General features: G+C 37.4%; 3 protein-coding genes and 2 non-coding genes across 5 annotated transcripts; 1 reads left to right on the top strand and 4 right to left on the bottom strand.

Moving 5' to 3' along the window:
* Positions 1 to 11,578: 11,578 nt before the first annotated feature.
* On the bottom strand, positions 11,579 to 15,173 carry LOC109019940 (F-box/kelch-repeat protein At1g55270-like). The gene is made up of 2 exons (XM_019002332.2): positions 14,385 to 15,173; positions 11,579 to 13,082 (listed from the first exon to the last, which is right to left on the bottom strand). Exons 1-2 carry the CDS (start codon positions 14,409 to 14,411, stop codon positions 11,826 to 11,828), a joined length of 1,284 nt encoding a protein of 427 aa, XP_018857877.1. The 5' UTR covers positions 14,412 to 15,173; the 3' UTR covers positions 11,579 to 11,825.
* An 18,313-nt stretch (positions 15,174 to 33,486) lies between these two features.
* Positions 33,487 to 33,625, bottom strand: LOC118349749. Its single transcript, XR_004802668.1, has one exon. It is a non-coding gene; the product is annotated as a small nucleolar RNA Z247 (small nucleolar RNA).
* Positions 33,626 to 41,232: 7,607 nt separating this feature from the next.
* Positions 41,233 to 48,071, bottom strand: LOC109019939 (mediator of RNA polymerase II transcription subunit 17-like). Its single transcript, XM_019002331.2, has 8 exons — positions 47,915 to 48,071; positions 47,386 to 47,581; positions 43,887 to 44,000; positions 43,602 to 43,687; positions 42,838 to 43,225; positions 42,276 to 42,737; positions 41,861 to 42,181; positions 41,233 to 41,783 (listed from the first exon to the last, which is right to left on the bottom strand). Exons 1-8 carry the CDS (start codon positions 48,001 to 48,003, stop codon positions 41,457 to 41,459), a joined length of 1,983 nt encoding a protein of 660 aa, XP_018857876.2. The 5' UTR covers positions 48,004 to 48,071; the 3' UTR covers positions 41,233 to 41,456.
* On the top strand, positions 46,027 to 46,132 carry LOC118349742. Its single transcript, XR_004802661.1, has one exon. It is a non-coding gene; the product is annotated as a U6 spliceosomal RNA (small nuclear RNA).
* Positions 48,072 to 64,021: 15,950 nt separating the features above from the next.
* On the bottom strand, positions 64,022 to 65,450 carry LOC109019938 (zinc finger Ran-binding domain-containing protein 2-like). The gene is made up of 4 exons (XM_019002329.2): positions 65,362 to 65,450; positions 64,885 to 65,204; positions 64,422 to 64,496; positions 64,022 to 64,322 (listed from the first exon to the last, which is right to left on the bottom strand). Exons 2-3 carry the CDS (start codon positions 65,196 to 65,198, stop codon positions 64,427 to 64,429), a joined length of 384 nt encoding a protein of 127 aa, XP_018857874.2. The 5' UTR covers positions 65,199 to 65,204; positions 65,362 to 65,450; the 3' UTR covers positions 64,022 to 64,322; positions 64,422 to 64,426.
* Positions 65,451 to 68,314: the final 2,864 nt, after the last annotated feature.

Below are 68,314 nucleotides of genomic sequence, written 5' to 3'. Positions count from 1 at the left end.
TACCAAACAAGGTATTAGGAAAAATATTCACATTGCCGCTGTGTGGAAAATGACCCATCTTTGTATTATTTGGTATTTGTGGATGGAGAGAAATAAAAGGCGTTTTAAAGACCATGAGTGTTCCTTGGATGAGCTGAAGAGATTCTTTTATAACACATTATTTTCTTGAGTTTCGATCATTATTTATAATGAGGACAATTTTCATGATTTGCTTGTATCCCTCACTAGTGCTTAGTGGTTCTTAGGCATATTTTGTGTATACTTCTTGTGTACTTGAACTATATTTTTTCCTATTAATTAAGTTTTACTTTCACTTATAAAAAAAATCAAATTAAAATTACCAATTGTTGAAAGTAGCTACTTGAATTATCAATTTTTAGGGGTCATCGAGATGAGAAAATTCTTTCTTGAATTACTTGAGGTACATTTACGGAAAACTCCTACTCTAGGACTTGTGCACTATCAGGATTAGTCGAAACTTGTTCTCAACCACCCGATGCCAACTAAAAAAAACTCATTCCCTTACCCGATGCCAAACTCTACTATCTAGTTTGGCTAGAACTCTAAAAATACGTAGTGTCAATATTTGCTCATACTTTACTTACTAAAAAAATACTCAGTATTTATTTTTTATTTTTTGTAAGTAAGAAAGACAGTTTTATTCATGAAATGAAATAGGCGAAACTCATGTATACAAGAAGTATACAAAAGAAACACCTAAATCTAATTACATTCTAGAAGCAAAATAAAAACTCATACCCTCCATTAAGTACAATAGCGGAAAACCATTGAAGCAAGGAGAACACAAAAATTTTCAGATTTCCTCTACAATGAGCTCCTTATTGTTAAAGCACCATTCATTCATTTGTAATCAAATACACCACATAATATACAAATGAATTATCTTCCACGCAGCTGCCACTTGAGTACAACTATGAAGCCTATTTCAACATGCAAGTAAATCTACTACTTTCTTAGGCATTATCCAAACCAACCCAACTCTACAAAGCACACCATCCCATAAAGCCTTAGCCACTTCACAATGTAGAGGTAAATGATCCATCGATTCACTATATTTCTTACACATGAAGTACCGCTCCATAACAATCAAGCCACTTTCCTCAAATTATCAATCGTTAAAATATTCCCAAGTGTGCTGTCTAAATAAAAAAAGTAACTTTGAACGGCACATGAGCCCTCCAAATACTCTTCCATGGGAAATAAATACAATGCTGAACAATCAACACCTTATGATATGACTTAATCAAAAAAATTTTACTCCACGTATGCTTCCATAATATTATATTCCTCTTATTTCCTCCAATATCCAGAGAATACAAAAAACTAAAAAAATCCGTAACCTCATCAAATTCCCAATCCTGAACAACTCTAATAAAACTAACATCCCACTGCACAAGTCTATTAGAACAAATTAGGGGTGGGCTCTGACTCCAACAGAGTCGGAGTGCCCACCTCCGACTAGAGTCAAAGGTAATAGTGTACTCCGACTTTGACTCCGATCAGAGTTAGGAACTCCAATCGGAATGTGCTTGGGCCAAGGTCCAATTCCAAATCTCTAGGCCCAATTTTGAAGTCCAAATCCCAATTCCGAATCCTTGGGGACACTTCCGAAGGCCCAAAGCCCATTATGATATTTGGGCTTTTGAAATACTGTAAACAAATATCTACACCCTAGTGGGTTTCTAAAAAATGTTGTAAAAATCAATTAAAAAACTTAAATACAATGATTAAATTACATACATTACAAAATCAAAGAGAAGTAAATGCACAATGACAAACACAATATAAATAAAAAATGCAAATGAGCCCCTAAACAATCAGCACAATCACAATCAAACATTAACTAAACAACCAAAGTCCTCAACCAATTTACATTGTACAATGTAATAATATGTCAGAATAAAACAAAAAAAAAATACAAATTAGTAATTATAATTTGACAATAATTTTTAATCTTTCATGATTCATCACTAGCAGTCATTCAGCCTCCAAGAGTCCAATCCCATTCAGCCATTTAGTCTGAAAATCGCCATTGTTGTGGTCATGGGCCAGTCAATAACTATATACTTTTCATCATGTCTTCATGGAGTAGAGAAAATCATGTGATTTTGCATTGTAGTAAACCACAAGAATGTTATCTAATTCAAGTGTAAAACATGGCTATAAGAAGTTAATAATATGCTCACAGAAGACACATATGTGAACAAATATTATTAGCCAAGAATTGCGTAGTTTAAATAAAGGAGATAGATATGTTGTATAGATTCAAAGTTGAAAGATAATTTTCTATCGAGTCGATTTTATTTCCTTCCCACTTTTTGTCCTTTTTTCTCTGTGTTTCTTGTACTAGAAAATGCAAAGAAATGAACCCAGATACTCGATAAAAGTTGGAAAAAACTGCTTTGTCCTCCCAACCTTACCTCTCCATTTGACCACTTGCCAAATTTTTTTTTTTCGCTTAGTGATTAAGGAATTGATTTTAAGTGTATTGGGGTATTTTTTTTTTAAATATTTAAAAAAATGTGAAAAAAATTAAAAAAAAAATCAAAAAGTGAGGGGAGGTAACTTTGGGCAGGCTACTTTGGGCGGTAGAGTAGCCCGACTCATAAAAGTTTGCAACTGTATAGACAACATTGTGACAATAACCCATCAAGAGCTATTGTACAGCCAAAACATAAAATAAATTTTCAAATTAAAAACCACAAAGACATGGTAAATGTGAATAAGTGGATCCAACAATGATGATCGCTAAACACTCCTCAGGCTTCATCGTATGTTTTGATAAAATTGTAAATTAAGTAAAAGAAATTAAAAGAATGCATCATTACACCCCAGTTCCATGCATTCTACTATTTTAGTAATGAGAAATCAGGGGCTTCTTGAAATTCAAAATTACTCATTGCAAAATAAAAGGTTTAGTTTATTAGTAGGACGGAGGCAATCAAGATTAGTAGTAGAATTCATTTCTCACCAATAAAAGAGGCTCTCCATTCCACAGTTTGTTCATCTCAATCATCCATAATTATGCTAGGATTTATAATTAGATCTACAAAATCATAAAAATTAGAAGTTAAATATTAAAACATTAAAAATATTTAAAGAATCATTTAAAAGCATATAAAGTTACCCGATTCAAGTCTATAGCTCTCGACCTCAACAATATCTAGTCCAATGAGTGTTTCACTTAGCCAGTTCTGTGTACAAACAAGGGCTTCCATGGTTGATGGTGCCTCCCAATGAACTCCGATAAGCATCCAACACGTGACTTCCGGTGCTAAACGTCAACTCAAAGGAAACTGTAGTGACAAGAATGGCTAACACATCTTGGGCTATTCGGGAAAGGACTAGAAACTTGGTGGAATGAACATTCCACCAAGTTAATAAATAAAATGCATCACTAGGTGCCTCGATATGTTCCATAAAATATTGTTCAACCTCAGACTTACACTGCATAATATTCCTCGATGCATGGTTTTGATGATACCGTCGTAATAAAACAGATGAACTCTGTGTGTGTGTGTGTCATCTAAGGAAGATGTTGAGCTGGATGGATGTGAGGAGCTACCACCTGTAGTTGAAGACTGACCATTGTTGCTGTACTGGCTATATAAGTCATTACTATCAGCGTCCTCATGGCCGAGGATGTTCCTAATCCAATCTTCTACAATTGCTAACTTATATCGGGGGCGAAAAATCATAGCCACAAATAGTAATATATTTATCTTCTCAACATTCTCCAATATTTATCATATTTGGATTTCATCCTCATAGCCATACCAAATAACAATCCCACATTGTTAGAACAACTTTGGTGCAAGTGGTCATGAAGTCCTGAGAGCTTGTTGAAATACAAGTTCATAGTCGTTTATTTGGATCCAGATATCCACAGAGTTATGTCATAAAATAATTTCAAAAATTGAACAAAATACCTCACATTGGCCTAATCAACTGTGTCCGGCGCACCGAGCCCCCTTATCGCCCCCTAATGACTCCAACAAAGCATACCTCAGGCCCCTATCTGCTTGAATGCTTTTTTGTACTTCTGCACCACATCCAACATCATATATGTAGAGTTCCATCGAGTCGGACCGTCCAAAACACAACATATTAGAACATCCAATCTCAAACTATTCGGCTATTGCCTTAAACTTGCCAAACCTTTAGAGGGAAGCCCTCACATATCTCACAAGGTTGCAGACTTTAGTAAAAGAATCATCAACCTCTTTTAACCCCTCAACAATTATGAGGTTGATGATATGAGCACATTGAACATGGATAAACTCGTGCTTACGAATGATATCATCTTTTACGGTCATATTTTGCCTAAACCAATCAATTGCAGTGTCATTGGCACTGACATTGTCAATTGTGATACAGAGCACTTTTCTAATTTTTCAATCATTTATACAATTATCTATCTCCACCCCAAGCGATGAACCCATGCAATAAACAATTTGTTTGAAGCCAATAATTCGCTTCTGCAACGTCCACTTACTATCAATAAAATATGTTGTTATACAAATGCAGCTGACATTCTGTATCGACGTCCATGTATCAATCGTAAATGACACTCTCTGACCAGTGGTAAGAAACATCTCCGCCTTCTCCTTCACATACATTTTCAAACAATCTAGCATCACCGTATACCGTGATGGCATGAGAAATCGTAGTTCAAGAGTGTGAACAAATTTACAGAAGCCTTTTTTGTCAACTGTGATAAAAGGCATATCATCACAGATGATTATCTCTGCAAGTAATTCCCTCAACATTTTTTCACTGTATTGAGGGATTGACAGTTTCTTAATCTGCGTACCATCAATGACCGTAGAAGTTTCGTAACTGAGCTTGGTCTAATCAGTGGCCACCAATCCCTTGTGTATCTTATACCACTAGTAACCAATAAAATGTGTTATTAATACAGATGTGTCTTACTTTTTCGAATGACATCCACAAAGTTGTCCACAATAGTGGTATCTCGCCTACGGGTTTGCACGATCACCAGGAGTTTTGATGAAATGTTTCCATATTTACGACATTTTTTTAGAAGGTCGTGGTGGTCGATTGTGCTCAATATGCATCTCCTCTCCTCCTCATTAAATATATCCTCATCTTGTACATCTATTGGGACTTAACTACTTGAATAGGAAGTAGCTACTCTAGATGTGGGTCTAGGGGTTGAAGTACCTATCAGTGTAGGAGCTGTGTCATTCTCTTGTGGATGATCGTCTCCACTAGGTGTAGCATTATATCTATCTCAATTGTGCTGAAAAAATAAATTAGAAGCAAACAAATTAAAAAAAAAATACAACATGTTATGTATATGTATATGATGCATTGCATGTAGTCGATTTTATAATAAAAAAAAGAAGAAGATAATTTATGAATGAAAAGTATAATTTATCATCTTATTTACTTATCATTTAATGAACATAAATATTGAACTCATGTCCTTCACCCAAATACTAAATGATGATCAGATTGAAATTTTGAGGCAATCCAATTAAAATATCAATAACTCAATCGAATCATAATATAAGGTCAATACCAAGTACCCATAAATCCTAATGCCTTGATCGAAAGCTTATTATTAGTATGTAGAGCACAATTATTGTATTTGGCTAAATCAATTATGATGATTATTAGTATGTAGAGCACAATTATTGTATTTGGCTAAATCAATTATGATGAAGATATAATAGCATATCTTAGATCAAATATATATTTAATTGCTCATTGTGTTTTAAGAATAGAGATTATATCGATAAATAAAATATCAAAATATCTTAATACTCTTATACATAAATAGATAGTTTCATTGAAATGTAAATTACACTTATGATCTGACAATTAAAAAAATTATTTACCTGATTGTAATATTTACTAATTGTACTACTGTTTGGGAATCAGATTCCATATGTATAACAAGAATGTTGGGAATGTCGATTTTACTCAACCCATAGATGGCTTTGTTTCTTAATCTTGATTGTATTAAATTAAAAGCAAGAGGATAAGAGCTGGTGGAGAGTTACAACAAAGACTATTACAACCACACAGTACAAAGAGATTAAAAATAACAATAGAAGAAGAAGAGGGCCAGTGAAATTATGTCATGTATACTTTGGACCCAAATATGCCATGTTCAACCAAACAAAATGTAAACGAAGAAGATCTTCATTGTTACCAATTTGAGAAAGAAAATTACTGATTTGTTATCAGAAGGAAATAACAATATATTATTACCTATGACATTATATGGTTGTGAACCAGCTGACCCAGTAGTACACGACAATACACAAGATTACACTAAAATAAGTGTATTCAAAAGGAATATGATTATACAAATTGAAAACTTAAATTAGTCTAAACTCACACCATCAACTGTAGAAGTGTTTCGTCGAAGAGTAGAAGTGAAGATGAAGTATTAACTCAGAGTAATACAGTAGAGTTTTTCTTAGTTACATTTCCACAAACACCTTTTTTTTCATTGTCTTATTTATGCTTCCGTGAGCTAAAGTTGATTACAACCATTTCCTCAGTACACATATTTCTACACTCCAAAATCAAGAACCATAACAGTATATATGCTTGTTGAATATTCTCCATGGTAACAAAATTCCCAAAATTGAAAATCATAAAAAATAAACACTAATTGTGAATCAAATGAGGAGTAGAGGAGGTGGTAATATACCAATTGATGCTGACGGGAAGTATTATACGGTGGGCCTAGGCTCGTGACGACGGCAAGATGATGACAAATGGGGCGGCGTGAAGAAAACGACAAGAGAAACAGAGAGAGTCAGAGAACAGAGAGAACAATCGTGGAAGAGTGAGGGGGAGAAGAAAACGACGTCGTTCCACTTGAAATGGAATGAAGTCATTTAGTTAGGTTTTTAAAAAAAATTCAGATGTACATCTAAATTTTTTTTTTAAAGAGTTAGAGTTCGGAGGCGCTGGAGCCTCTAAACTCCAACTCTAACTATTTTTTTGGAGGACCTTCGACTTCGACTCCGAATTTTGAATTCTGAATACTTTGACTCAGTCGGAGTTGGAATCAAAGCAGAGATCGGACGGAGTCGGAGCTGGTGGAGAGAGTCGAAGTAGGAATCGGAGTAGAGATTAGACGGAGTTGGAGCTGGTGGAGTATTTGCATAGCCCTAGAACGAATCAACAAATCTGAAACTGATGCCCGTTGATTAGCAACCATTCGAAAAATAGCTAGAAACAATCTAAAAGGAGCATGCTCACCACACTAAACATTAAATCATAAAAGAATCCTTGAACCCTCTTCAACATCAAAATTAATATGTTTAACAAAATCCTCATACTCATTTCTAATAAATTTTCAAAGACACACCATAAGTGTCCCTAATCTCCTTAGAACATCACAAAAGGAGTGTCATTTGCAAAGAGTAAATGGAAAATTGAGATAGTTCCATTATTAGCATTTTCCACCAAAAAATCGGAAAGAAAATCCCCTCTACAGCAGCCTCCACCATACAATTCAAAGCCTCCATAACAATAGCAAAGAGAAAAAGAGATAACGGATCCCTGTCTCAAACCCCTCGAGCTCTGAAAAAAGCCACAAGGATTTCCATTGACTAACACTGAAAACTGAGCAATCGATACACAGTATCTAATCCACCCACACCACCTATCCCCGAAACCACATATCCTGAGCTAGTAGAAAAGGAAATCTCAACTCACATGAGCGTAGGCCTTTTCCATATCAAGCTTGCAAGAGCTCCCAAGGCACCCTCCTTCAGCCAACTATATAAGCATTCATTAGCAATCAACACATAAATCAAGTATTTGTAGACCTCGAACAAAAGCATTTTGAGATTTAGAAATAATCTTATCCATCATCGTTCTCATGCGATTTGCTAACACCTTAGAGATTATTTTATAGATCCCACTTACCAAGCTGATGGAGCAGAAATCCTTCAACTCAGAGGCTCTGGAAATCTTAAGAATGAGGGAAATAAATGTGGTATTAAGAAACTTCTCAAACTTGTGAAAATAATAAAATTCTTGAAAAATCCTCATCACATCTTCTTTCACAATATTCCAACACACTTGAAAAAAAACATAGAAAAGTCATCCGGACCAGGGGTTTTATCTTTACTCATCTCACATACCACCTTATAAACTTCAATATCCTTAAACGGTCTCTGTAACCAGCTTGCTGCATAGGAGTCCATATAGTCAAAATTCAAGCCATCAAGCTTAGGTCTCCAATTCGTTGTCTCGGTTAGTCGAGCTCTATGAAAATACATAATGTGATCATGTATCTCATTAGGGGCTGAAAAAAATACTATTTTCATAATGGAGTAAATCAATAGCATTATTACGCCTATGTGAGTTAGCCATTTTATGAAAAAACTTAGTGCACTTATCTCCCTCTTTTAATCATAGGACCCTCGATTTTTGCCTCCAAGATATTTCTTCCATTAATAATACATTCTCAAATTCGGATACCACTTCTTTCTTTGTTGACAAAAACTCCTCATTCATAGCCTCATTCTCCTCCCCAACCTCCAAAGCATGCAACTCCTCCTAAAGAGATTTTGTTTTTTTTGCAAATCTATATTCCCAAAAACTTCACTATTCCATTTCTTTAAGTCAGCCTTCAAAACTTTAAGTTTACCTACCAGTTTAAAACTAGGAGTTCTCATGAATTGATAAGAAGACCACCAACTTCTCACCTTATTAACAAATCCATCAGCTTCAAGCCACATGTTTTCGAATTTAAAATAACACCTACCCCTGTATACTACCACAGTCGAACAAGATGGGAAAGTGATCAGAGCAAACATGAGACAATCTCTTCTGACATAATTCCTGGTAATGAGTCTCCTAAGATCGAGAGACTAGAAATATATCCAGTCTTGACCACCCTCTACTATTGGACCAAGTAAATACTCTCCCAACCAATGGAAGATCCAAAAGATCCAAGTCAAAAATTAGCTATGAAAAGTCCTCCATAGCCGAAGACAAAGTGGATACTCCCGCCCTCTCACTGAGAAACCGAATTATGTTGAATCCCCACACATAAAACAAGCCAAATAACAAGTAATACAAACCCATCAATTCCTCCCACAAGAAACTTATATCCCTATCCACATTTGGCACATAAACTCTCACAATAGCTCACTATCACCCATACTCGATATCTTTAGAAGAACATGCCATAGAAAAATTTCCAATACATTCCTCCACTAACTTCACCACTCTCTTGTCCCACTTCAACAAAACACCTCCCGAAGCTCCAAAAGAAATTAAATAATTCCAACCCATAAAAGAACATCCCCACAAACTAGGCCTTAAATTGCTCTTCATACCCTTTACAAGATATTCCCACACCAGCCTATAAATCCTCCACTTTTTTTAGAACCCAATTCGAAGCTAATCTAGTTGCGGACTGAGGAGGAAGAGTACGTAAAGGAGTCGGACTGCCCATCTCTTCCTCAACACAATCTCCCTTAATTAACGCCATCTGTAAATTAGTTTCCATCGACACATCTTTAGAGGAACTAACCACCTGCAAACCACCAGAAAGCTCCTAAGGTGAAACTCCAGAATCTTCGTACCTCTTCAACCAACTCCTATTACTGAATCTCCTCAACTGATAGAATCTGCTTCAACAAACTTGTGATTGGTTCCATCAGATGAACACCATTAACCAAAGGGTCCAAAGAGACAAATGGATTAAAGATCCCTCTGTTCGACACTTCACAACCATCATATCTTTCAACGATCTCGCCATTTTCTACTGTCGTCAACATAATCAAGTCCACCAAAGGTCTTCGATGACTGTCGAACATTTCTACTCCAGTAAGGTGGAGAAAGAAGCCGTGGCCAATATTTTTTATACCAAAATCGGTACGACCCTTTACCCTCCACACCCGTTTAGGGCTTTTATCCAATCCCGGCCCAACCACTTCTTTTTTGCCTTCAAGTCTTCAGCTCCCTTATAGCCCACGCCAAAGCCCGACCTACTCCCCCTTCACATGGTTCAGCTTATCCATAGATTCATTATTGAGAATTTCTGGGCCCGAAAGGCCCAAGCCCATGCCCAACTCAACCCACTTCAGAATAAACTCAACTTTATTCTTCATATCCAATAACACTTTCTGCATGGCCTTAAAATACAACTCCTCCCCTTTCCCTGATAACTCCTTCTTGGAGAATTGAACATCCCCCTTAGAAATACGAATCACTTGCTGCTTTAACTTTGAAGACGGCTGCACCAACTTCCCACCAGCCCCCCACGCACCTCCCTACTAACCTCCATCCTCAGAGGCGACTTCATGAAAACCTCCACAAAAGAGCCCTTCCGTCTCGCTTCCACCTGAGAAGAAGAAGCTACCTTCTCCTGAGCTTTGTTCTTCTCGACCGTAACAGAGAAACACAAAATTACCTTTCTCTACCCTTCTCCAAACCTCCTTCATCCCTCACCCTTCAACCTTTCTGGCATCGCAATCAGACCTCACCTCTTATCATGCCCAAACTTTGACAACCTCAAAAATCGATTGTATCTATTATGGCACCTCTACACCACCAACACCTAATTCCCTTTTCTGCAAGTTCTAAATAACTCAGAAGATCCAACTGAGGGACCACAAGCCCCCACCGCCGATGCCAACCAATCCATTGCTACAACATCAATGGAAATAAATTTAACGACCCTACGACTGCTCTACGTGATTCTCTACCACCGATCATTTTCATGTTTCGACTCAAATATCTTTTGATCAATGAGAAACTTTCGGCACGACCCCATCGAAATGACCAAAACCACCACACACACTAACAAGAGCTAACAAACAGGAAAAATAAAACGAGCAAATTTACTCTGGAATAGATTAAATATTCATCCCGGCGAGAAGCGCCGGAAATGGAAGACGAAAGGAACCCAATCATTAAGGGTAAGACAAACTCTATGATAAGCATATCTCAGTATTTAAATTACCAAAAACTATTATTATTTAAATTACCAAAAACTATTATTCATCTTTTGAACAATTGTCCTTTCATCATTCCTCTGGGTTGACATCAAATAGTTAGCTTAATGGTGAGATTATAAAATAATGATTGTTAAAAAAATGAAGAATTACATTATTCTCTACCGCAGTAAGTAGCCTATTTAACCATATCTTGACTACTTCGGCAGTGTATAAATTGCTGGACAGCGCCTTAACTACATAAGCACCAGAGTTCTTGAAATTCTTAAAAGCTCATTGGAGAGATGTTGTACATTTAATGAAACTGCATGCTCTTGCATGGATGATCTTGATTGATGATGGCCGAAATAAGTTCATTTTTTTTTTTTTCGAAATAGATCTATAACAATAGGAAAAATCTAATTATAAGCGATTATGAGTACTAATATGCGTACTCATGCAATATGATTAGTCAGAAGGTAGATTTTATTGAAAACAATGCTAATTTAAATTTAGAATATGAAGGCAACAACATTAGTACGCAGATTGATATGCAAACTTGCTTGTATATAGCAAAACTCATAACAATATAGTAAGAAGTAAAACTAAACTAAACGGAGCTCCCAAATGGGTCTTAAATCTTCAACTTGTAACGACTGTGTATTATATATTTTTGTAACAAAAAAGTCTAGCAAAACAAGCATCCTCATCCATCTAGTACCCATCATGGTAATCATGATTTATACGTCCAATTTGAACCTACAACAAGTTTATGTGCATCGGCTTCTCATGCATGTCATAGACCATCAGAAACAAAGAGACATTAAAAAGTTCAGAACCACATTTAGTTCTTATTTACGGTGTTCAAGCTTGAAGAACCTGACAGTGAACAATGTGACTTTTCAGGCGGTTCCGGCCAGCAAGGCTGGACAAGAGATTTGTGACCAAAGTCTTGAACTGTCCTTTCCCCGCTATAGTTTCCCATAAATGTTCAGCCGCAGGATCCCTTGCATTTTCAGATTTTGAAACGTCCACCAGAGAAATGCTCATATTGTTTCTGATGATACACAGTTTGCCGTTAAGGGGAAGAAGAGCAGCTGCTTCCAAAGCCCGAGAATTCCCTAAATGCATTTTACTGTCAATATGCTTGCTCCAGGAATCAGTAGCTTCATCATAAACCCGAAGTTTACAGCCATCCTTGCAGTCCAAAGCATAAAGGTGCCCAATAAGGGAAGTACTTGGGTTCCTCCAGCCTGCCACCATTCCATCATAAACCGGGTGCCAGCTGTCAGTTTCTGGTTGATAGACCTCGCTCAGAACCTGTCGATGAGACCCGAGCCCTTTCAAGTACCACTTGCCCTCGTAGACAACCCCAATAAATGGAACCATTGCTGTGCTCATGTCCGAAATAAAGGACCACCGATTCTTGTTAGGATCATAGACTTCAGCTGATCTCAAGGATCGGTGCACACCGCCATTCTCTCCACCCGCTACATACAAGCAATTGTTTATGACACAAGATCCAAAAATATGTCGCCGGCGAAGCATATCTGGAGCACGGTGCCATTTATTAGTCCTGGCACTATAAAATATGACCCGTCTCATTGATCCCTTTAGCGGGTCTTTACCACCAAACAGGTAGAGGTGACACCCACTAAGGACAGCACAACCAAACCCAAGGGCTTCAGAATATTCCTTAGGGACCGGGGGGAGGGGCTGCCAAAGCTGATATATAGGATCAAAGGCATGCCATGATATTTTCCCGTCTCGGTCTCTTTTAATGACATATACCCATTCTTCTGCAATCCCAAGGCTTTTGCGAAGTGAGTAAAAGAAGTTGCCAGCCAAAAGACGATACCATCTTTTGCAGACCAGCCGGAGTTTCCTATGCTCAACCCTTGGGACCCGGATTAGGCAAGCAATAGCAAGATCATCAGGGAGTCCTGGGAGCAGAGGGGATTGATTTCGACTCCTGTCACCACGTGATGGCTTGCTTCTTGTTGGATGAATGGATGGTTTAATGTCAGGCTGAAGACAGAGCTTTGTCCCAGGAACAAATCTTTTGGCGCCAGCAACAGTTTTGAGGCCTGCATCTACCCTACATAAACAAGTTGTATCAACCTGCAAAGGTACGTGCGTACAATAATTAACTTTCTTGTCACCTACTTCGTTACACCAATGGAGGGTAAATTAACAAGTCTTGTATATAAGTGCTTAACAGAAGCATCTTTCTTTCCCTCTCTTTAAGGAAAAAGTAAATAAAAAATTATTGCAAAAATCAAACTATAAATAACTGTTTGAAGTAAGATTAATATGTATAACGAAAGAAAAGTAACAATACAATAAGTCGCACAGTAAATGCTAGTATGATATAATTTTTTTTATTAGTATGATATAAATAAAACTATAAAGAAATTTGAATCTTATTTAATGAGGCCATTAACAAGGCAACAACAGTCAACAGTTATTATACACAAGCCTCAAAGTTAAAGAACTGTATTACCAGATAACTCATCCACCGAAATAGATTTATTCACCAAACACCAAATGGAGCAGCATGACAAGAATTTGGAATAATATATAGGAATAGAGTTTAGCAAAGATGCCAATGAATTGAAATGGTTCCTATGGCTAGGGTCCTTGCCTTTAATGCCATGAAAGGAACTAAAGGACATATTGATTGTGAGGGTTTTACTTTTTTGTTTGCGTTTTCAACTTCAGGGTCTCTAGCATCTGCCAATTATAGAAGCCACGGACAACAAGCATCCTATATTTTTTATGCCCTGGCATAGACACGAGGGATGATGGCTGGCCATGGTGGTAAGGACTCTCTGGTTGCATTTAGAACCAATCCTCTAGACGATTTATACTGCTTTCTATTCCAAAAAAGAAAAAAACCCATTTTGGTTTACATGACATCACAAGTACATTTCCTGGAAGAGAATCTTTTATCAATCCCCTACAAGATACCCAAAGTTATTTCCTACAATCAAGAGTGAAGACGTACAAATGAAATACCTTCTCCTTATCCAGCTCTTTAGGGGAGATTTCAGTAGGGGTTCCACGGAAAAGAGAACAAATACCAAATAGATCTCGTACATCAAGTAACTGCACTCACAAAAGTGTGCATTGTCCAATTTCTATAAAGCATTTGAAACTCACGGTCGTCTCATTGTACATTATAGCTTTTCTAAGCACCTTAGCGACCAAATCAGATTATCAGAATTGAATTGGAACAAAATTCAACAACAGGAAACAACCAAGAAACGCAAACTTACACACAAGTATGAGAAAAGGGCAATTTCAAAGAGCATGAAATAAACAAAGGATTGCCCAACTCAGCAGTCGGTTCTATCACAAAAGAAACAAGTGACGTAAATTAGAGCAGAAAATGAGCACAGTAAAGGTTGACAACCAATTTACCAGAGGCGGTTGAATCATTCTGTCCATTTCTCGTCGTCCAAGGACTTGCCAACACCAGATTTGTCAAAACCCCACCTCCAAAATCAAGTAACTATCCTCCAATCACCATTTCCCACACAAACATGTAAATGCAACAAACGCACAACTGATCACAAAACCTAATGATCGCTGTCACTACAGGACCAAAACCTACCTTCAAAACATAAACACGAAGTCACTCTGATTATTCAGTAAAGTTACTTCGTAATATCCAAAACTGACATTTAGAATCAAACACCCATCTGAAGAAACTCACGGGCAGCTGAAAAATAGCCTAAGAATCACAAGCTCAATACGTTTGAAAGCAAAGACCAAACCAGAGTCAACCGAAGTTGACCAAAACACTAACCCAACTTCATTACCCCATTATCTCCAAATCCTATGTCCAAAATCAAAAAGCCATGTGCCGAAACCTCAGAAAGTCAGCTCCCATGGCCATCAGACAGAGAAATCAGAGAACTCAAGATCTTATCTTTTCAGAGAAAAACCCAAAGAAACCCAAATGCGAGACAGTAGAAAACTGGGGGCAAATGGAGCGCTGAAAGAAGGATTAGAGACCACTCGCACCATTAAAATCTTCAGTGGAGTTTCGGGCCCATCACTTCAACGGCACAACCTACCAAAGCAGAAGTGTGTGAAGAAAAAAGCAAACCCCTAGACCATTAAAGGAAGAGAGAAGGGGTACTTTAAATGATGACATTATGGTCGTTGTTTATTACCGGAGAAAATTAAAGACAAGATTCACACTTTAAATTGGAAGATTGCTGTGTCTAAGTTTTATGCGAGAAGAGAGAGAAAATTTTGGGTAAAAAAAATGGACTTTTCATTTACTTATTTATATTTTATTTTATTGTTTTAAACTTTCCTGCTCATGAAAAAGCAGATCATGAGCTAAAGAAATTAAGGTACTATATATGGCTCCACAGCCCACAAAATGGTTAATTGCAAAAGATTTTAATGAATGTGTTGACCCAACAAGTCTTTAGTGCCGAGATTGAAGTAAGAAAGAGAGTTTTTTTTTTTTTAATAATGCTTTTAATTATAAATTTTTATTAAAACAATTTATTATTAAAAATTTATTTTTTATTTGATATACATGTACTTAAAAGCACTTTTTTTTAGAGGGTACTTAAAAGCACTTTAAAACTAGTTATGGTGTTGTTTTTTTAAATGTAACACAGCTTTTCAACAAGCTTTATTAGTTTGGATATTGAGGTATTTTTAATTATTTTTAGGTATTTTAAAAATATATTATTATTATTTATTATTTATTTTTCATTACTATTTAATATTTAATTATTATTATTTTACTATTATTCATAAAATACTTGAAAATATCTTATTATTCAAATGCAATTTTGAAAAATTAGATTTTCAAATTTTTGTTTAGGTGCTTAAAAGCACTTTTTATAAATTTACTTTACTTTAAAAGAACTTTTAGACTATTAAAAAAACTTTTTAAGCCTTCAAACCTAAATCCAAACAAACTCTTTTAATATTTGATTGATTATCCATGAGGATTGTTTTTTTTTTTGGGTAGCTGTCAAAGTTGGGTCCTCTCATCTTTTGTTGATGATCAGAATGGGCCATGGACACTAAGATCTCCTTCTTTAGTTAAATAAGACCATTGTGTTTAGATTATGATAATCCAAGCCTTCTAATCTATACTTTTCCTTGTATATATTCCGTAATTTATTGCATTTTTCCATTCTTTGTTGATGGAAGGGGGTTTTGGGATAATAGGCTGAGTTTTATTTAAAACTAATCGAGCGAGGGAATGATAAGGGATATTTAACTAAAAATAATATATATATAATTTTTTAAATAAGTATTTTGAATATGGTAAATTTAAAAGAAAAATTCTATACACCATACTATCATCACATTATCATTCCACTATGTGATCTTACATAATGGGATGAGAATGTTGTATACAATATTACTCATTTGTGAACCTTTTTTTTTTTTTTTGCAATATCAAGTTAATCACGTCTTCATACATAGTTTCTGTTTTAAAATACATTAGTAACTTGATTACGTATATTATTTCCCATTTAGTAATCTTAGTTTTAAATATGAATAATTGTTTTAATCAGATGTATTATTTTTTTTCATTTAATGATAGTACGATTGGAGGGATCATATGGCTTCACAAGAGTAAGATTGCGTTTAGATGTTGTGCTGAACTCAATTCTTTATGAATAGTAACGAGTTGAGTAGTAGAGAGAGTTATGTAGAGCTCATCTAAATTAAGTTTAAAGTGTGTTTGGATGTTAAAATGAGTTTAATAATTTTTATGAGAAGTTGAAAAAGGTTGTGGATCTCACGTATAAATATGTATTAAGTTGAAAAAAATTGTGAATATCACATATAGAGATGTTTTGAGTTGAGATAAGTTTAATAATTTGAGAATTGAGTATTTAGATGTTTTAAAAAAATTAGATTAAACTCAATTGAATCTTGTAACCAAATGAAGTCAAAGGCTTATGCTTTGAAAATTATATAGCTCTGAATTTTGTGTATTAATTATAATTAAATTGGAATCTGAATTATTTAATCGTTAAAAAAGATGTTTTTTTTTTTAAAAAAAAAAAAAAGGAAAAGAAAAGTCACGTGACACAATTTTAATAAAGAATTTTGACGAAGGGATGCACAAAAAAGTCGTCCTAACTGGACAGACCTAAGTCCTAACCATCTGTCTGAACTCTTTTGTCTGATTGCAATATGATTTTGTAAGGATGACTACGAAGATGACACATATTCTTTTATATTCCCTCGCTAAGAAATAATTCGAAGCATGCAGGCCACTTCATATGATGCAATTGAAGAGGGGCCCACAATTGTTCTTCAAACCTTTTACCACAACCTACAAAAGTGTTAGGCAGATCGGCTAATAGAATATTTTGTCAATTAATCACCATTTCTTTTTTAATTTCAATAAGTAATAATTATATATAATTGGTCTCTACCTGAACTGCTTGACTGGCCTATATGAAAACGAATATCCCACCACATAAAAAAATAATAATAAAAAAAAAATTGTAATTTCAAGATTTATAAATTTTGACTCTTGTTGAAAAAAATAGATAAATCTAAAAGATATATAAAAAAATAATTTTTTTAATATTTTATTTTCATTTTTTTTATAAAAAGTGCACGAGACTTAAGTTCCGTTTAGATAGTGAGATGAAATGAGATAATTTTAGATGAAAATTAAAAATTGAATAAAATATTATTAGAATATTATTATTATTTTGTGATTTAAAAACGTTGAATTATTTATTATATTTTGTATGAGAATTTGAAAAAATTGTAATAATAAGACGAGATGCGATGAAACTATTTATGTATCCAAACGTGGCCTTAGATAGACTCTTGTGTGACCAAAATATGTATTGAATTGATTGATGTGTGGTTGTTGATCGGCTCAATTTGGATACAAGAGTGATCTCAACTTATCTCATCTAATCATTATAATTTTTTTAAATTTTCACATAAAATATAATAAATAATTCAATATTTTTAAATATCAAAATAATAATATTATTAAAAAATAATATTTTAACCATAATTTATTCAACTTTCAATTTTTATCTCAATTTATCTTATCTTTTATTACCATCCAAACCACTACTAATTTTGTTGATTGCTGTTTAACTTTCCTCTTGTTGCTGCAGAAGTTTTGGAGTACTTATTAACCCCATATGCACCCTTAAAAAGATGTATCTAAATTTAATGTTATCGTTTTTCTCTAGCATCGTCAATCTTTTTGCTTCTTTGTATTGAACAACTTATTATTATTATTATTATTATTATCTCTCTTGATAATAAATAATTAAAAAATTATTTGTAATTTTTCTCTTATCATCTAGTTATTCCAAATCACACTGTACGATAATAAATAACATTTTTTTTATTAGATAAATGTTAGATTTGCATCTCAATCAGTCACAATCACTTAATGCTCTACCTATTCAATGAAAGATACAATAATTCTATGCAAACCCGCAAATTATTATGAACACAGAGATTAAATTGATTCGTTTGCTTTTTCTTTTTGGAGGGAGATGTTTGAAAGATGTTTTTCTCAACTTCGGGGACAAGGCATGAAGAGGTCCTTGTGAAGATTATGAAAGTAATTGTAGTGGGGTTCACATTTACTTTCTTTTGCACACACTTGCATTGGTAAACCACGTAAATAAAGAAAAGTAATGGCAAACTTACATTAATTACATGATATATATTAATCGGAGATCTTCGCCCTCCGGTCTATCTTCAAATGAAAGTTCTATATACTACGTTCTTATCTTATTTTTATCCTATTGTGATAATGTGATGTTGTCCATAACTTTTAGATCAATTCTTATTTTTTTAAGAAAAAAGAGCTGATGATTAATGATCAATAACACGTCAACATAGTGGAATGAAAGTAAAATATCATGTAAATGCATGTGGAGAGCATTAATTGTTAGACCAAATCCTACTGGACATCCCGAAAATACAGCACATCTTCATGAGCCTCTCAAGACAGCAACTACAACTGGAAATCCCGAAATTACAGAGCACATTAATGAGCATTCCAGAAATGAAATGTCAACCGGATCAACGTGATATGATTCCTGTTTTACTCCTTGATCCTCTCTTGTAAACGTTACCATAGTTTCCTCCTGTAAATCTGTTAGTTTCCTTTCTTTGTTTTGTAGAGCTGTAACCTACATATTGACTCTTGTATTATTTAAATTGAATGAAGTGAATGAGAAAGGTGAGTTGGCCTTCTCTATTTGTATCTGCATTGATTTATTTCTTGAATGGTATCGAGCCTCTAAGGCTAACGCCCAAACAACAAAGATCCTACACAAACAACTTCCGCACACACCTAAAACTAGAATGACTTCTTCCCAAAATACTCCCCAATTTCTGAAATTGGATGGCCCCAATTACCTCACTTGGCGGATCCAATTTCTTGTATTCCTGAATAGTCATGACATGGTTGGTCTTGTTGATGGAACCAACCTTGCTCCAACCAAGACTCTCCCAGATAACACTCCAAATCTGGAGTACATACGCTGGTCCAAACAAGATAACAGCGTCCTTAGTTGGCTATATGCTTCTATTGTGGAAAAATTAGTTTCCACCGTTCTTAATTTGGAGACCTCGAAACAGGTCTGGGATTCTCTTCAAGCTCGGTTTTCTTCAACCTTGCGCTCTCACATTACCTTCCTCAAACGGCAACTTCAAACAATCTCGCAAGGCAATAAATCTTGCCTCTCTTACATAGAAGAAGCAAAACTCCTCTCAGATCAACTCGCAGCTGCAGGGAAACCAATCGAAGAACAAGATTTGATAACGTACCTCTTGAGTGGACTCAAACCAAATTTCATGCCTTTCGTAACTGCCTACACTTTTGCAACAAGGGATTAGGATCTTCCCATTGATGACTTTCAGACTGAGCTCCTCAACTTTGAGACATTAATGGAGGCGCCTCCTTCATCTGTTTCTGCTGAAACTCACTTGGCTTTTGCAGTGGCTCATCTGAAAGTTGGAGCCCTAAAGAAACCTGCAGGGCCCAGCTTATTAACTCAAGCCCGTCCCTCAAGTCGACCACCACATCATGCGGGCTCTTCCAATCACAGGCCCATTGCTGCACAAATAAATGATAACAGGCCCGTTTGTCAAATCTGTGAAAAAAAGGGCCACAAAGCTGTTGATTGTTATCACATATTTGACTTCACCTACCAAGGTCGACTACCACCAACAGATCTACCTGCAATGGCTGCTGAAGGCAACAACTCTTATGTTCAACAGGTGTGGTATGCCGATAGTGGGGCCAACGCCCACATTACTAGTAATATAGCAAATCTCACCACTTCGCAGCCCTATGAAGGAGGAGACACTATCACAGTTGGAAATGACTCAGGTTTGGTGATTAAAAATATAGGTACCTCATCTCTCAAAACAGCAAATTCAAATTTCAATCTCTCAAATGTCCTTCACTGTCCAAATGCGTCTTCCAATTTAATTTCCATCAATCGTTTTTGTTTAGATCATGATTGTTATTTTATTCTCACTAGAAGTGATTTTTCTGTGAAGGAGAACAACACGAGACGACTTCTACTCCAAGGGCAAGTTGAGAATGGACTCTATCCAATAGCAGACAATAAATCTCCTTCAAATAAAATCTCATGTTTTGTGGCTAATCTCGGCGTGTCCACCACTCTCAACATGTGGCATGATCGATTAGGCCACCCATCTCAAGCTGTTTTAAATCATTTGTTTCTTTCAAAATATTTAGATGTCTCAAATTCTAATAAAATTGATTTTTGTTCATCATGTCCTTTAGGGAAATAAAAACAATTACCTTTTAGTGACTCCACTCGTCAATCATCTCGGCCTTTAGCACTTATTCATTCAAATGTATGGACATCTCCTATGTATTCGGTAGGAGGAGCAAAATATTATGTTCTTTTTATTGATGATTTTTCTCACTTTACTTGGTTGTATCCCATTAAATCCAAACATGAGGTGTTTGCAATTTTCACCAAATTTAAAGCACTTGTGGAAAATGTTCTCTCTTGTAAAATTCAACAACTCTAAACTGATAATGGTGGGGAATTTCTTTCCATCTCTTTTAAATTTTTTTTACAAGAAAATGACATTTTCCATCGCTTAACTTGTCCTCACACATCTCAACAAAACGGGATCCCTGAGCGAAAACATCTTCATATTGTTGAGACCGGGTTGACTCCTCTAGCTCGATCTCATCTACCAAATACATATTGGGCTGATGCTTTTCTTACATCTGTTTATCTAATAAACCGACTGCCAACAAAAGTGTTAAACAACTTGACTCCATTCTTCATGCTTCATAAAAAAATTCCAAAATACTCTCATTTAAAAATATTTGGATCTGCATGTTTTTCCTTACTCAGACCATATGAAACACACAAACTCTCTTTTCGAAGTAAAGAATGCATTTTCATTGGCTATGCCAGCCAACAAAGAGGGTACAAGTGTCTTGACTATTTGTCTGGACGCGTTTACATATCCCGAAATGTGATTTTTCATGAAGAAAAACTTCCAGCCAAACAAGGAGTCATTTTCTCAAGTGCCTTGCCAAGTGAAGTCCCCTCAGGTACGTTTCTTCCAGAAACTTCATTTCCATTCATCTAGTCATCTGAAACCGACCCATCCGACCCCCAAGCTAACATTGAAACAAACCCTCACTTTCAATCTCAGCCCCTTTCTCCAAATCCGCAACCTGAAACCGCAGCCCCAACCCAGACCCAACTCGCCGACACAACACCCTCACAACTTGCATCCGTCCAAACCGAAAACAGAGTAACCCCACCATCACGAGTGACGACTCTCTCCATGATTGGCCACTCCAAACCCAAACAATTTTCAGACTTCACTGTGTACTCTACCCGCTACCCACTAACGGTACTCTCCACGATTGTCACCAAGCATGAACCTTCCACCTACGCACAAGCAATGACCTCTCCCGAGTGGCGTGCTGCGATGGGTTGTGAGTTTGATGCTTTAATGGTAAATAGAACTTGGTCCCTCTGTCTTCGTCCATCTGGTAAGCACATTGTTAGAAATAAATGGGTTTTTAAGGTTAAATGCCACTCTGATGGTAGTATTGAGTGCTATAAAGCGCGTCTCGTTGCAAAAGGATTTGATTAACAATATGGAATTGATTATGGGGAAACTTTTTCCGCAGTGGTGAAACACATCACAGTCTGATTGATTCTTGCCTTAGCAGTGTCTTTTAATTAGAATATTCGCCAAATCGATATTTTAAATGCCTTTTTGCATGGGTTGTTAAATGAAGAGGTTTTTACGGAGCAACCTAAAGGTTTCGTTGATGAGAATTACCCAGATCACGTCTGCAGGTTACACAAGTCACTATACGGCCTAAAACAAGCACCACGTGCTTGGTTTCGGCGTCTCACCCAATCCCTCTTGGAATATGGTTTCATTGAATCTAATGCTGATTATTCACTTTTTATCTATACCAATGATTCTGTGAAATTGTATGTGCTGATTTATGTGGATGATATACTTGTAACTGGTTCAAGCAAGCCTGCCATTGATTCCTTTATTTTGTCCCTCAAAGAGTCATTCGTTGTTAAAGATTTGGGTGAGCTAAGTTTCTTCCTAGGTGTCCAGGCAACCTGTGACCAACATGGTCTACACCTTCGTCAAGCACGATACATCACGGACTTACTTGAAAGCACCAAAATGGGAGGTGCTAAACCTCTTAATTGTCCGACAACATCTGGTTCAAAACTCTCATCTGAAGAGGGTCCTCCCTTATTGGATCCGACAGAGTATCGCCGTGTCATTGGCGCCCTTCAATATTGTACAATATCATGACCTGATATTGCATATGTTGTAAATCAATTATGCCAGTTCATGCACAATCTCCGTGAGCCTCATTGGATTGCTGCCAAATGTGTGCTTCGGTATCTAAAAGATACAATTGATTATGGTCTTCATTTTTCCTCCGGTGATATTAAGCTAAATGCTTATTGTGATTCCGACTGGGCGGGTAATCCGGATGACCGACGAAGTACAACTGGTTATGGAATATTTCTTGGACCAAATCTCGTTACTTGGACAACAAAGAAACAACCCATCGTCTCCAAAAGTAGCACTGAAGCCGAGTATCGCAGCATAGCCATTGCCACTGTTGACCTATACTGGCTAAGAATGCTGCTAAAAGAACTTGCCATTCAACTTCCATCTACTCCGACAATTTGGTGCGATAATATTGGTGCCATTGCTTTGGCCTCCAATCCGGTCTTTCATGCTAGAACAAAGCACGTCGAAGTAGATTACCACTTCATCTGAGAAAAAGTCCTCAATAAAGACATCCAAGTCAAGCATATTTCAACCACTGATCAGATTGGTGATATATTCACAAAGGGACAAACATCTCCACAGTTTGCATTTCTAAGGTCCAAATTAATGGTCATCATGATCCCCATCAATTTGAGGGGGGGTGTTAGACCAAATCCTACTGGACTTCTCGAAAATACAGCACATCTTCATGAGCCTCTCAAGACAGCAACTACAACTGGAAATCTCGAAATTACAGAGCACATTAATGAGCATTCCAGAAATGAAATGTCAACCGGATCAACGTGATATGATTCTTGATTTTACTCCTTGATCCTCTCTTGTAAACGTTACCATAGTTTCCTCCTGTAAATCTGTTAGTTTCCTTTCTTTGTTTTGTAAAGATGTAGCCTACATATTGACTCTTGTTTTATTTAAACTGAATCAAGTGAATGAGAAATGTGAGTTGGCCTTCTTTGTTTGTATATGCATTGATTTATTTCTTACATTAATAACTGTGGAAAACCTTAGTAGACCCAATAGAGATAATTGTTGATCCTTAATTCAAAGTGGAAAAAAGCAACCCAATTCCATATTAGTTGGTTTGAAGTCATCAGAGAGCATCATGGCACTCGTTTTTCAGTCTTGGGATTAAATCCAAGCCAGAAAATTTGCAGGACACTGGCAATATTCTTGGCCATGAGTGAGCCAAGGAGATAGTAACAACTATTATGCTAAAGAGAGGTTATTGTGGATTTGCTTTCATGTCTTTTATGATCATCTTTTATTTCGTCTCACAAAGAAGACAGGCTTAAAAGACAATAGGGAAACAACAATGGTTTCATGGCTGCAGATTTTTCTATGATTTCACATTTCTTAATTAATGGTCTTGTATCAGTCCATGCCACCCAAGCTCATGAATGGGCCACAACCACTAGGCACAAAATCTGTAGAAGATGCTGAAATATGTTGTTGTTGTGCATATTCATAATAATCTGTTAGTTACTTAGCCTTGCTGCATTTCTTCAACTTTCAATCGAGCAAACCTCACTCATATAAATAAAAAACAGAGCAAAACTCTTTAGTATCTATAAGTTTTGCCATTAGCATATTGAGTTCAGACACACAGTCCATATCCAACAAAAAAGGACCGTATATTGATCAACTTACTAACAAAAGGGATATGAAAAACTATAGGTGATTAATACAAAAATGACTGAAACTCCAATTTTTAACAAAAAAATGACATCAGAACCTTCTATTCCAATGATGAATTCTCAACAACACAAAAGCCAGTCAGATGGTAAATAAGTGACTCGATGCTGCAGAGGCACAGATCAGAGAGAGAGAGAGAATTGAACATGCCTAGGTGACTAAATCCCGCATCACCTGACACCAGCATCTGGTCCCAAATACCAATTTCATTATATGATGAGACATAGCTCTGGGAGTACAATGGAAATTGATTTCAGATTGTACTGTCGGTGTGTATCAATCATCCAGGTAAGGTTGATGCTAAGCTAACTAATTAAAACACAATCAACTTTACCATCGGTAGCACTCCTATGCCCAAACAAGGAAAGTAATGGAGGCAAAACCTCAATTTATAGGCCCTGCTACCAACCACCCATGTCCAAGTTAGCAACTCTTCATCTATGTCGTTGTTATTTCTCACATGCATCCAGAAAGCCTTAAATCTATATGGAATATATCATATTGTGGCTTGAATGCCCCAATCAAAATGTGGGGGAATATAACCATGCAAGCCATAAACAGTGTGAATTGTAGAAATGACTAGAAATTAGACAGTTACGACACAAGATAATTGATGAATTATGCCATTTCATACAGTTACCACATCTTAAATGAACTCTATTGCAAAAGAAATTTGTGGCTGCCTTCTCTATTTCACCTCTACTTTTGATATCTGGGATGAACTTCAGGTTTGATATCTTCGTAGTGATGGCCCTCGTGTTTTTACCTTGGAGAAATCATCTGAGTTCTATTTCTCAAGGTTCAAAGTCTATCACTAAATATTTTAGTGGTTTTAAGACTCTTTGGGATGAATACATCAGTTATCGTCCTCCTCCTACTTGTCGCTGAGGAATTCTATAGACTTGTACTTGTGCTATTTTAGATAATCTTGCTGATCGCCAACAAGCTGATTATGCGATGAGGTTCTTGATTGGTTTGCATGATTCTTACTCATATTTGCGTAGTCAATTGCTACTTCTTCTCCACTACCATCCATGAGCAACTGGTCTTCCTCTTGATTCTCATGCCATGGTTGCCACACAACCCTCCAGACAAGTGCCTTCAAATGGTTTCAAATTCACCAAAGTCAAAGGCAAAGCTGATGTGCTTTGTTCTCATTGTGGCTATCCTGGTCATCTTGTAGATAAATGCTTTCAGATCATAGGTTATCCACCAGGATGGAGAGGTCCTAGAGGAAAAATATATCTTCCTACACAATCAGGAGGTGGTTTCGCTCTACGACTGCCCAATGCTCATATTGCTTCTTCTCTGGAGTAGAATTCCGTTGTCCCAAATATGTCTTTTTCTCAAGAGAAAATTCAAAATCTGCTTACACTTGCTAATAGCCTATCTAGCTCCACCATCAATCCAAATGTGGTAGTAAATACTGCTTCTACCTCAATCTCAGGTAATCATTCTACCTCTCTTTGTCATGATGCTTATTCTTTCACCAACCATTCCCCTTGGATTTTTGATACTGGAGCTACATATCATTTGATATGTTCTCGTCACATTTTTACTTCAATTCAGCTACCTACCAAACCTTCACTAGTTCACTTACCAAATGGCCAATCTGTTCCCATTAGTTTTACTGGAATTGTTATCCTTTCTTCTGACTTAGTCCTGCATAATGCTCTTTATGTTCCTTCTTTCAATATCAATCTCATTTTTGCTTCAAGATTGACTAAAGACTAGTCTCTTGGTTTTTTCTTTTTCCAATCTAAATGTATTTTGCAAGACCTTAACAAATGGAAGATGATTGGGCTTGTTGAAGTTCGATCTGGTCTATACCATCTACTAAATCTTCCTGCTGATACAAAGAAGAGATTGCTTGACTTAACCAGTTCATCTTCTATATCGTTGGCCAACACTACCTGCACTACCAATCCTGCTCTATGCCACTTTCATTTGGGACACCTTTCTCTTGCCAGATTATAAGTCATTAGTACTCTTGATCCTTCCGTAAAAACACCTCACAATCATGTATGTGAGATTTGTCCCTTAGCTAGACAAAAGAAATTACCTTTTCTTGTATCACACAATTGTTCAAATAAATTTTTCCAGTTAATTCATTTTGATATTTGGGGACCCTTTTCCACCAATTCATACTCTGGTGACAAGTATTTTCTAACAATTGTAGATGACTATACACGTTTCACTTGGCTTTATCTCATGAAAGCAAAATCAGATACTCGTTTTCTACTTATTACATTCATTGCTTATGTTCATACTCAATTCAATACCAAAGTTCAAACTCTTTGAACAGACAATGGCCAAGAATTCAATATGCCTATTGTTTATCAAGAAAATGGAATAATTCATCAATTATCTTGTGTGAAAACCCCTCAGCAAAATGGTAGAGTCGAAAGAAAACAGCAGCACTTGTTAAATGTGGCTAGAGCTCTTCTTTTTCAATCCAAATTATCTTTACCCTATTGGAGTGATTGTGTATTAACTGTCACACACCTCATCAATCGCACTCCTCCATCTGTGTTAAATAATCATACATCATATGCTCTCATTTTCCAAAACCACATGCCTACAATTTTCTTAAGGTTTTTGGTTGTTTATGTTTTGCTAGCACTATCACAAATAGTCGAGGTAAATTCCAACCAAAAGCTTCTAAATGCCAATTCCTATGCTATCCTCCTAACTCTCACTCTCAAAACCTTTATCTCCAGAAATGTAATTTTCCATGAATTTATTTTTCCTTCCATACCAAACACTACTCATACACCTTTTGTCTTCCCTAACTTTCCTCAAATATATAACTCCACAGTGCCTGCTCCATCTCCTTCTCCACCACCTTTCATCTCCCCAACTAATCCTATTCCTACTCCTGAGACTACCAACCTTAGAAGATCTAGGAGAGTTAGGCATCCTCCTGCATATCTACAGAATTTTTATTGTGGTAATACGACTCAGGTACCTTCAGCATCTCATGCTTTTTTTAGCTTCTGTATTCCCTCTTTTAGTAAGCCTTATTCTATCACTTCCTATCTTTCCACTTCTAGATTGTCTCCTAAACATAGAGTTTTTGTTGCTATTGTTTCATCTACTTTTGAACCTAAAACTTTCAAACAAGCTATCCCACATCCTCAATGGCAAGCTGCTATGACATATGAGATTAAAGCCCATGAATTAAATCATACTTGGGATCTTGCTACTCTACCTCCAAATAAGTCTGCAATAGGATGTAAATGAGTTTATCGTGTGAAGTTCAAAGCTGATGGAACGGTTGAAAGGTATAAAGCTCAATTAGTAGCAAATTGGTATTCTCAACAAGAAGGCCTTAATTTTTTTGACACATCCCTGTTGCAAAGATGACTACTGTGCGCACTTTACTTTCTGTTGCTGTAATAGAATATTGGCATTTACATCAACTTAATGTAAATAATGCTTTTCTACATGGAGATTTAAATGAAGAAGTGTACATGCAGCTGCCACCAGAGTACTCCTCTTCTATTGATCCTAGTGTCTACAAACTCAAAAAGAGCCTGTATGGTCTGAAACAGGCCTCAAGACAGTGGCTTTCAAAACTATCCTCATCTCTACTTCAGTTTGGTTTCACTCAAGGCAAGTCTGATTCATCTTTATTCATCAGAAAAACCTTAAGAAGTTTCATGGCTCTACTGATTTATGTTGATGATGTTATAATTGCCTCTGATAACCTTATTGATGTAGCCACTATGAAGAAGTATTTGCATGATACTTTCACAATAAAAGACTTGGGTGAACTGAAGTATTTTTTAGGAATTGAAGAGGCTCGATCATCCAAGGGCATTACTCCATGTCAACGTAAGTATGCCTTGGATATTCTGCAAGACAATGGTTTTTCTGGTTGTAAACCTGCAGCTTTTCCTATTAAATCTACTCTAAAGCTAAGTGCCAATTATTCATTTCCTCCTCTGTCCAATCCTGCATCTTATAGAAGACTTGTTGGTTGTCTCTTATACCTTACAATAACCAGACTAGACCTGGCTTATTCAGTGCAAGCATTAAGTCAATTCATGGCCAATCCTAGTAACATACATCTTCAAGCTACTGAAAGGGTTCTCAGATATATCAAGGCAACACTAGGTCAAGGCCTTTTTCTATCTGTAGCCTCTTCTTTACACCTGAAAGCTTATTCAGATAGTGACTGGAGAGGATGCCTCGACACTAGAAGGAGTGTCACTAGTTTCACAATGTTCATTGGAGATTCTCTCATATCCTAGAAATTGAAAAAGCAACCAACTGTCAGTAGTTCTTCTGCTGAATTTGAATATACAGCCCTAGCTTCTACCACCTGCGAGCTTCAATGGCTGATCTATCTATTGGCTTACTTACACATTGCTCATCCTCAAGCTGCTTTACTCTATACTGATAGTAAACCTGCCTCTGACATTGCTTCAAATCTTGTTCATCATGAAAGGACAAAACACATCCAACTAGATTGTCATCTTGTTCGAGAGAAACTACAGGAAGGTCTCATCGAAATCATCCACATTCCTTCCAAACATCAGTTGGGTAATATACTGACTAAACCACTTGGTTCTCTCAATTCTCATCATCTTATTCGCAAGATGGGACTGATTAACATCCATTCCCCTCTTGAAGGCGGGGTGTTGGAATTTTCAATCTCATATAGAAGCCTTGGAATTAAAGGCTCGAGAAGCCAAGCAGACGTCCAAAGATGAGAAGAAATATGTTAGTCAGTTAAGTTAGTTGGAGTTTTTGACATACAGTTAAGTTAGTTAACTAGCCAGGTGGCAGTCCTTGTATAGTGAAGTCAGTTGGCTTAAACCGCCATTATGTGTGTATAAATAGTAGTTTTGTATACCTATTGTATATTCATTCATTTGATTAATGAGAAATCATACTGATTTCCTCTCAAGACTTCTTCTCTAACTCTCTGTATACTAACCACAGTATATGGTGAAAGTTGTCGAAGCAAGCCAAAGAAAATTCTCCAAAATCTCAATCCACGCCCTGCTTCTTGGACTTGTAGGGGACAAAGGACGTGGCCTTGAGCATGCATCATCCTCAAGGTCATCACCACTCAAGGCATAGCCCTGGTTGTGCCTCTACCTCATGTATCTACCACCAACTGGTGTCCCACCCGACATAGTGATGCACATATGACAACTACACAAACAACATTGCAACACAATGAATCACTCCCTGACATTGAAAATGTATGAAAAGAATATTGTATTCTACTTACAATTATGATGTACAGTGTAACATATATATATATATATATATACACACAAAAGACAAGGAGCACTGAATGCCATAATCAAAGGAGTGATCGAGTCACTATACAAAAATATTACAAATAAATGCAATTGTCGTTGTTGTCATTCAGAATTGCATGATTTGCCGAATCTATCTCTTCATTGATTTTGACTTGATTCTTGGACACAGATGAATGGTTAACTTGAGCTGATTTGGTGGCAGGATTTGTGATTGCTGGAGTTGCACTGTCAGGCCCCTGGAAACTCATTGGGGAGGGACGAACGGTGAGTTTGGAGTAAAGTGAAGTGAATTTAGGTGCAACAAATGGTTTTGTTAGAATATCTGCCGATTAATCTTTTCTAGAAATGAAACGAACTTGTAATTGTTCAAGGCTAACTCTCTCACGAACAAAATAAAAATCAATAACATGTTTAGTACGGGTAAGAAAAATAGGATTAACTGAAAGATAAGTTGCTCCAATATTATCACACCATAATGTGGAAGGTTGATGTAAGTAAACACCAAGTTCCCAAAGAAGGTCTTGAAGCCAAATTAATTCAGCAGCAGAATTTGCTAAGGCTTTGTACTCAGCTTTAGTGCTAGAACAGGCAATAGTTTGCTGCTTACGAGAACTCTAGGAGATTAAATTATTTCCAAAGAAAAAAAGATAGCCACTGGTGGAGCTATGTTCATCAAGGCACCGAGCCCATTCAACATCAGAGTATGCTTGCAATAGAGAGGAAGGATTAGGAGTGATACGTAGTCCATGCATGGAGGTGGCTTTAAAATAACGAATGATTTGTTTGACTGCAGTCCAATGATTTACTATAGGACGGTGCATGTATTGACATACATAGTTTACAACAAATGACAAGTCAAGCTGAGTAAGGAGGACATATTGTAGAGCCCCAACTATGCTGTGCTACAACGTGGGATCATAAAAGCATCACTGTCAAACAAAGTGAGATTGTGAGCGGAAGCCATTCGAGTTGCAACAGGCTTGGCATTGACCATGTTGGTGTGGTGAAGAATGTCCTGAATATATTTTTGGTAACAGAGAAATAGTCCATCTGAATCAAAATGAGCCTTAATGCCCAAGAAATAGCTCAATTGGGCTAAGTCTTTAATATGCAAGCCAGACCGAAGATTGGTTAATAGATCATTAATATCATGCGATGATGACCTAGTGACGAGAATATCGTCAACATAGACAAGAACAAAGAGCTCCAAATTATTCTGACGAAAAATAAATAGCGAACTATCGGCCTTGGAAGAGAAAAAAACCAAGTTAAATAAGCTTGGAGCTTAGCTTGGAGAACCAGGAGAGTGGTTCTTGCTTGAGACCCTAAATGGCCTTACGATGCTGACAAACACGATCGGGGTACTGTGGATGAGAGAAGCCAGGAGGTTAAACCATAAAAATTGATTCCATGAGGTCACCGTGTAAAAATGCATTCTGCACATCAAGTTGGCGCACAAGCCATTTTCGAGTAACAGCAAGATATAAAACCAGTCAGATGGATTGTGGTTTCACAACGGGACTAAAAGTTTCTCCATAGTCAAGACCAGGTTATTGGTGAAAGCCCTTGGCTACTAACCAAGCCTTGTGACATTGAATGCTACGATTTGCATTTCTTTTGAGGCAATATACCCACGTACAACCGATGATGTTAATTCTTGGTGTGGCTGGTACAAGTCTCCAAGTTCCATTACGTAAGACAGCATCAAACTCATCATTCATAGTATGTCTCCATTCGGGATGCTTGGCTACAATTGTGAAGCAAGCGGGTTCTTGTTCAGTAGAAGGAGTGGCGGAGAGTAGCACACGAGGTGGATACAAAATAGTGCAGTCGGTTGGAACTTTAGGACACCTAATATTATTTTGTGATCTGTTGCGCATCTGATGAACACAAGGAGCCTCTGGTTCAGTAGAGTTGGTGGCAAAAGTAGTGATAGAAACTGGAGGAGGAGTTGTAGAGTTATCGAGCACATCATGGGAAGAAGGTGACACTGTTGAGTCACATGGAATTTGTGCATGCAAATCTTGCTGGACTTGAGCACATGGAGGTGAAGAAAAATGGGCTAGTGAAACCAGGAAATAAAAAAGTAATGTGGCTAAATTTGAATGGGCCAAGTTAGAAGTGTGTTCTGGGTTAAAACTTAACTCTAAGAAAGGGAAGCGTCCTTCATCAAATATAACGTTTTTGGAGACACGGCCTGAAGGAATATGAAGACACTGAAATTCCTTATGAGAGGAGCTATAGCCAAGAAACACATACATGTGTGACCTGAAATCAAGTTTATGAGAGTTATAGGGTCTTAAGTTCGGCCAACAAATAGATCTAAAAGTTCTCAAAAATATGTAATCAGGCTTGACTTGAAAAAGACATTCAAGAGGTGATTTATTTTTTTATCACTGGAGAGGGGAGTTGATTGATAAGAAAACAAGCAGTTTTGAAGGCATAGGACCAATATTTTTGTGGAACGTTTGCATGTGCCATGATAGCAAGTCCAGTTTCTACAAAATGATGATATTTCCTTTCAACAAAACCATTTTGCTCATGAGTATGAGGAAACAATGAGACAATGAATAATACTAAGAGATTGGAAAAATGTGTTTAGCCGTCTCTATTCCCCACCCCAATCAGTTTGAACTGATTTTATTTTGCAACCAAATTGACGTTCAACAAGCTTTTAGAATTGATAAAAAATGGGTTCGACATCAGATGTTTTTGTTAAAAGATAAAGCCATGTAAATTTACTGTAATCATCCAGAAAAAATACATAACCTTTAATCGATGGAACGGGAGATAAGCCCCATATATTAGAAAAAATTAAATCTAAAGGTTGTTGAGAACGAGAAGGAGATAAATAGACAGGCAAATTTTGACTTTTAGCTTGTTGCAAGAATTGCAAACAACAAAAGTTTTATTGCTAGAAATTGAGAATTTATTGGAAAATAAAATGTGCTTGACTAAACGAAGAAAATGATAACTGAGGTGATAATGCCAAGTATCCAGTAAGGCTTTTTCTCCGATGAATGCAGATTTGAGTGGTGCAAAGGATGATGATGGAGAGAAAGTGTAGACTCTGTCTTTAGTTGGCCCGCAATGGAGGAGGGTCCCGTTATTAAGGTCCTTCACACAAAACTGATAAGGATGAAATTCAAGAAAAACATGATTATCTCGAGTAAATTTGCTAAAGGATACCAAATTTTTTTCAATGGATGGAACATGTAACGGTTGATTCAATAATAAGTTTTTACAAAGAAAAGAAATTTGAGACGCACCAATATGTTGGATAGGCAAACCGACACCATTACCAACCCGAATTTGATCAGTTCCCACGTATTCATCAGCCTGCAACGTCAAATTGTTAAGATCCAAGGTGAGAGGGTGAGTTGCGGCTGTATCAGGGTACCAGCTGGGATCTGACTGAGGGGATGTAGTTGACATATGTGCTTGAATGTTGTTGGTCTGTTCAGCTTGATATGCAAAATCAAAACAATGATAGCACTTCGATGCCGGGTGTCCTGGTTTATTACGAACTTGATAGACAGGTCGAGAACCATTAAAAGATGATTTCTGATTTATGTAACGCCCTTGTCCTCTTGTACGCTAGTTCTAGGAATGTTTGCTGAAATTGTTGGAGTCACGAGTCCACCCATTATTTGAAGATTGCCTAGAATCTGTATTGGTAGTGGCGTTGTGAAGATTCAAGGAAGCATATTGTTGTTCCAAACAAAGCTCATAGTTGAGGAGATGCCCATAGGTCTCCTGTAAATTCATGGGCTCAAGCCTAGTAGTAATGGAAGTGATAAGAGGATCATAATTTATTCCAAGTCCAACCAAGATGTAGTTGATCAACTCACAATCAGTGAGTGGTTGTCCGATGGTTCCTAGAGCATCTGCATAGGACTTCAATTTTTTTAAATATTTAACAATAGATTGGCTTCCTTTTTTGAAGGAAGCAAGGTTAACCTGCAGGTTGATGACCCTTGCATTGGATTGTAGAGAAAACATGCTCTCAAGAGCTTGCCACACTTCTCTTGATGTGTGAACACCAATAATCTTCTATGAGAGAATATATAATTGCAGAAAGGAGAAGTTGATCTTGTTGCTACCATAGATGGTGTTCTAGATTTTGAATAAATTTAGATGCAGTGCTATCAGTTGTAGTGCAAGCAAATGAATGGAAATGGAGAAGGAGTGGCGCCATCCACAAAACCATAGAGTTGTTGGCCTTTTAGATAAGGCACAAGTTGCACCCTCCATAATTATCTCGGTTTAGTTTGATGGAAATGAGATGATTGGCACTGGGCAAAGAAGCAGAGGTAGAGCTTAGGTTTGAAGATCAGGACGCCATGAAAAAAAATGACGTGTGTCTAAAGGGCTCTTGATACCATGAAAATGTATGAAAAGAATATTGTATTCTAATTACAATTATGATGTACAATGTAACATATATATACAAAAGACAATGAGCACAGAATGCCATAATCAAAGGAGTGATCGTGCCACTATACAAAAATATTACAAATAAATGCATTAGCCATTGCTGTCATTCAGAATTGTATGATTTACTAAAATTGTCTCGTCATTAATTTTGGCTTGATTCTTAGACACAGATGAATGGTTGACTTTAGCTGATTAGGTGGCAGGATTTGTGATTGATGGAGTTGTGTTGTCATCAACAAAAATTCTCCAATCACCAAGCCCACAGATGAATCCAATTCTCCACGAAGCTAGTATAGGATAACCAAACTCACAACATGTAGAAACAAAAATCTCGCTGCAGCATTAACAAAAGCTTCTCCGGTTTCAAAACACTAATGAAGTCCAATTCCAAAAAAGATTTAGCAAGTATCCGCAGCACTACACCACTCTCATACCCAGTCAATATCACCAAGAAGTTGGTTTCAAAATCTACAATAACCTCTATCAATTGAGTGCAGAAGCGACAGAGTGCAATAAACCACCACACAGCTTTCCAATCATCAATATCAGAATATCAACTCAAACCAAAAACTTACATACCAATTAGAAGGACAAGATGATAATATCAAAAAGTCATAGCCAATCACAACAAATCCCATTCCAAAATCCAATTATTTGTAAAATCCTTATCAAGAATTCATTCAATACAGAGAATCGAACACCTGGATGGGGAATTTCACGAAAGAGACCTGTTTAAAGCCTGAGGTACCGCACGAGGGAATGAATGCCTCGGATTCTTCTAACCCACATTCTGATATCAGATTCTGTTCGATTCCCCGATAGCAACTCCTCCGGTTTCTCTAACCCCAGTCTTCAATGCACAGAAACAGTAGTAAGAATAAAACAAGAATGACCTGTAATAAATAGAACTCAAAAAGGGCAGCACGGTCGTTTGGTCGAGAGTGTGTTTTCTATATGATGAGAGGGATCTGTGTGATAGAATGTTCAAGAATTTATTGCTCAAAAACAGATTCGATAGGGGAAGTTTGCAAGCTATACCTTTCGAGCAAAGAATGTTGGAGTAGAATCATCCATGATAAATTCAAAACGTAACACTAGCAATTCATTTTGTTTTTTGTTTTTTTTTCTCATTTTACTTTTTGTATAATGATGATTTTAATTTTTAATTTCAAATTTTAATAAGGAAGTCTTACTTCAATATATTATTAAATATTAACTTCAAAAAAATATATATGATTAAATATTAAATAATTCATCCGATTTGACATTTAGACAAATTGATTCGCTCTAATTTTGAATTTTGGGTTTTCTATATTAATTATTTTGAACATTTTAGCTTTTTTATTAATAAATAAACCTTTAATAATCTTAGGGATAGGCTCCGACCCCGACGGAGTCGGAATGCTCACCTTTGACCTTCGACCTCCACATGTACGTAGTAGGATATTTTATCCTAGATATCCACATAGTTATGTCATAAAATAATTTTAAAAATTGAACAAAATATTTGACATTGGCCCAATCAACAGTGTCCCGCCCACCAAGCCCCCTTCTCCCCCCAACTGACTCCAGCAAAACATATCTCATGCTCCCATCCTCAACCTCCATAACGTTATTTGGTACTTCTGTGCTACATCCAACATCATAGATGTAGAGTTCTATCGAGTCGGAACGTCTAATTGCAATATATTGGTAGATGAGATCTCAACCTGTTTGGCTATTGCGTTAAACTGGCAGAGCCATGGGGGGAAGCCCTCATATATCTCACAAGGTTTCTGACTTTAGTTGTAACGCCTCGGTCCCGCACGGGTCGGAGAGTTACTTCCTATCACTTAAACCCACATTTCAACAATATAAATATAGATTCCAAATTTCCAATATAATATAAAAATTTTGATTCAAACTAATTTTCTCAATATAACTAATTTTTCAACATGTCAAGTCATCATAATACAATAAAAAATTTCTTTATAAAAAATCGCCAATACTCATAAAAACTTTCTATGCATAATCCACTATACTTAAATCATCTCACCCAATACTTCATAATCTTGATCTTCAGTTAAACCATCAAAATATCTGAAAAATATTGTGGAGATAAGGGGTGAGTTATCAACAACTCAATAAGTAGAGAATTTATACTAGCATGTAAACGTGAACATTTATAAAATTCGGTATGCAGAATAAAACATTTATTTTCAGAATGCAGAAACAACATATTTACTTTCAGAATGAATAAACAAAACTTGTTACAAAACATCAGAGCGAAACTTTCAGAAAAACTTTCCTACTCAAAAAAATCATTTGGCATATCATAAACTAAGACATCATCTTCATATCATATCAGAGTATTGCGTAGGAAAAAATACCATGTTTAACCCCCATGATAGGATTATAAATCACTATTATATCCGTGGCTGGGCCGTATACCATGTTTCACCCCGTAGATTATAAACCATCATTATACCCGTGACTGGGCATTAACAGAAACAGAAACAGAACATAACAATATCAGAACCAGGTCATATTCAGATACAAAATTAGAAATTCATGACAAGGTTTTCATATGCCACATCATATCAAAACCGAATACTGAACAATTTCAGATCATTTCACATGTTCAAAATAAACAGAATCAAAACATCCTCATTTATTCATAGCAAAAACTTTTAGATTTTCATATTCGCTCTTTTTGCATAGTTTAGAAACAAAATACACAAAATTAGCTCATGTATACACCAGTCATGACAAAAAATACTTTCTCTTATATAAAATTTATGCATATGCAGAACAAACATCTGAGGTCGTTTTCAGATTTCTTTTAAAAAATAAACATGCATATTTTCAAAATCAACCTCATTTCATTTCTTTTATGTAAAACTAGTATATGAACCCCGCTTACCTGAGCTTCTTAGCTTTTCAGAAATTCTCCACAACAGTATTGAACAATTGTCAATCGTCACCTATACAAATTCATATAACTTAAATAAATCTCCAATGAACAGATAATCTCATATTACACCTGAAGTACCTATTTTAATTCCTTAAAAACCTAAAATTTCTCTTTATTCTAAAATACCATTACTTCATAAATTCCTCGATATCCACATACCTATTAAACTCAAAATATTTCTAAAATTGCATAATAATATTAATAATAAATACAATTATGCCATAAAATACATTTTTGATTTAAAGGCTCATTAAAACAAAAATGATTAAAGTAGGAGCGCAAATATTTCATTTAATAAAAAATAGAATAATTAGTTTCCCTTCAAAGAGTTCAAAATAAAAATCATGCACTACTATGTACTTCTAAAAAATATATATTAATACTAATAATATATTTCAAATATTTATTTAATTTGTATTTAAAACAAAACTCATACAAAATGAGTTTAATATATAAAAACTAAAACATGATCAATTTATAATTACTCTGTTAAAAGCATCAGTATACTGACTTAGTACTATAAGTCCATACTACTACGTCCAAATAAAAATGTTACTGCACGTAATATAATACTCATGATTTCAAACCCAATATACATAATCAACTCGTTAAAATATAAATCCATTAACCTAAACATTCGAAATAATATATTTGGTAACAAAATGGTAATAGTACACCTCATCTATTAGGTTAACCTAGACACAAAAATATTTCCTTTTTTTAAGTAAACTACCACAAAAACAGAGGATCAAGACGTGAGTGCGGCAGCAGCACTTACCCAAGGAAAACTAAGAGGCAGCGACACCGTGGGGGAAAGAGGTCGCAGCAGAGTTGGGTTGTGGTGGAAGGTGGCTATCCCGGCAGCGGTGCATTGAGAGAAAGAGAGTGAGATGAGCGAGAGAGAGAACCGAGAGTAATGAGAGAGAGAGAGAGAGAGAGACACCAGAGAAATGTAACATGGTGAGAGGGATACCGTGCAAGATATTCACCGAGGTAGCAATAGACGGTGACAGGGTGGTTGGGTCGGCAGCAAATCATGGAGTGGTTGGGCGTCAGCGTCGCTGGACTTCTCTTGTCGTGGCTAGCAGCACCAAAAGGGTTGAGTGGTGCTCTGTTTTGAGATGCAAAAATAAGGGTGTTTCAGTGAGGTTGAGTGTAGTCTTTTCCAACGTGGGTTCACGGCTGGCTATGGCAGTGAGGTCTGGGCAGATGTTTACGTGGGGTGGACGGAGTGGGCGGTAGAGGTAGTGATGTTGGCGTTGCAAGGCGGCTATGTGGAGGCTACGGAAGTTGAGACGTGGTTTAGTCTCGGCTTGATACTAGGTCTCACAGTGGTTGGTTGTTTTTGTGGTATTATCAAATGAGAGGGGGTTGGGCTATGGTGGCTGAGCAAAGATTTGTCATCCTGGGTCAGTTGTCTTTGGGCTGGGTCCGTGGTGATGTGACGCGGAGGTCCTACTGTGGAGAAACTTTGCTTTGTTTTTTTTTCTTGCTTAGCACAGGCCAGACCTCGGTGATGGTGGTATATGTTGTGCAAGGAGGAGCTGTGGTTTTCTTGTTTGTGTGGGGGAGGTGTTTTCGTGTGATGGAGGTTGGTAGTTGTGGCTGGGTGAATGCATGATGTGAAACTTACGTGCATGGAGGATAGCAGTTGCTGTTGTTGCCGCTTGATGGGCGTGAGCCGCGTTACTGAACATGGGGAGGGAAAGAAAAAATAATGTGATGTGCGATGAAAAGCAACTAGAGATAGATTAATTGAAATTCGAAAATAAAAAGGATGGTGCACGAGGCTGAATAATATATATATATATATATATATATATATATATATATATATAAAGAACATGAATTTAAGAATTTTAAAGAGAAAATGGACTCTAGAGTTGTAACCCTAATTCGTTTGAAATTGATAACTAACAATTAAAAAAAAAACAAAACATGGGTTGGATTTTCGTAAATAAAATGGGCCCGTAGCCGAAACCCAAATTTACTCATTAAAGCCCAAGTGAGCTTTTCATCCATATATATATAATCAAATGCGAGTTTCGTGTTGGGCTCTGGTGATACATTAGTAATGGAACTTCTCAAAAACTATAAGGTTAATAATATAAGCACAACATCGAACATGGATAAACTAGTTCTCACGAATGATATCCTCCTTGACCGTCGTATTCCGCCTAAACCAATCAATGACAGTGTCATTCGCTTTAACATTGTCAATTGTGATACAAAGCTCTTTTCTGATCCCCTAATCCTTTGTACAGTCATCCATCTCCTTACCAATGGATGAACCCTTGTGATCAACAATTTCTTTGAAACCAATAATCCATTTGTGCAACGTCCACTCACTGTCAATAAAGGGGGTTGTGATACACATGTAGCCCACATTCTATATGGAGGTCCACGTATCAGTCGTAAATGACACTTTCTGGCCAGTAGTGAAAAAAATTTCCTTCATTGTTGCCTTCTCCTTGACATGTCTCTTCAAATAATCGTGCACCACAGTATGCCATCAATGCATGGGAAATTGTGACTTTAAAATGTGCATAAATTTATGGAAACCTGCCTTGTCAACCGTGGTAAAAGGCATCTCATCAGTGATGATCATTTCTGCAAGAACATCCATCAACATCTTCTCATTGTATTGAGGGATTGATAGCTTCTTAATCTGCGTGTCATTAGTGGCTGTAAAATTCTCGTAACTCAACTTCGTCTGATCAGTTGCCACCAACTCTTTGTGTATCTTATACCGTTGGCAGCCCGTAAAATGTGCTATTAATACTGACGTGCCTTGCTTTTTCGAATGACAATCGCATAGTTGCCCACAATAGTGGCATCGAACCTGCGGGTTCTCACGATAACCGGAAACTTTGGTGAAATATCCTCATGTCCACGACCCTTTCTTACTAGGTCGTGCTAGTGGATCGACAACAACATTCATCAACTCCTCCTGCTCATTAAGTATATTAACATCTTCTAGATCTATTGGAACTCGACTACTTGCACAGGAGATAGCTGCTCTAGATGGGGGTCTATGGCCCGAAGTACCAGTCAGTGACGCCAACGATTGTGCGTCATCCTCTTGTGGAGAATCGCGGTGAGATGGTATAGCATCGATAATTTGCTATGCAAATAATCTGAAACAACTAACAAACAACCGTCATTTAACATATTAAGAAAATTATTTACAAATTGGAAACACATTGAAAAGGAAAAACTATGTGTCTAGTCGTATTTGTGATTTTAAAAATAAATAAAACACAAAAAATTGAACATTCGCTCGAGTCACACTCAAGCGAAGGCTCGAGCGAACAATTTGTGTGATGTTCGCTTGTGCCACACTCGAGCGATGGCTTAAGCGAACAATCTGTGTGACGTTCGCTCTAGCCACACTTAAGCGAATGCTCAATCGAACAATTTGTGTGACGTTCGCTCAAACGACACTCGAGCGAACATTGTCTGGAATAAAAAGACCCAATTTTTTCAAAACCTAAATCTCTTAATTCTTAAATTTAACAGTCTAAAAACTGAAATCATTGAAATGCAAACAACACATCATTAAAATGAACAACAAATCATACACATTTCACAAATTGCAAACCACAATGTGATTATTAAATAATTTTGGAACCCTAAAATTCTACAAAAAAACTGAATGAGTGAGTGCCAAGTAGCTTACAATTTGTGATGAACTCCAGAAGGTGGCTCGCGGCAGCTCAGGTGACGGCAAATGACGAGGGAAGTGAAGCACAGTGCGGAGAGGAGGGAGACAAAGGGAGTTGCAAGTTAGTGTTGTGCGAAAGTAAGGGGGAAGAATAGGGTCCTGAATTTTGGTCCTTTTGGACCCATTTCTTCAAGAAACGTCGTTTCGTTACTTCAGTAGAGGGTCCTGCGTTTTGGACTCCCCTTTTGAGTGAAACGACGTCGTTCCTTTTGAAGTAGACTCCGACTTCGACTAGTAGAGACAGTAATTCTAACTCCAACTCATAATTCTGAAAACTTCAACTCTGAGCCTTGTCGGAATTCGACCGGAGTAAGAATTTTGGAATTTTTGCCCACCCCTAAATAATCTGTTACAAAATTTCTCAAGAAAAGATTGCTTCTTTTCTAGCAATCTTTAATATAACATAGGCAGCTGTTCCAAAAATACTAGAAAGTAAAGATGGAAAACCAACGAACGAAACAAGTTCTAAATTGATTAAGCAGCTTAAAGCTGATATTACATGCAAAGTCTGCTGCTAAAGAAGCAAGGAGGAGCATCTCTCCTCCTATTTTCGAGTGCCAAAAGGGGAAAAGAAAGACAGATCATTGGCTACCACCTCCACTGCACAAGCTCACCAAATCCATCAGTGTTGAATATAACACATCGAGGGACAAATGGCCTAAGAACTTCCTATATTCTGATGCACCATCGGAACCATCCATGTGAAGTTTTCGCTCCTCGGCGAAACCATCCTCCATAACCAACCACCAGGAGATGCATCCCTGATTATCTTCTGGGTCCACATGTGCCACCAGGCTAACGATTTCGCCCTGTTCCAGCTCAAAGGATAAGCATAGGAAATCCCTGTTCGCCTTTATTCCTACCGAAAGAGCCTCCTCATGAAGCCAACCAATAACTTGGCTTGCAACCTGTTTCAAAAATCCAGGATTAGATATGTATGCATGTATTAAAACAAAACAAAACTAAAACTAAAACTAAAGAATACCTGTTGCAGAATTGTCACGGGAAGATCTGCCAAGTCACAATCGTATCTGTTCATAGAAGAAATTTCCTCTGAATTCCCTTTGAACAGACCAAGAACATTAGGAGCACCTTCTCCTTCTATGTTGATGCAATCATCATTTACTACCACCTTGGTCCGGAACTGTGATTTAATGACATTCTTTACACGAGGGTTGTTTGATGTTCGGGCTTGGCAGCCTGCATGAAGAATCGACTGAGGGACCTTCATGAAGACTGTCCACGAAGATGTGCGAGAATGCCAAGTTGGATGAGATATCAACTGGAGATAAGGGACCCTGCAAACCTACATATATCAATTAAACTTACTGAGAAAAATGTTGAACCATTTAAGAAGCAAAGATTGCATTTAACAAAATTTAACAGAAATTCGTCTGTACCACATTTTCCAGCTCCATAAGAACTTTGTTGGAAAATATTCGATGAGCCAGAGACAGACAGAAATGACCCAAGAGACTGGACCCATCCTTTGCTCCTTGACCAGATACTTGCGAACGAGTGAAAACCGGCTTTTCCTTTGCTTTTACAAGAATATGCTCATGGAAAATCTGTTGCAGGTATATTTCATAGCTAATATGATTGGGAAACCCCCACTTCTTAGGGGTATCATGTTCTTCCTCCGGTAATTTCACTCCTTCCAACGAGTCTAAAGGTAATATTGCATTTTCTAAATTCTGGGAGCCTAAACTTTCAGCTGTTTGGTCTCCTTGACCAGACGGCACAAGTGATATGAAGACAGATGTTCCTTGACCTATGCTCAATTGTAGATAATTTTCTCGTATACCAGTCACATTAACTCCTAAAGATGGGTTAAATGCTTCACGATTGACCAAATCGAACACCTGGAGTGGAAGAACTAGGGGTAAACAACAGTATACAGAAGTATAAATGAAATATAAAATAAACTATAAATGAGAAAAGAAAAGAAAAAATGAAACATACCTGCTCATCAAAGATTGCTTGATGAGTTTCACGAAGGAGTGAATGCGTTTCTTTAACACACTCATCATCGCTCATAGATTCTTTCTCGCTTTCTCTCAAGCGATAGTCCACTGAGGAATAGGTTTTGGTTTTATAGGGTTCCTGTAGACTCTCACCTGAGTGTCCACCAAGGAAACTAAATTGAAGAGAGTGGCATGACTTGGGAGGTAAATTTATTGAAAGCATGCCAGCAGAGTCATGGTCAACACGAATGGTAGATAGAGATGATGGACGAAATACAGCTGCTGGATCATAAAGTGAATTGTCAAATAGATCAATTGTGAAGCCTTCACTTCCAGGAGCTGAAGCTGCCCCTCGCTGCCGTTTAACTTTCCAGTTTTGCTGCAGTCTATCAGCTTGTCAATATATGAGTAAAGGATGTTGTGGAAGAACTAAACTAAGAAGATAACATCTTATTGGAATAAGTATCTTTTAAAATTTTAGGCGAATGAGCAAGTTGAGAAAAGAGTTTTTTTATTGTGGCTCTATGTGATGCTAATATACTTAGTTTTTTTAATAACGTGTGAACAGAATGAAAGAAATGGAGTCTCATTGCCTTTCAAGGTCATGCATATCAAGCCTATAACACCAAGCTTTTTTTTTTGGTACCCTCATGCTGGCTAAACAAAGAATAATAGTCATTATCCAGTAGTTTCCCACTTTCCTGCAGTGATTTTAAATAAATGTAGTGTAATCATTTAATAACACGACTGAGATAGACTCACCTAATCAGAGCACCATAAAATCTTGCTTCCCGAGCAACCTGCTGATCCAAAGCATTGGCGGACTGCTTAAAATATTTACCAAGATGCTGCATAAGAAACAAACCATAAAGAAGAAGAGAGTTTTCAACACTTACCCAAAACAATATCAAGATGGAAAAGAAGTTCACTAATCATTTCATTGGAGGATACTCTTAGCAACTTCTACATATGTGACTTTGGCTCAAAATTCATTAGATGTGTAACAAGAATTGGAAGGTAGGAAATGCAACATGAGAGAGAGAATACCCGAAAGCATTGTAGCTTGGTTGCTGCAGATGCAGAAAGGTCAGAGAGTAATTCATTTGGCAATGGCTTTGGCCTGGTCATGCCAGCCACTGTTACTGCATCGTTAGCTTCCACCTACACATATCAATTCCAAGAGAGATTAAGCATAAAACTTAAGCCCACATTATTTCAAGACTAGCAAATTCCTTTCCAATGAGTACTACTCACTAGGGGTGCTGGGAGGCCCCCATAACGGGCCCACCCTGGGTGCAGGGCCAGGTGGGTTTAGTACTCCACCTGCCCGCCCACATATCTATTATTATATACATATTTAACATTATATCATATATAAACCTAAAAAATCAGAACCCTAACCATTTTACTTCTTTCTTCTCTCCCTTCCCTCTTCTTCTTCCTTCATCTCCTCTCTTTTTCTCTGCTGTCTTGTCCTCTCTTTCTGTTTCTTCTTCCTTTTTTTTCTTTCATCTTTCTTCTTTCTCTTATTTTTCTTCTTCATCATCTTCTTTGATCTCCCCTCTTCTTTCTTCTCTCAAGATCAAAGACTAGACTAATGGAGCACTGCTGTAGTCTGTGGGTCTTGGGATCAAAGAACCACAGTGCTGCCATGGGTCTTTGATTTTTTATTTCTGGTGTTAGCACCGTGGCTCATTGATTTTTTATTTCTGGTGTTTGATGTCTGATTTGTTTGATCTTTGGTTTCTGTTTGGTTGGGTGGTGGCGGCGGAAGGGTGAAAAATCCGCATGCTCGGTCAACGGGGACGGGCAGAGTGGACTGGAAGCAGGGGGTAGGGGCAGGGCAGGGGAGCCATATGGCCACCCTGCCCAGGCCAGGGCGAGGTGTGGGGAGAGCAGCTACCCACTCATATAGGGGGGGCAGCAGCCCTACTAACTATGTTCTTGAATCAATAACCAAAATTTGTTTTAAAATAAGTATCAAGTAAACACCGAACTGAAAATCTAGCACTGAACTAAGAAGTCATCTTAAATATTTCACTTAGTAGCATCGATGGGGTCTAAACAAAAAATCTAAAATCCTAACCATCTTTTTAGTTGCAATCAAAATGGAAGGAATTTTTTTTTTAAATTGATTGGTTTCAAGTTGTTCGACAATGCGAAACAATTACTTTAGACTCTATTGACTTTCAGTTCTTGCCAGGTCCGCTTTTCCTCGTAAGATGTCAGAATAGCTTTAATCTATAGGAATTCCACATGTTGATGTAACCCCTAGGGGTTGGCTCAAGTGGTAAAGGCCTTAGGCTTGGGAGTATGCTCCCCCAGGTCTAAGGTTCAAATCCTCTTGGGTGCAAACAATCTCTATGGGTGTGATACCTTATATGATAAAGATAAGGGTAGATGGTGAATGAGATCCCTAATTGCTTGAAAATGAGAAGTTCTTACTTTTTACAAAGTTCTAATGAGACTCCAACAGTATTATTGACTAGTCCTTTTTGAGTATAGGTCATGTGGTTTGAGCTTTCCATTGGGATGTTAGAAGATACCCCCTTGGGTGCAAACAATCTCTATGAGTGTGATACCTTATATGATAAGGATAAGGGTAGATGGTGAATGAGATCCCTAATTGCTTGAGAATGAGAAGTTCTTGCTTTTTACAAGGTTCCAATGGGGCTCCAATTGTATCATTGACTAGTCCTTTTGGAGTATAGGCCATGTGATTTAGGACTTCCATTGGGGAGTTACAAATGATATCTTCTAACATCCCAATGGAAGACTCAAATCACATAGCCTATACTCTAAAAAGACTAGTCAATGTTACAGTTAGAGTCTCATTGGAATATTATAAAAAGTAAGAACTTCTTCTTCCCAAGAAATATGAGATCTCATATACCACCTACCCTTATTTATCATACGAGGTATCACAATCCCCCCCTTAAATTCCCGATGTCCTCGTTGGGCCAATCCGTCATAGGTGGCACGCCTCAAGTCCCACATTTCAAGTTAGGATGGGCTCTGATAGCATTTGTAACGCTCCAATGGAATGCCCAAATCACATGGCCTATACTCCAAAAGGACTAGTCAATGATACAATTAGAACCTCATTGGAACTTTATAAAGAGAAACTTCTCATTCCCAAACAATATGAAATTTGATTCACCATCTATATTTATCTTTATCATATGGGGTATCACATTCGGGAACATTCGATAAAATTGGAACCATTATAGAGAAGATTCACATGGCCCTTAGCAAGGATGACACACAAATCGAGAAATGATATCAAAGCCTATCCCAAACAGAAATGTGAGACTTGAACCGTGCCACCTACGATGGACAGGCCTGACGAAGACGTCGAAAATTTCAAGAGGGGAGATTGTGATACCCCATATGAAAATGATAAGGGTAGATGGTGAATGAGATCTCATATTACTTGGGAATGAGAAGTTCTTGCTCTTTATAAGGATCTAATGGAGCTCCAATTGTATCATTGACTAGTCATTTTGAAATATAGGCCATGTGGTTTGAGCTTTCCATTGGGGCGTTATAATTGGCCATCAAACTGGGGGATTTTCCTCTTAAATTACCCGAAGTGCACTTGCCGAAACTCCTTACTGAGGGCCTGTGCACTCCTGGGATTAGTCGAGATGCAGTTCCAGGAACCCAGTGCCAATCAAAAAACAAATCCACATGTTGTTGTATAATGATGTCCTGATGCATCAAGGTAGAAACGACATGATTTTGGGTAGATTTGCAAGCAACTGATCCAGCAAATATGGCTCTAGAAGACATCAAGCAACCTTTTTTATGAATTGCACGCCTCATAACAGGGACTTCAGTTTGCTTTCTTGAATTGAATGAAATGTTAATAAGTTGTGGGACCAGTTATAAATTTTTGCAGTTACACCGTCTATTCATCTTGAACAAGGATCTCTAGTTTTTGGTAGATCAATGATTTGTTATTATGTAATCTATGCACAGAATGACCATGCAGTCTTCTTATTCTTCTCGAAGGGGGGTGACGTGGTAGACTTTCTACCAAAACTAACGCTTCCTTGGCTGTGGTTTATCATGCTAAGGATTGTTTAGTAAGATGGTTTGCAGATGGAAGGTTCTTTGTTCGCTCCAAGTTGTTTTCGAAAGTTTTCATAGATATTATGTTTTTTTTTTATAGGTAGAAAGTTTTCATAAATATTAATCCACATTGACAGACTCAACAAGAATTATTATACAATATGAATTTGAAACATACTTGACCAACTAAGATGAACGTTATAATCATTAGCATTTACTAATCTCCAGGTTCCTATGCAAGAAAAGAGTGCAGATCACGTAAAAGTTTCAAGCATTGCTTGCAAATTTGGGATCAGAAAACCTGTTTTGTAAGATTGTTTGAAACTTGAAACTTTACAGCTCAGGATTCGACCCTAAATTCATTCCTCAATTAAACAGCATCAGAAAGCTAGCGCTTAAAATGGTAACCCTGATGCATATAAAATTCAAAATGCAATATGAAGCTAAATTTGATTGGAAATACGGGACTCACGGTGTTGATGAGATCTATGATAACAGAGAGCTCCTGATGAGCTAACTGTAAATTCTCCACCATGCTCTGCCATTGCCATGGCGTTGAGCTCTCCTTAGAGCTCTTCTTCTGCTTCTTCTTGTCATCTTTCTCCACCGCCCACGCAAAGTCGATTCGCCGAATCAGGGAAAGCCGCGTCTCATCGTATCCTACATCTCTGTTTGAAAATAGTAATAATAAACTGAACCTTTCCTTCGGTAGTTGAGAGAACTGAGGAAAGTACTAAATAATCTGAATTCCGTCAATTGTCTCATATATGGCTACTTGATAAAGTTCCTCAGGGTTAGTCTAAGAACCTTAATCAGTAAATAAACCTGAGAAAAAACTGAAGAATAAAATACCCTTACCCCCTCTATTTTGAAAGCCGGGAAAACTGAGAAAAGGGAGAAAGAAAGCGAAATCTTGAATCTTAACCAAACCATCGTTTTGTTTTCATACAATTTCTCGAAAGCCAAGAGGAGCTTAAGAAAGGGAAATGGAAAAAACGTACGGAGGGAATCGTTCGACACCGTTTTCTTCAATGGAATCCAAACGCTTGACAGGAAGCTTGTCGAGCGAGACTTCCAGATTCCCGTCCATTTTCTGTCGATGATTTCCCCGGAAAATTTCGGATTTTCGAACAGAATCCTCGGGGACCAGCAGCTAGTAATCGGGTCTTCGCTCTTTTTTAAATAGAAAGACCAATCTGACCCTGAGAATTTAGAAATTGACGTGACGTCAATATTATTCACGTGAAGGAGGAAAGTAGTCAACAAAACAGCTCGCTCCTTTTTTTTTTTTATTCATGAACGTGAAAGCCCGGTTTAGATGAGACGAGCCCAAGCTCTTTGGACTAAATGGGCTCGAATCTACTTGTGTATAGATTTGTTTACTCAAGCCCGGTTTACTCATTTGTTTTTACTACGGGTGGACAGCAGGCCGTGTCCTGCTATCCTACCCCGCATAGAAAAGGCATAGAATGAGTGGATTGTCTTGGTATTTTAAGCCAATTTTTATATAGAAAATCAATACAATATAATAGTTATTTTTAAACAATATAATCAAATTCTATTTTTATCGTGTTCAATTTTTTATTATTAATTTTTTTCATTTATTGATTACAACTTTTTATCTTCATTTCAGACATGACCAACGGACTATTGAGATTTGAGTAAAATCCGTATTTAATATTTATGTAGTTATCTTTCGAGGCTAAGTCAATATTGTTATTACGTTATAAATGAGCATGTTATAATAACTTACGGCTACACCATATATGTTATTTAGTTTTTAAACTATTGTATTTAAGCTTCTTTTTTTTATCTTTTCAGTATTTTTTTTTTTACAAGTTTGGGCTTGGGTTTTGGTGATCATATTTAATAATTTATGTAGTTACATTACATTGTGCTCGATTCGAGCAAAGACTGAAACAATGACCCACCACATGATACTCTTATTAGTCTTATATTTATTTTTAGATCAAGTCATAGACACACCTACCTTTGTTAATAGTGCTATGTAATATAATGGATCAAATCAATTTTTGCATATAATTTATTTAACAAAAGAAATTGACCACATTATATCATTTATCATGTCAATTAGAGATCGAGCCTAATCATAGGACCAAAAATAAAAATTAATTAAGGAGTAAAAATACAAAAAACATGGGTCCCAAGATGCCTTAAATTGATTTATTGTTCTCTTTGTACTCTAATATATTATGTAATATAAATGTAGCAATAGGACACTAGGACAACTTAAATTCAATTATGAAGATTTTGACGGGAGTCTACCAACCCTTTTGTTGAACCCATATTCATGGATACATGTATGCCGTATGTATGTCATCATCTCCCCAAAAGTCAATGTTTAATATATAAGTAGTTATATATATATATATATATATATATATTTTAGCCCAATAGACGGTCGGAGCTCTGACCTCTGATCGGAGTCAAAGTTCGGAAACGGCAACTTCGACTCCGTCGGAGTCGGAGCTCAGCCCTAATGACTATTAAACTTAAGTCACATATTATTTAAAGATGACTATTGTATTACATTGACCTTCTATATAAAAGTTGGCCTATGAGGCCAAAACAATCCAAAATCTAATTCTAATGAGTTCAAGTTCTTTTTATATTTATAAATTTAAATTTATAATTTGGGTCTAAAAGATCATTTTAGACCAAAAAAATATTTTTTAGACCCAATATGTTGGCCTAGGCGAAGGGCGAGGCAGATGGCTGGGGTGAGGGAAAAAACCCCACCTCCCACATGGTGCGGGGCGGGATGCGGGGAAGGGTACCCCCAGCCCGCACCATGCGGATAATAACCCTAATTTTTATAGGATCAATGATGATATAGAATAACAAAAAGAATGATTTTCTATTTGTATTTTAATAACAATGCAAACCTTTTAACATAATAGAAGATAAAAAGAGTAAATCATATGCTTCTCATATTGGGTGTAAACAAGTTGAGTTCAATTGATTTATAAAAGTTAAGATTTAGGTAATGTTTGGATAACGAGATGAAATAAGATGGTTTTATATGAAAGTTGAATAAAATATTATTAGAATATTATATTTTAATATTATTATTATTTTAAGATTTTAAAAAGTTGAATTATTTATTATATTTTATATAAAAATTTAAAAAATTATAATAATAAGATAAGATAAAATAAGTTAGAGTGATTCTTGAATCCAAGTCAGGCTTATTCATTTAACTTTAATTTAAATATGTGCAAAGTTCGAATTTGTAATTGAGTTACATTTTGTATTCACGAACATCCTAGTTATAATTATTTGAGCTAGCTATAACTCGAATCTAGACTTTTTTCGGAGTTTGAACCACCGGTGAGAACCAATTTAGAGAAATTTTAATGGGAGTTTGAAAAAAAAAAAGAAAAGTTTTGTAAGAATTTATTATTATTATTCATTTTTGTGACATTTTCTTAGTTTTAATTTGTTGGTTTTAGAAATGGAGGTAAGACTTTATGATTGAGATTGTTTATGTATAAAGATATTTGAATTGAAGGTGAAAACTTTTTGTTCCCAAACAAGAATGGCAAAACAACTTTTCTAAATTTTTATATTATCTCATCATTATAATTTTATTAAATTTTCATACAAAATATAATAAAAAATTCATTTTTTTCAAATCTCAATTCAATTTTTTCAAATATCAAAGTAATAATAATATTAAAAAATAATATTCTAACAATATTTTTTTCAACTTTTATCTTTTATTTAAAATTATCTCATCTCATCTCTGAATCGAAACTAGCCCTTAGATCACCTTTGAAACGACTCAAAATATATTAAGAGTAATGTTACATGCAGTCGTGAAGTGTGCAAACGTCATACAGTCGCTTTGAAAAATAATGTGATCTATTATTAAAAAATTAATTTTTTTCATATGGGTTCCGTATATAATAATTTTTTTAAAAATGATTGCACGGCGCTTGTACACTCACGATAACTATCATTCCTCATCTACTAAAGACTAAACTTCTGAAACTTGGAAACATGATTCTTGATATCTAGTCAAGAACTTGAGCGGAGATCTACACTTTGCCCGGTAGGTGTTGTGCTAGCGGCACATCATCCAGCCAATCAACATGTATATATGCGATCAATCTTCTTGGATCCTTTCCACTTCAGCAAACACTTCTTACCCGGCCCTTCTTCACACGTATTAATGAAGATTTCCATTAGGATATTGGAAATATAAATCAAAAGTAAAAAATGAGTTTAACCTAAAGAAAGAAGTTCCTCCGCATATTGACAGTTGCAGACCTTTAGGTGACCTCCGTGGGATAACTAAATAGTGAAAAAGGCACTCGATCCCTACAATTCTATAAAGTGTGTATTAACATAACTAAAGTGCCATCTTCCCGTAATATTTTATTTAGCATTGGGTAAATGATGACAAGAAGTCTTAACAATATTTTCTTGATAGGTAAGAAGTTTTAACAATTTTACTAGTATTAGGCTTATAATTCTAGTTTCACACATAATGCTGGTGCATCCATTGCAAGGAAACAAGAAACAAACTCTCAAATGGGAAATACTTGGCTTTCTTCCACTCCATGCTTCTTGGAGAGTTGAGTTCTCTACACTTCTTGTAGGATAACGGTGAGTTTCTCTCAAGGAAGATTCGGTCTAGGAAAATGGATGGAAGATTCAACTCACGACAAGTACCAAAAAATTCATCAAGAACCGATTGAAGCTCACGACTTTTATGGACAAAACAGAGCACGGCAAAAACTTCACAAACTCTCGAATTCACCAACAAAATTCACAGAACAAAACACTAAACACCTAGAGATGCAAAAAGTTTATATGAGAGAAAGAGGAAGAGTAACTAGAAAGATTTAATTGAGAAACCCGTGGCCTATTTATAGATCCAGTAAGTCGGTTAGATTGAAGATGACTAACACGGTTCACATGCAAATAGAGGAGACGTGTGATGGTGCATGATGCGGAAGACAATGTCGATCGACACAGAGACAACCATGGAAGCTTGAGGTGGAAGGTGGAGGTGGCTGAGTGGAGTGAGGTTTGGACAGCAACCTTTCAGAGTCCACTGCCGAAAGACACCAAGTAACTCATGGAAGATGGAGGTGGAAAGAAAAAGATAGAAAGAAGGGGTGGTGGCTTGCGGGTTGCAGTGTGTGGCTATGGTTTGATTGGAGGAGGAAAACGACTTCGACAGCTGCTAGAAGAAGAAGAAACCAAAAGGAAGAAGAAGAAGAAGATAGAAGAAAAAAGAAAAAAGAAAGAAGAAAGGAGCTGCACAGCGCAAGGAAAAATGATGAAACCCTAAGGGGTTCTCACGAAAACGGTGCCGTTCCAATTAAGGGGAGGGGCTGGGTTCTTAATCCACACGGGCCCTCTAGCCACACGGTTGGGCCAATAATTCACACGGGTTGGATCAAATTTAAAACACACACACACAACCCAAAAATAAAACACTACAAAAACAAAGGCCCAATCTGAAAACATAATTTAAAATAACATTTATAAAATAACACAACTAAATAAATAAAAAATAATTAAAACACATAAAATTTAGGGATCTCACAAGTACTGAATGAAAATCAATCATCACCTATAAAATTGTCATGTAACTCCCATAAATTTTCAATCAAACACATATTTCAATACTCAAACTTGCAATGTCTATTTTAATTCCTCAAAAGCCTAAAATTCTCATAACTTTAAAATATAACATCACTCTCTAAAATCATCAATGTTCATTTAATAATTCCGACTAAAACATTAAACTCCAACTTATTTATTATAGAAGTTCAACTATACAATATAAAATTGGATAACATAATTATATTAAAAATATAATAATACTAATACCATATTACAAATCTTTATTATTATCTTTATAAAATCATGTATTTTCTTAAGTAAAATTAAACCAAGACCATTTATTAAAAACATAACCAATTTAAACCAAGCCAAAAATAACTAGAATAATTTCTGTAAAAGTGAAATCTAGCCCATAATATTTTTAAAACACAAAACCATCTAAAATAAGTCCAACACCCGTGGGCCTTAATGGCAAACTTGTAATATCGTAAATCATGTTTTTCTTGGCTTTGTTTTCCTTCTTCTTCTTGTAGCAGCTTTACGAAAATCAGACTTTAACAATTTTAATAGTGCTACGATGACTCACCGGAAGAGAGAAAGTTGTGATGGGCAAGGAGCTAGGCAGTCGTGGGTGGTGATCGCGACGGAGCACGGTGAGAGTAAAACGTGAGGGAGATAGAGAGTAAGCTGAGAGAGAGCAACACAGAGATGTTACTGGTGGCTTACCGAGAGGGACATGGCGGACTTGGAGCAGCGTGTAGTGCCCGTCGAAGTTTTCTATGCTGGCAATAACGACGTGGAGGGGTTGGCACCGTGTGGTGGCTTCGAACAAAAATAGCATTGGGTTGTTGTTGCTCCGTTTTCGGGCTAAAACAGGGGTCTACATGCGATGGGTGTGGGGATGCCGTGGGTATGGAGGAAAGGTGGTTGGTCGCAGCGCTGGGTTCACTGTGCTGTGGTTGGTGACACCTAAAGTAATAGGTCCTGCTATGTTTTGAGCTGCAAAAATAGGGGTGTTTGTGGATGTGCCATGATGGTTCACGGTGGTTGCTTCCTGGACGTGCACTTGGGCTGCGACGTGGTTGTACTCAAGTTGGGCAGGGTGGTTGCTTCTTGGACGGGGAAGGGCTTCGTTACACTGTTTGCATGGGAGGAAAAATAATTATGTGTTTCATGGCAGTAAGACCAACCGAGAAGGGCTTGAGCAATGACTAGATTGTGGGATGGTGAGAACTTACAGAGAAAAAAAAAGGAGCAAGAGAGAAAGTTTGGAGGATGACTGATCATTTGGTAGTGAATCGAACGAGTGGCGCTGTGGGTGAGTGAGAGTCTGAGTATGTGATGGAAAAGAAAAAGGAAAAGAAAAGCAAACCACAGAGATGTGGGGAAAAAATGAATTTGAGGTGGAGGGATTTTTTAGAAGTGAAGAAACTGGAGGAAAGCAAAGAAGAAGAAAAAAACGGTCTGCAAGAAAATTGCAGTTTGGGAAGTCGTGGGCTTGGCTTCCCTTCTGTTTTGGGCTTAGGCTCTGGGTATTACAGTATCGATTTTTACCAAATGAAGAAGGCTTGATTAGCCAACAAACATCGGTATGAACAAGTTGGAGCGACTTACTTGTTCTTGTAAATGATTCTTTTGGAAAGTTCTTCCAGAATTTTTTGCCAACAAGACACCCTTTACAATAGGCGGCAAGCCTTTCACCATCTCCTTTTGAGCCAGCAACTTCAATCCACCACCCAAGCCTCAAATGTCAAAGCCAAGACGTATCTTTCACACAAGCTTTGAGGCACTTAGCCACATCAATTTGAATATCAAGCAAAAACATCCTATTGCTTGTCATGGACACTTTAGCAATCAAATTCTTATTCTCATCTCTTAGAAAAAGACTAAAATTTTTCATTTCAATCTCATAATCTTTTTTCAAGAGTTGTCCCAAACTCAAAATGTTGATTTTTATACTTGGAACATAATAAACATTTGACAAAAATTGATGGCTCTCATTTTTTAACCAAAATAGAATCGTACATTTTCCTTTGATGGGAACTTTTGAAAAATCTTCGAAAGTGACATTCCGGCTCACCGATTCGTCAAACTCCACGAACTTGCTTTTGTTTCCCCACATATGATTGCCTGCAGCATTATCAAGATACCACAAATTCGATTTGTTAGTGTCTTCTCCTTTGTAGGCTAGTAGCAAAGTGGGCACCGCTTCCTCATTTCCAACGTGATTTGCCTTCTCTTCAACATTGCTAGGAGAACTCAAGCACTCTGAAGCATAGTGGCCATTCTTTTGACAATTGTAACATTTGATTTTGGACTTGTCATATTGTCGCCCATTCTGCCATGAGTAATTTCCTCTGCCATGACCTCTTGAGGATTGACCTCTTCTCTCTTCATGGTTGGAGTTTTGATTGCTTTGTCTGCCTCTTCCTCATCCTCGTCCTCTTCCTCGTTGACTTTTATCATGCTCTCCTTCCTTCTCTTTTACAAAGAGCTTTGTGGCAAGAACCTGCTCAATAGGTTTTTCTTTCTTCTTATTGAGTATTTCTTCATGGGCTTGGAGAGATCTCATTAGTTGATCAACTGTTATAGTCTCTAAGTCTTTCGACTCTTCAATAGCCACCACAATATATTCGAACTTTGAATGCAACGAGCGAAGAATCTTCTCAACCACCTGGACATCCTCCAACTTTTCTCCATATCTCCTCATTCGGTTCACAATGGCCAACAATTTTAAAAATTAATCTGCAATCGTCTCAGATTCTTGCATACGAAGGACTTTGAACTCTCCTCGTAGCGTTTGGAGCCGCACCTTCTTCACTTTATCAACTCCTTGATAGGAGTTTTGTAAGATCTCCCTTGCTTGCTTGGAAGTAGTGGCATTGGCCACTTTCTTGAGCATTGCTTCATCCAAACATTGATGGATTAGTGTGAGAGCTTGTTGGTCCTTCTTCTGCAACCTTTGCAGAGCCTCCTTTTAATTAGGACTCAACGAAGTTTCATCTCTAGGCTTTTCATAGCCTTTCTCTATGGTCTCTTATGCATCTTGAGATCCAAGCAAAGCCCTTATTCGAATGCACCAATTCTCATAATTCTCCTTTGTCAAATGCAAAAATTGAAATGGAAACATCGAGTTGGCCATCTTCAGCATCTAGAAAATTGTAGCTCTAATACCCGTTTGTTGGAGGAGAGAAACTGATATTCTATTCTAGAGGGAAGAGAGGAGAGACTATTTCTGAAATTTCTCTAAGTGAATTACTTTTCAAGTGGATTGCTTTGTGCCAATGCATACATGGGTATTTATACGCTTGTAGATTCATCTAGCATATACTCTAATACATGAACTTCCCTAGCACACGAACACCTAAGTACATGAATACCCCAAATACATGAATCCCCAAATACATGAACTACTTCTTTTAAGATGAACATTCACTCTAGTTCATGAATCTACCAAAAGACTACTCTATTTACTAAATTAAGTTTATTCACACTCCTCCTTATTATAAAGCTTCTTGCATAGCTTCATCTTGTCAAATTGATCATTTTTCATTAGGACATAGGGCCAGACACCAATGACATCATTACCTGTAGCAAAACGATGGGACTGCATGATAAATAGAGGCTGAGAATCCATAAAACTCATATGATAGATTTTGAAGGCCAAAAATCAAACTCAATATAGGACAAACTTTTATTTCCAATGCATGAAATCAAGGTGAATACTTTAGCACAAAATAGCATAGGAACGAAACCAGGAAAGTAGGCAAAAATGTGAGGCAAAATGAGAATGAGAAATCAGAAGGTCTAAAGTAGATAATCATATAAAAAAAAACATGCAGCGAACCAAGAACGCATTTCAAGTCTAGTAGTGAGATGAAAAGGATCGATCTCTTTGGCAGTTTGCCAGTTTGCCCTATTTCTCTTTTGTTTTCGGTCAAAACGTATAGGCCTTTTGACACGAATGCAACTTTGGAGGCATGTCCCATAAAATAATAATAAAAAAAAACGTATGGGCCTAAACAAAGTCGTTTGCTTCTTTTTCTTTTCTTTTTCAAATAAGATAGTTGTACTAAATCATAGAAAATTAAGTTGAAAAAAAAAAGCATCACAACAAATCTCTTAACCTTTGTGTGGTGATATTACTAAATACTAACCCACTAGCCAAACTTTAGTACTCTTGAGTCAAAATAATAGACCTAGTAATTTAGTACCTTATGAAGGGTACATAAATACAAAATAAAGATATATGTAATTCTCGTAATACTAAGAATATGATGAGTTCACACGGTTATGGACTTGATCATCCAAGGACTCTCCCCCAAAATTCCAACAAGAGGGTAACACCAAGTTTGTAAACCTAGTCGAAATGAGACCATTGAGTCTTCACTATAAGGGTACCTTGGAGAACATGTATCATTCACACTACATGAAACCACCTTCACTAATGGCAAGGTATCATTGCTATAGGTGTTTTTGATTGGCATAATATTCATTTCCACTGGCATGCATTTTGAGTGTTGGTCATAGTTCCACTTATTGAGATTTTTTGAAATCTCACTGTAGTAGTCTCACTACCGCCCTACTCCTCAAAACTGTAATTTTGAGCGAAAATGAAGAGTTTGGTTGTGGTTATGAGCATGGTGATCTGGCACTGCCAGAGGATTGACGATTGAGGATTGTGGCTTTTTCTCATTTTATTAAGTTGCTATGTTTTTATTGAAAGACTGGATGGCTGTAATATTCTTTTGCTTATGAATTAGAGACATGTTGCTTATGGATATTATAGTTGTAGTGTATATAAACTTTCTGGTACTGTTAGTTAGATTTAGTGATTGACATTTTTTTCTTATTTCCGCTGCAAATTAATTGTATACTTATTATTGAGCATGTAAGCGCACACTTATTATCACGATGTGTGAGTAGTGTATGACTTGTGCAGCCAATATCTCAGCATCATGGACCTTGCTGAGGCGGGAGTCGAGGGTGCAACAAATTCCAAGCAGATATTCTAAAAAAAAAAGTGAGACCCACCACAGAAAAAGTTTAACTTTTTTATTAGGTCTCACATTTTAAGAAAGGCTTGTACAAGACTTTTATGTCCTAAAGTTGTACAAATAATCTTACTTTATAACATTCAGATTTTCACTTAGAAAAAGTATTACAAAGTAACATTGCTTTGTAATATTTTTTTCCATTTTTTCCCCATCATGCAATATTTTATGTCTCTCTCTCCCTCTCTCTTCCAAAGAAGAAATTCCTCTCCAAGAAATCTTTCCAAGCATTCTCTCTTTCTCGCTTTCCATTAATTAGTATATTGGTATGGTTAAACTAGCATATTAGATATATGTTTTAGTTTATGCTAGATATCCTCTGTTCTGATGCTGATTCTCGAATAGCATCTTTCTCTTTCTGCCCCATTATTACACTTTTTCATTGAAGTGTCCTAAAGATTATGTCAGTACTGATCCTTTTTTTGTTTATTGGATACGGCCCTCTTTTTCCCCTTTCAACCTGTTTCAATCGAAGATGAGGACATTATTCTCATGTATTTGTAGATAGTGGGCTATATCAACCAAAAAAAAGTGAAGATAGAATTATAGGAAAAGAGCAAAAAAGAATATTGTGTCACAAGAGAGAGATTGAGAGAGAGAGAGAGAGAGAGTGAGAGAACTAAATTTACAAGTAAAACAGTTTTGTCATTGTAGTGATTGCTTCTGGAATGTAAAGATCATTATCTCTACAAGAGAAAAGATCGAAGAGACGTTGCAAGATGAAATGGACAGTGTAAATTAAGTGGAAGGTGGCTCATATAATCTATTTTATAGCACCTGCAGAGAGATGTTTTTGTTTTTGAAGTTTTAAATGGTATAGTGGGGATGCTTCTGGTGAGATTTGTAGATTTGAAGGATGATCTCCTGCACTTCAAATGGCTATGAAAACTTCATTAATATATGATGATCCTAAAGTTGACCTCTTTTCCTTAACAAAGATGCCCAAAAGGAAAAACTTAATAATTATAACAAAAGAAAATGAAAGTCGTTCAAAATTTGCATTTGGTCCTAGAGTAATATCATGGACCCATGCAATTAATTAAGCTGTGTGTCGGGGAACTAATTCATTTAAACAGATCAAAAGTACGTACCTATATATATATATATGTAAGGGGCAACCTAGCTAGAATCTCTTAAAAGCTAAGTGATGGAGCATCAAGGGAAGACTATCACATAAAAGATAATTACTTTTTGACCATTATTATGTGCAAACTCAAAGTTTTCATTAAGTCAATGAGGGGAACCAACATGTATTTATGCTTGTTGAAGTTCTAAGCTTAGTTGGAGCCTTCCTTAAACTTTAGTACTGCAGGGAAAAAGTATTTATTTGTTATTTTCCTTATAACCCATCTCTAAGGGCGGGTTGATTTAAGGTATTGTTGTTGTTGAAGTAAAGAATTTGTGTGATTTTTCATTACTTGAGAAAATTGTTATTACATGGGATCCTTTTATAGACATAGAGTACAATGAAGGGAATATTCTAGAGCTAATGCTACAAATACATTTGCAGAGGTAGAGAGTAGTCATGACACATGCACTGCATATTGCAGAGTTTGTTACGTGGAATTGCTCAAGTCCTTGTGCTGTGATGGTTGCAAGCTGAAGGTCTTTGCAAGGGCAACTTTGTCCTTAACATCCCCCCTCAAGTCGAGCGGCAATGCTTGGAGATGAAGACTTGAACAAGGTGATGAAAACCGAGCTGCTAAAAGAGGTTTTGTCATGAGGTCTACGAGCTGGTCTTTACCATATATGAAAGCAACACGCAGGGATTTATTTTGAACTCGGTGACGCACGAAATGGAAGTTGATTTCAACTTGTTTAGTTCATGCGTGAAAAACTGGATTCGATGATAGGTCTGTTGCACCCATATTATCATAGTATAGAAGAGGAGCTTCGTGTAGATTTAAGCCAAGATCCCTGCATAGGTGTTGAAGCCAAATAACTTTAGCTGTTGTGTTTGCGACAGCTATAAATTCGGCCTCAGTTGATGAACGTGCAATCATTGGTTGTTTTTTGGAGGACCATGAAATGAGATTACAACCAAGAAATACGCAGTAACCACTTGTTGATCTCTGATCGTCTGGACACCCTGCTTAATTGACGTTTAAAAATGCAATGATTTTGGAAGTGGAAGATGATGATAGTTGCAAGCCAACGATGGAGGTATGTTTGAGATACCTTAGAATGCGCTTCACTGCCTGCCAATGGGGGACCCGATGAGTATGCATGAATTGGCATACTTTGCCAACAGTGAAAGCAAGGTTTGGACGTGTGAATGAGAGGTATTGCAATGACCCAACAGTGTTGCAATACAGGGTGGGATCTTCAAAGAGATGCCCATTGAAGGCATTAAGCTTCTCAGAAGTAGACATAGGTGATTTCACGGGCTTCGCAGACTGCATATTAGTTTGATGAAGTAAGTCATTGATGTACTTATGATGTATTAAGAGCGGTCCGTGAGAATTGAAGGTGGCCTCGACACCCAAAAAATAGTGTAAATTTTCCAGGTCAGTGATCGGGAAGTCACTAAGTAGAGCAGAGAGCATTTCAAAAATGTACTTCATGGATGAGCCTACGACTAATAAGTCATCAACATAAACTAACACAAAAGGTGTGACTCCTACAGAATTATTAATAAAAAGAGAAGGATCTACAGAGGAAATAACAAAACTCAGATCAAGTAAGCGAGAACTGAGTCAGGAATACCATGCACGTGGTGACTGCTGAAGCCCTTAAATTGCTTTGTTTAACCTGCAAATGTGAGAGGGATATTGAGGATGTGAGAATCTAGGGGGTTGGGACATAAAAACAGTTTCGTGAAATGGTCCATGCAGAAATGCATTCTATACATCATACTGTCGAATGGTTCAGTGTCGAGACACAGCAAGAGCAAGAATAGTGCGAACCATTGTAGCCTTAACCACGAGGTTGAAAGTCTCTTCAAAATTGATCCTAAATTGCTGTATGAACCCTTTGGCAACCAAACGTGCTTTGCGGCGTTAAATTGTACCATCGGCAAGCCGTTTAGTTCAGAACACCCATTTGCAGGTGATAGTGTTCAGAGCTTGAGAAGCTGGTACTAAAGACCATGTCTAATTGGCAAGTAGAGCATGAAACTCTTGTGCTATAGCAGTACGCCACTCGGGGTATTTGTTTGCAACTGAGTAATTTTTTGGTTTCAAGAACAGGGCTTAAATCAATGGCAAAAGCATGGGGTAAGGGCCATTTTATAGAGCCATCATGAAACTTACTTGGGCAAAGGGAATGGGTACAGGACCGAGTAACCATCGAGTGAGCATGCTACTGAGAATGTGGGGAAGGCATGCTGTGCGTGGGTGACGAAGAAGGTGGTGATGAAGAAGAAGGAAGGGGGACCAAGAATTGATGATGATGAAGAAGAAGGTGTTGGAGATGGGTTGGACTCGACATGAGGTAGAATCACGTGAGTGGGCTTGGGAAGAATCAAGTAAGGAAAGCTGGATTCATTGAACTGAACGTCTTTGGAAATGTATGTTCGGCCTATGGAGATGTGATGGCAAATGTAACATTTGTGAGATGGGCTTAAGCCCAAAAATACACAAGATATTGAACGGAAGGAAAATTTGTGAGGATTATATGCAGTGGTTAAAGACCAGCACTCAGAGCCAAAGACCCGTAAGATAGAATAATCAGGGTGAGTGTTATAGAGTAAAAAGTGAGGTGAAAAATTTTGTAATGTTGGAGATGGAAGCATGTTTATTAAATAAACTGCATGTAGAAATGCATTAGGCCAAAAATAGAAGGGGACAGAGGAGTGTGCAATAAGGGCAAGGCTCGTGTCAACAATATGACTGTACTTTCGTTCAACGATGTCATTTTGCATGTGAGTGTGGGGACATGTAATTCTATGAACAATGCCACATGAGTTTAAGTAATTAGAAAATGGCTGAAATTCCCCCCCCCCCCCAAAATCGGATTGGAATTGCTTTATTTTAGTGTTAAATTAAAGTTCAATATTGGTTTTAAATTTAACAAATGTGTCAAAGGCTTAAGATTTTGATTTTAAACGAAATAGTCAAGTATACCGAGAAAAGTCATCTACAAATATGATCTAAAATCTGTAATTATCAGTGGACACATGAGGAGAATGACCCCATAAATATGAGAAAATGAGTTGTAAAATGACAGTACATTTATTTAATCTTTTGCAAACGGGAGATCTATGATGTTTTGCCTGTGCACAACCATTACAAAAAGGATTTATAGTGTTCTCATAGGGAAGATTATGTTGCCGAAGGATAGTTTGCACAAGCTTGAGTGAGGGCTGTCCAAGTCTATTGTGCCATAAAGGAACCGAGAGATGAGTGTTGAGAGCAGATGGAGATGAAGTCGAATGTGATGGGATGGAGTAGATGCCATTACTGATTGTCCCTAGAAGAAAAAGCCTCCCCGATTTGCATTCCTTGACAAAAAAAGAGTCAGCAAAAAATTGAAAGAAATCATTATTATCAATGCCGAATTGTCGTACTGATAGAAGGTTCTTTTGAAAGGAAGGAATACAAAACAGGTTATTGAGTAGAAATTTAGATGAAGAAGATGAGAAAGAGGCTGAACCCGAGTGTAATATAGGGACTGTGGAGCCATCACCAACATGAAGCTGCTCACCACCACTATACTCAGTAGCATGCAAATTGAGGTTACTCAGATCATTGGTTATATGGTTGGTTGCGGCGATGTCTGGATACCAATTCATATCCAAGGGATAACTTGAAGAGGAGAAGTTTGTAGTGATGGGTGAGGCAGTAGTATAGGCTTGATTAAAACAATAAAGGCAAGTGAGTGCCAAGTGACCCTGTCGATTGCAAACTTGACAAACCAAACGTTGGTCAGTAAGGGAAAATGTATTCCTACCATTGTTACCTGTGTAGTTGCTACGGCTTCGAGGAGAGCGGCCACCACCATTGTGACCTCGATAGAAGTTGCGACCACCACCACAAGCTTCTCGGCCACGTGAGTTAGCAGGGGATTTTACTGTATAATTTGCAGAGGGTTCTGTAGGGAAGGTACTCACATCAGAGTGGCAAAGTAACCCTTCTTCATGGGCCAATAAATGCCCAAGCAGCTCCTCAAGGGAAATACGCTCAAGCCTGGTGGAGACGGAAGTAACAATAGCATCATTGTTGGAGCCAAGTCCAGCGAGAAGATAGGGAACAAATTCTGCAGGTGGTAAGGGTCATCCAGCTGTTGCCATGGTGTCAGCAAGAGCTTTAGCTTTGCAAAAGTAAGTTGTAATGGGGTCTAAGCCTTTCTTAGGGGAGGCTAATTGGAGCTGAGTCTGTAGAATTCGGGCTTGGGAGACTGAGGCATAGGTTGATTGCAACGAGAGCCATACAGCTCTAGCACAGGTACATCCAACAACTTGTGCTATGAGTGGCTCGAGAGAAAGGAGATAAGAACGGACATGACTAATTGATCTTGTTGAAGCCAAAGATCGTGAGCTAGATTTGGAGTGTTTTTATCGAGTTCTGGTTTTGGTGGATGGCAAGAATTTATACAATCGTTGGCCACGAAGGTAAGGAACCAATTAAGCCTTCCATAATAGGTAGATATCGGGGGTAAGACACTCAAATCTTTTATGTGATGGTTGCAGGCTGAAGGTCTTTGCAAGGGCAACCTTGTCCTTAACCGTTGTTATGTGAACTGTCATTTTATTTAAAATTAACTGACGTAGGGAAGACACTCAAATCCTTTATGGAATTCGCATTCATCAGCAAGTTTATGTTTAGAATAGTCGGTACGTAGGGAGCAGTATTATGGACGCATTCCATGCAGGAAACTCCTTCCTCAACAGTACTCCTGCGATTCAAATTTCAAACACGTACGTGACTTCTAGCTCTTAAACCAACTCATGTTGGATTGTCAGTTGCCATTTTACCTAAAAGCAATTAGGGTTAGGAAGAACTTGGTGCATCTAAACCTCTTATGACATGTCGCTTTTATGACATTCGACTGCATCGCACCTCGCAAAGTGATCATAGGGAGTGGTATCGTGAACACCCATAATAGGTTGCATTTATGTGATGATTACGTTGAAAGGCCGAAGCAGGGGAGGTTGAATTTGACAGTACGCTTGTAACTTGGATTTTGCGTCTATAGTTATAAAGCGGGGAATCTGGTTCTTATCTGCTAAGTATTTGTTTCTTGCAGACTAGCTTGATGCTTAAAGGGATCATAAAATTATTGCTCGAGACAAAGCCTGTCATTTAAAGTGAACAGCTCATGAGGTTCGCCGAATCTGTTTTCTACTCATAATAACTTTTCATCCATATTTGCATTGGTTGAATCCAAAGCTAGCTCTGATGGTCAATCATGATCAGGATTTGGCCGGCTTTCTCAGTTGGTCATAGCAACCTGAGCTACACATTCATTGGACCACCTCACATGGACTGTAGAGAGAGAGAGAGAGAGAGAGAATGTATTCAAACATAGTGCCTCCATTAATCAAGAAGAAAAATGAAAAAGGAGTAGGGCCGGATTTCTTTAGCTTCATGTAAGAACATCTTGCACCAACACAATAGCTAGAAACCCTTCCTGATGCGAAGACACGGCTATGCTTATCTAGAGGGCTTAATTATCTTGAGAAGCAAATGGAAAAAGGAAAAAAAATGGAAAAAAAAAAAAGGCCTGTTGTCTGTTGATCAGGAGTCAGATGAGAGAGAAATTAGTGACGTCTCACAAGAACCTTCTAAAAGTCTTGATCATCAAATTGCACCTCCTGAGAATAAAAGGAAGACCAGTTTTACACAACTGATCAAATCATGTATCAATCATGCAGAGCATGTGAAAAGCCATTTCTGCGAATATATCTAATTACCCAAATTAATCCTTTCTTGCTTTGCAACTGAAGCACTCCGTTCGGTTAGCATAATTGTGCACTCCACATCCCATTCTGTCCCATTCAAAGTGAACTACTATCAGTAAGAGATAATGCAAGCGTGCATAGATATTTCTTGACGCATGAGACAAGAAAAAAGAAGGAAGTTTGAGGGGAGGGGTGGTTAGACTTCTTACAATATAACGTTCCCTGAAAATTACATCATATCATGCTAGAAATCTGATATTAATGATAGTGAGCAAAACAACAAATCTAGGCAGGGTATTTAAAACCTATGATAATGTTGTTCTATGGTGCAAAAAGCTAGCTAGGGTACTGACTTTTACGCATGTGGTAATTAGCAGGCAATGCCCTTGACATTTGTTTCCAACTTTGAAGATTACTGTTTTAATCTTAGTATGCACAACAGTACGGGTAGTGAACGTGAAACTTACGTACGTACCTGTTGCAAATCCAGTCACCAGGTTTCCATCCAGGTGGGACACCCCCATCGGATTCATAAATTCCAGAGCCTGCCATGCCAGCGTAATCACTTTTATCTGCACCGCACTTGAAGCAGCTTGATCGGCTGGCGTAGTTGTGAGCACTACAGTTGCAATACCAGTCGCCTGCCAACACTTCTGTCCTGTTATATCCATACGTTGATGGGTCAGGGCCTCCATGCTTAGGGTATCCACAATTTCGGCATGCATCCCTCCTCCTGAAATTCATGTGCTGGCAGGCACCGCACATCCAATCTCCTCCTGACCAGCTCATTTCTTTCTGTATTGATGGAAAGGAAAGGGAACACATTCATCAACACCAATTGGCCGTAGCAAAAAATAGAAAGGAAAGGGAATACGTCCATCAAAGGGTTGAACTATGACTGCATTTTCAACGATAAATGCTAGCTTGCTAGCTGCATTAATTAGAAACTTACCTTAAGGAGTGAATAATGGTTGCAGAAACAGTTTCTACAGTAGCAGCTGCAAGCACTGGTTTGCACTATTAGTAGGGATTATTGTCAATGCCGGCTAGCTAGTGATTTTGGTGTTCAGGCATGGGAGGCTTTATATACCACTCCTTAAAGGCGTCATGCGTGGGGCCCTGAATGTGATCCTTTTCCAATTCCTGGCTATATGGTTTCCTTAGGAGAAGTATTTCTGATAAATTTAGATAAAAACCCTCCTGTTACTTCTGCTATACTAGAATTATTCTTGGGAAGTAGGCTTACAATGGTTGAAACTGCTTTAAGTGCATGCACTAAATTTTCCCAAGCCAAAATACCACTCACGACCCTCTTTACACGATTCCCCATGCATTATTGCACGACTTATCTCTTCTCCATATCCATCTCAGTTAGGTGTTATGAGGGGCAGTTGTTATTTGCCAGGTGGCCATACAATTCCTTCCCCATCGCTTATTCATCTGCAGGCTGATCTCCACTCGCCAAGCCGACATGTATGCATATGCATGCATGGACGTGCATACGTGTAATATTCACCCAACTTGCACGTATATTTGTTTTTTGGTGAAGAACTACTACTAGCTAGCTTGCATATACACCTTCCCTATAAGTTCCTGCTGCAGATGAATCAGTACTTACACGCGAATCATGTTTCCAGGGGTAGTGAGGGAAATTTATTTTCATGGGGAATAGATTCTTGTTAATGCAATGTCCAATATTACAAATTCTTCCTTCCTTTCTCAGCTTCCTTTTGGCAATAATTGAAATGCCATTCCAAGAAGATTTCGTTGCGCATATAAATATAAATATATATATATATATATATATGTCTGAATTCTTTCTTGACATGACGGCCTGGAGCTTTTAAAACTTGTGAAAGCCTGCATTCGACGTGAGACAAACACACACATGCACAACCATGTATTGGGATATATGTAGAGATTGGTTTTGAAATTGAAAAAGGTGTTTGCTTGATGTGCACTCGACGTGCGCTCGAGCGAAACTCAACCCGTGAGTTCGCTCGAGTCTTGCACGACAGTGAGCTCGAGCCAATTTTTTTTTTTTGCCGTTCACTCAATACGCGCTCGACACGCCGCTTGAGCGAAGAACACAGTTTTTGCTAGATTAAGGTTTCTAGCGCCATTTGATATATATATATATGTCATATTTGACTTGTTTTGTATGACTTTCAGCATATTTTGAGAGAGAACAATTATCAAGTGAGTGCATATTATGTGAGAGAGAAAAAAGTCTTAGAGAATGTGAGTTGAGATTGAGTGATTGTAATCTCCTTTATTAATAAAATTTATGCAGCTCTGTGGATGTAAGCAATCTATCGAACCACGTATATTGTGTGTCGTGTGATTGATCATGATTGCTTTTACTTTATTTACCATTGTTAGTGTGTGTGTGTTTTGCACAACATTTCATAACAACTGGTATCAAGAGCCAAGGACGGATTTGAAGAAGAATGATGGCTGGAGATAAAGTGAACACACCCGAGATCGAGAAGTTCGATGGTACTGATTTTGGATACTGGAAGGTGCAGATCGATGATTATCTCTATAGGAAAAGGCTCAACTTTTCACTATTGAGAAAGAAGCCGAAGAGCATGGATGATGCTGAGTAGACACGATTAGATCGACAGGTTCTGGGGATTGTTTGACTCACCTTGTTCAGAATAGTGGCACACAATGTCAGTAAGGAGAGAATCATGGTAGATCTCATGGCGATTTTGTTAGGTATGTACGAAAAGCCGTCAACGAACAATAAACTTCACTTGATGAAAAAATTGTTGAATCTGAAGATGTCGAAATGTATGTATGTAGACCAACACTTGAATGAATTTAATACGATCACAAATCAATTGTCTTCTGTAGAGATTAAGTTTGATGATGAGATCAGAGCATTAATTCTGTTGGCATCGTTGCCAAATAGTTGGAAGGCCATGAAGATGGTTGTGAGTAGTTCAGCCAACAAGACAAAACTGAACTATGACGACATACGTGACATGGTCCTTGCTGAAGAGGTACGTAGGAGAGACTTGAGGGAGTTCTCGAGATCAGGATCAGCCCTGAATGTTCATAATTGAGGCAAAGGACATGACAGGTCAAGTGCCAAGAGTAAGGGGAAGAGAAAGACGAGATATGGGCAACAGATCACGTGTTGGAGTTGTGGAAAGCCAAGCCACATCAAGAGAAACTGCAAGAATCAAGAAAGTTCTGAGGATGATGCTGTAAATGTAATGGCAGAAGAAATTCATGATGCCTTACTTCTTACAGTGCACAGTCTGATTGATGATTGAGTGTTGGATTTAGCAGCTTCGTTCCATAGCACCTCACATCAAGAAATCATGCAGAATTATGTTGCTGGTAATTTTGGGATAATGTATGCGGCAGATGGAGAGACATTGGATATAGAGGGAGTGGGTGATGTGCGCATCACACTTTCAAATGGGGGTGTGTGGACTTTACAACAAGTCAAACACATTCCAAATCTGAAGAAAAACCTTATCTCTGTGGGACAACTTGATGACAGCAGTTTTGCAGTAGCATTCTCTGGAAGGGCTTGGAAGATCACTAAGGGTGCATTAGTTCTAGCGCATGGTAAGAGATCTAACTCTTTGTATTTAACATCAAGGTCCAGTGATGTGCAGGGAATACAATAGTGCAAAAAGGCAAGCTTGATCGTACGAAACATGTAAGGAAGCCAAAGGGAGTCAACTTTGTCGTTCCTCATGAAAGCCTGGGAAAGTTGGCTAAGGTTGTCATCGGTTCGAGACCAAATACTCCTAGTTCAGTGGGATTTGTGAGTCGCCCTATGGATGTGCTGACTAAGGCCGATGTACGTGGAAGACTGAAGTCGAGCTTGACTTTAGTGTGTCTTCTGGCTTGAATACGGGAGTTGTGAGCTGCAGAGATGATAG

This window comes from Juglans regia, chromosome 10 (genome assembly GCF_001411555.2).
Source record: "Juglans regia cultivar Chandler chromosome 10, Walnut 2.0, whole genome shotgun sequence".
Taxonomy (NCBI): Eukaryota; Viridiplantae; Streptophyta; class Magnoliopsida; order Fagales; family Juglandaceae; genus Juglans; species Juglans regia.
Note: the sequence above shows the minus strand (reverse complement) of the source record. Positions and strands in the feature narration are given on the sequence as shown.

Excerpts from the sequence above, each read along its gene's own strand:
- LOC109019940 (XM_019002332.2), bottom strand. The coding sequence starts at position 14,411 with ATGGACAGAATGATTCAACCGCCTCTG. Across the intron at positions 13,083-14,384 it reads GAATGATTCAACCGCCTCTG|GTTGATACAACTTGTTTATG; the intron begins GTAAATTGGTTG and ends GTACCTTTGCAG.
- LOC109019939 (XM_019002331.2), bottom strand. The coding sequence starts at position 48,003 with ATGGACGGGAATCTGGAAGTCTCGCTCGACAAGCTTCCTGTCAAGCGT. Across the intron at positions 43,688-43,886 it reads CCAAGCTACAATGCTTTCGG|CATCTTGGTAAATATTTTAA; the intron begins GTATTCTCTCTC and ends TTTCTTATGCAG. Across the intron at positions 41,784-41,860 it reads CCGTGACAATTCTGCAACAG|GTTGCAAGCCAAGTTATTGG; the intron begins GTATTCTTTAGT and ends TTTTTGAAACAG.
- LOC109019938 (XM_019002329.2), bottom strand. The coding sequence starts at position 65,198 with ATGAGCTGGTCAGGAGGAGATTGGATGTGCGGTGCCTGCCAGCACATG. Across the intron at positions 64,497-64,884 it reads GGTGACTGGATTTGCAACAG|AATGGGATGTGGAGTGCACA; the intron begins GTACGTACGTAA and ends TGAATGGGACAG.